Source organism: Sceloporus occidentalis, unplaced genomic scaffold (genome assembly GCF_023333645.1).
Source record: "Sceloporus occidentalis isolate IW3139 unplaced genomic scaffold, rSceOcc1.0.p SCAF_38, whole genome shotgun sequence".
NCBI lineage: Eukaryota > Metazoa > Chordata > Lepidosauria > Squamata > Phrynosomatidae > Sceloporus > Sceloporus occidentalis.
Window position 1 is genome coordinate 9,566,048 of NW_028317018.1, and position 72,089 is coordinate 9,638,136.

A 72,089-nucleotide genomic window follows, 5' to 3' on the forward strand; every position below is an offset into this window, starting at 1 on the left:
GAAGGTCTTCCAGATAATGTGCTACTCACTCTGTATAATGCAAATAGACCTTATACAAAAAAATCCTATAACAGAATCTGGGATATGTTTCGAGCTTCATATCCGGATAAAAAAGTCAATCTTCAGATGATTCTTTGTTTCCTGCAAGCCGGCCTTGAAAAAGGTTTAAAAAGCTTCTACTTTATGTGTTCAGTTTGCTGCAATTAACCATTTTCTGATGGGTAAATTCACAGGTCACCCGGTAATAAAGAAATTTCTCAAAGGTGTGAAGAATACTACACCTGCAGTATCTAGACCCATACCATCATGGGATTTACCTACAGTCCTCAAACATATTTCCCTACCTCCGTTTGAACCAATCAAGGATATTGACATAAAATTCTTATCATGGAAAACAGCCTTTTTGGTCGCCATTGCCTCCACCAGACGGATCAGTGAGATACAATCTCTCTCCTGTAAAGAACCATATCTGAGGGATGTGGGAACCGCTCTATGCTTGAGAACCCTACCTGATTTCATTCCCAAAATAAACATCTTCCATCTCTTCCGTTATCAGATAACTCTGAAGAACCCTCTCCATTGGACGTCAGGAGAGCAGTCTTATGTTATCTAGACAGGTGTCAAGCTTTTAGAAAATCTGAGAATCTCTTCCTTCAATTTGTTGGAAGAAACATGGGTCAAAAGGCCGCAAAAGCGACCATATCCAATTGGATTAAAAATGCTATAATCTTCTCATTTTTACAGGAAGGCATGGATCCTCTGCAGGGTTTGAAAGCACACTCCACGAGAGCTACATCCGCTTCATGGGCCGAAGCATGCCAAGTGCCTTTGCAGGAGATCTGTAGAGCTGCAACATGGAAACCTCCATCTACTTTTGCTAAACACTACCGTTTGGATTTGTCTCAGAGCTCAGCAAAAAAGTGCTCGAAAAGGAAAAATGACCCTCCCTTTAAGTTCTGCTACTTAGATACCATACTGTGCTGCCGTAGGACGACCAGGAACGTACGGAATTTTCCTTGCTTACCTCGGAAATTTCAGTTCCTGTAGTCCGTAGGCAGCACAGAGATCCCACCCAATAAATTTTTCTTTGCTGCATACGAACTCAGTGTATGTCTGTTCTTGGGGCCTTAAATAGGTTGCTCATTAATTATGCTAATTGCACTCTTCTGCCTTGTTCCTGGGAACGGAACATAACCCATACTGTGCTGCTAACGGACTACAGGAACTGAAATTTCCGAGATAAAGGAAAATTTCGTACGTTACTCTGTCTCTCGAGTCAGTTACCAATGTGACTCCTCCCACTCATTGTAACTTTATTAGCAGGCCTGCTCCCAATGACCTCTTCCTCAAAGAAATAAGAACAAACACCAGCAATACATAAAGGTATAAAAAGTACCATCTCAACAGGGAGGTAGGCAATGTGCATATATTTTAAACTAAACAACAAAACATTCCTGACTTGGGCATTGGGGTAGACTATCCTAGCCCCCAGTAACATAGGGATTATTCTGCCCATTCTTCATGTTACTGTACATTATACAGTTTGTGTCCCTGTAACGGATTGGACGTTTCACCACTCTGCCGCTGGAAGTTACCTTGATGTTATTAGAGGCAGCAGAGACCTGGGAACCTCCTGGAACAACTGTACTATGTTCTGGTTGAGAAACAGGGCATGGCCCACTATCTGCCGGTGGAGTATCTGTGCAGTGGTGTTCTCCGCAGTCTAAATCTGGAATAGCTTGGAGATGCCTGCGGTTCCTGCGCATCACAGCACCTGTGTTGGGACGTGGCTCTTGAGAGTGACACACAACAGTAGCAGGGGTCTTCCAGCTTTTCTCCTGGTCTAGCTTCACCCTGACACTCTGGCCAGGGGACAATTCAGACAGAGGGCGTGCTGAATGTCTTCTGTTGTAGAAGAATTGATAAGATGTCTTCATCCTTTCATCTCTCTCCTTCACTGCCCATGGAAGGTCATCACTTGCCGGTATACTGAGATTCCACTGAGGGACAGTGATACGCATGTGGAGGCCCAACATGAGGTGAGCTGGACTTGTACCGGTTGCCTGCAGTGGTGTGGCCCTATAAGCCATGAGGGCTAGGTATGGATCCTGCTGTTTCAGAATATGCTTAGCAGTCTGGACGGCCCTCTCAGCAGCCCCATTGGACTGCGGGTAGTGTGGGCTAGAAGTGGTGTGCCGGAAATCATTTTCCTCACTGAACTATTTGAACTCAGAGGCAAACTGCATGCCATTATCATTCACAAACTCCAGTGGAATGCCCCATCTGGCAAACATGCTTTTGAGATGGGAGATGACACTTTGGCTAGTCATTGCAGTGAGAGGTGCTATTTCTTTTTTTTGTAAATAACGTTTTTTATTCAGATGCAAAGAGTCAGATTCAGTATTTTTCAAAAAGTGAGCAGCAGGAGAGGAAAAACTGACCGAGGTGCGTGCATGTAGCCCGCAATACAATGAAGCCACTCACAGATAAAACATAAAACAGAAAGAAAAACAACGTAAAACTGAAAACAGTCGGGCAAACAGAAAATAAGGAACATATCCATGTGTAGGACACGACAGGCAGGAATGTAAGTCAGGGGACCAGTACCTGGCCCAAATAGAATGCAAACATAGAGGCCCCTATGAGAGGAGAAGGGTCCCTCTTATGTGTGAATCATGAGAGGACTCATCAGGTAGAGAGTCAGTCACTGGCTGAATGTGTGTGCGGTCGGTGAGGCGAGGCATAACGTGAACATCGAGAAGTTAGAGAGCAGGCGTTAGTCTACTCTCATACTGGAGCCAAGGATCCCAGACCTTGTGAAAGCGGAGAGGCGTGTGTGAGGCGGCATTTTTTCCAGCATGCTATGGCGGGGCGAGAGTTGAGAATACTTCCGCTAGTGGTGGCGGAGAGTCAGCTTTCCAGCGCCTCGCAATGCATAGCTTAGTAGCCAGGAATACATGAATGATCAATTTACGTATGGGGCTCGGGGGGAGGGTCTGGAAACATATGCAGGAGCAATTTCAGGTAAGGGATCCAGGTGGAAATTGAGCATAGAACGAATGGTAGAGAATATTTGTCGCCAAAGCGGGGCCAGAAGTGGGCAAGACCACCACATATGGAGCATGGAGCCCTCCTGACCACAGCCTCTCCAACAGAATTTAGGGTAGTGGTTCAAGCAATGGGATACCCCTTTCATCATAGCTTCCGACTCAAACCAGGAATCGGACGGAAAGGTTTGGTTCAGTTCCCTCTCCCAGGCGTGCATGTGGGGCAATTTGCGTACATAAAATTTGGAGACCAACAAAAGATACCAACGGGAGATTGCTCCTTTAATCTCCGGGGCGGAACGAAATAAGGAGAGAATAGGGTGCAATTCGTATGGGGATGGAGCCACGGGGGAGGTAATGGAAGAAAGGGTATGACGTATCTGTAAATATTTGAAGAAATCGTGTTGAGGGATGTTGTGAGTGCGAGTGAGGTAAGTGAAAGGTACCATGATACCATTGTGGAAGAGGTCACCCAGGGTTCGGAAGGTTGGGCGAATCTAACAATCAATATGCAGGTCCGGGATCAACAAATCAAGGATCCCTAAGGGTGTAAAGGGGAAGCATCTGGCTAAAGAGGGGAAACGACGCTTAGCTTGGGACCATACTTTGAGCATATAAGAGGTGGTAGGCGGTAGGGTGGTCAATGGGGGATGAGATGAACTAGCGGACCATAGAAGTTGCGCAACGGAGTGGGGGGAGAGGTGGGCATTTTCATGGGAAACCCAGGCCGGTATGTTAGAGCAGGCATGGAACATAAGGGTTTGAGAGAGAATGCAAGCCTCATGATATGACTTAATATGTGGGACCCCCAATCCCCCACAAAGTCTGGGAGAGAACCTAGTGGAATTGGCAACACGGGATTTACCCTTCTGTTTTGTGAAGTCAATGAAGAAGGACTGTATAGAATGCAGTAAAGAGGGAGGGGGAGGGATAGGGACTGTACGTAGGACATATAGGAGTTTGGGTAGGGCAGTCATTTTCAGTGCATTAATGCGCCCCAGCCAAGACAATTAAAAGCCCTTCCATCGTGAGATGTCCATTTTGACTTGTCGCCACATAGAAATTAAGTTATAAGCATTGAAGGATCGTGTGTGTAGTCAGATGAATACCTAAGTATGTTAAGGAGGATTCCCTCCAATCAAAAGGATAGAGAATAGAGGGAGACCGCGATTGAGAAGTGGCAAAGGGCTTGAGTTTTTGAAATGTTAAGTTTGTGGTATGAAACTGACGCATACTTTTCAAATTGTAGCAGTAAGGCGGGAAGAGATATCAAGGGGGAGGTAATAGACGCTAAGACATCGTCTGCAAAAAGGCCCAGGGTACATGGGGAGTCGGGAGTCATTGGGAAGCCTGAGATGAGAGGGTCCTGTCGAATACGTTCCGCTAGTGGTTCAAGTGCGAGGGCGTATAGGAGAGGGGATAAGAGGCAGCCTTGCCGGGTGCCATTAGAGAGGTGCTATTTCAATGCATCTTGAGTAGTAATCTACCACAATCAGGTATCTCCTACTCCTCATCTCACATAGGTCAGCAGCAATCCTTTGCCAGGGGCCCCCAGGCAGCGGGGATGTTACTAGGGGCTCCTTCCTCTGAGTAGGCCGATTACCACGACAGAAAGCACACCTCAAGATCAGTTCTGCAATATCCACATTAATGCCAGGCCACCAAACTGATAGCGCAGCCCTTTCTCTACACTTTGTAATGCCCTGGTGGCCATGGTGTAGCACCTCCCGCCTTAAGCTTGTTGGGATGACAATCCTATCCTGGAAAAGAATAAGCCCATCCACCTCAGAAAGGTGAGCCCTCTCAGTATAGTACCTGCTTAGGGACACACAGGCGGATCGGCAGCTTGGCCAACCCTCCCGAATAAACCAGATAACATCCTGGAGATCAGCATCCTGCAAAGTTTCTTGTTTGATTTCCTCTAGTCTTGCTTCTGAGACTGGACGTGAGACATAACAGAGTCCACAAACATTTGGACCTCATTGTCGGAGTCAGAGGAGTCAGTCTTCCAAGGGAAGTCTTGACAGAGTGTCAGCTACCACCATCCTCTTCCCAGGAACATGTATGGCTTTGACACTGAACCTCAGAAGGCGCAGTGGCAGCGAAGTGGGGCCTTATCCAGATCAAATGAGTTAATCAGAGGCACCAGGGGCTTATGATCTGTTTCCAGGCTGAAACAATCTAGGCCCACTAGATATCGTTGAAATCGCTCGCAGGCCCACACACCCGCCAGACACTCTTTCTCAATTTGGGCATACCGCTTTTCAGTATCTGTTAGGGTACGTGAACAGAAGGCCACTGGACACAATTCCCCATCATGTTCCTGTAGCAGCGCGGCGCCAAGCCATTCTGATGTTCTAGTGTCCATTCAGGCTCCAGCTGCAACTTCTGCAACACATCAGCATCAGCTATACCAATAACAATTCGGTCACGGATGTGTTCCTCCTTAGCAGGACCAAATTCACAGTACTCTGCCGGTTCATCTAAACTGCGTACAAAGGACTCCACAGACTCTCCTGCTAGCTGACTGCGTTTATAGAAACAGGCCCTTTCATGGATTACATTTCTCAGTGGGACAAAATGGGCACTCAGTTTGTCCATGACAATATCAAAGTTATATTCTTCCCCTTCCTGGAAAATGAATGCATTATATATGGGCTCTACATCCTTCCCCATGGCATACAAGAGTGAGTTAACCTGTACCTCTCCACTCTCCTTATCCAATTTTGAAGCAATGCAAAACCGGGAGATCCTCTGACGCCATGCTGGCCATGCTGCAGGCTGGGAGAAATCAAAGGGTTCAGGAGGCTGAAACTTGGACATGCTGGCAAACTTGCAGACTGTAAATGCAGGGTAAACAGCACTTATGACACCATGTCATGAAATATACACTCCAGGAGATCTTTTAACTGCTTTATTCATGAAACAACACAAAACATAACACACAGGCAGTGTCTGTCATGGCTGCTGTCAGTTACCAATGTGACTCCTCTCCCACTCATTGTAACTTTATTAGCAGGCCTGCTCCCATGACAAAAACTATGTTGCCTTTTTATACATATTGTACCACTGCATTCCAGTCATGCACACATATTTATCTTATTTCCCAAACTAGTGTATAAGTTGACTAAGTGGTTGGAAATAAATAAAACAAAGAAAAAAAAGAAATGATCAAGTCCCGAACTGGAAATCCTGTGAACACGTTATCCATCATCACAACAAAGATAAAACATGTGACTAAGGTAAACAGACTATGATATAAAAAATTAAAAATAGAGAAATAATGATGGCAGGCAAGAACCATTTGGCCAATATATTTTTCCTGATGTAAAGACTTTGTTACGTTGAGTTTACAATAACACTGGAACAATCCGTAACAGAGGTGGCACAGGCAGCATGCTAAAAAGTTATGCTGTACCATATCTGTTCAGTAAATATTATTTATTTAAACTTATTTATTTATGTTAATTTATTTTTCTCAGATCTCTAGTTTTTTTCCAGTTGACATACAGTTTACAAATTTGTTAAATATTCTTGCCAACATTAATTTTTTGGTGTGGTATTTTATGAAATACAAACAGTGTATTACTACAATTAGCTTTTATTTATTTAAGTAGTGACAACAGATTTTGCTGCGCTGTACAATGGATACAACGTCTAGAACGTTGTTTGCCGAGTTTTTTATGGGTTTCTCATGACACAGTACATTATAGTAAGGTTATTTTTTTTTCAGCCTTCCACTTTCTTTGCAGAGCACAGATGTTTGCGCTAGGTTCACATTTCCTTCATTTTTCTTTCCTTCTTTGCTCTTGCTGCCATAATAGTAAAGAATATTTTAGGGGCAAGAGTCCTTAAGTACACAGCCAGTGTGGGTACCACTCCAGCTACCAGGACCTCCTTTTTTCTCTCTCCCACAGCTCTCAGAACAATTTGTGCCACATCTTCAGCTGATCTCCCGTTAGCTGTGTTCTTATCCATAACTAAACAGTGAGATAAAGATGTTTGTACCAGACATGTTGCAATTTCCAAAGTCTTAAGCTGTAACTATGGAAAAAAAATATATTGCGGTAGAGATTCATATTTAACACATTGACATCCCTATCGACATACTAATATGTCCATAAAAAGTGTGTAAAGATAATTTTTAGGGCATATTAGTATGTCAAGGATTTTTGCAGTGGCAGAGAGAGCACAATGTCAGCAGGACCCAGATTTGCTAGTACACCATTACCATTCCAACGTCTGATTACATGACTTCCAGCGGGTGTCAATGCTGACATCTGGAAGAAGCCCATAGTAGTATAGAACCTGGAGGGTCCGTTCTGACCCTGCTGGGATCTCTGGTCATTGGTCAGGAGTGTAGAAGAAATTCTAAATGCAAAAAACAGTTTTTTCTATTTTATATACACTTATGCTTTTATAAGATGGCCATGACAAAAAAAACCAGTTATATCTAATTTGAGTGGATACAGCAAACATGAAAAAGGGGAAATGCAGAATTGCTCCAGACATTAAGGTAGGAAAAAAACCTTGGTCCTGAAGGTTCTAAATATGGATGTTAACATAGAAACATAGAAAGCGACAGCAGATAAGAACCAGTAGGCCCATCCAGTCTGCCCAACCTCTGAGTACTTTCCTTTAGTACTTGCCCTTATCCTATATCTAGCTTGGCCTTGTGCCTATCCCATGCTTGCTTAAATGTCTTTACTGTATTAACATCTACCACCTCTGCTGGGTGACTATTCCATGCGTCCACTACCCTTTCCATAATTCTGATGTTACCATTAAACCTTTGCCCCTCTAGTTTATGGTTGTGTCCTCTTGTTGTAGTAGTATTTCTCCTTTTAAATAAACTATCTTCCTTTACCTTGTTGATTTCCTTTAAGTATTTAAATGTTTCTATCATATCCCCCCTGTCACGTCTTTTTTCCAGGCTATATAGGTTAAGATCCTTTAACCTGTCCTGGTAAGGTTTATCTTGTAATCCATAAACCATTTTAGTAGCCCTTCTCTGCACTTTCTCCAACATTTCTATATCCTTCTGGAGATACGGTCTCCAGTACTGTACACAATACTCCAAGTGAGGTCTCACCAGTGATCTGTACAACGGCATGAGCACTTCCCTCTTTCTATTGCTAATACCTCTTGCTATACAACCAAGCATTCTGCTAGCATTACCTGCCGCTCTACTGCATTGTCTGCCTACCTTTAAATCCTCAGAAATAATTACCCCTAGATCCCTTTCCTCACACGTTGAGGTTAGGACAGTATCAAATATTCTATACTCTGCCCCTGGGTTTTTATGCCCCAGGTGTATTACTTTGCATTTATCTACATTAAATGCCAATTGCCACAGCTCTGACCATTTTTCCAGTTTACCTAGATCATTTGCCATTTGGCTTCTTCCTCCGGGAACATCAACCCTGTTGCAAATTTTTGTGTCGTCAGCAAATAAACATACCTTTCCATCAAGACCATCTGCAATATCACTAATAAAAATATTAGAGAATGGGTCCAAGTACAGATCCCTGAGGTATCCCACTGGTAACAAGACCTTTTTCTGAATATACCCCATTGACTACAACCCTCTGTTGTCTGTCACTCAGCCACTCCTTAATCCGACAAAAAGTCGTAGTAGTAGCAGTTCTATCTATAGAGAAGTATTTACCATATAATATATACTGAGTCTTAAAATTTACTCTTATAGTTTTCTATAGAACTGTTATACAGTATTTTCTCACTCACACTCTATCTCTCTACTGTCCCCACCAACCCCTTCCCTGTCTTCTTTCCCGCAGCTTTGTTTCTTCACTTGCCTCTTATGTTCTTTCGTGATCTTTCTTCGTCCACTGGTATCAGCTTTGTTAACCATGTCTCCCAGAGCTCTTCCTCAAAAGAGCAGAGCCTCCATGCACACCATGTTTGGAAGAAGCGCTGCCCCCTTGGTGCATGCAGCGGCTCCTCCTTTTTTGGGATGCACTCCAAAAGGCCAGAATACTACAGACAGATTCGCTAAGTGAAGCGTTTCGGCACCTCTCTTTCTCCACGAATCCATCTGCAATATTATGGCTTCTCCAAGAGGCCTGGTTAACACAGCTGATACCAGAGATAAGTGTGAGGAAGGAAGAAGACAGAAGAACAAGAGGCAAATAAAGAAGCAGAGTATACGGTCTGCTGAAAAGGTAGGGAGACTTGAAAGAGAGCATGTATCAGGGATATTCTTACGTGCGTCAGGAAAAACAACCGCATTTCTGAGAGACTTGGGACATCTAAGACAGAACAGGAGACGTAAAAACACACCGCTCGCCAGACAATTCATGCTATTTTGAATGTTATTGCTTACTGAAACTGCTTTTAACGTTTACCCACCTCCATATTTGGATCCATCATCAGTGACTGCATTTACAGATAGATTGGTTTGGATGTATCCTGGGTTTATTACTGTAACATGGATATTATTTGCAGCCAATTCTGCTCTCAGACAGTCAAAAAATGCCTGTGTAGCATGTTTAGAGGCTGCATCTGGAAAAAAATGTTTTAGCCATTAAATTTAACACTAACAAATCAATGCGACAGGAAAAAACATGTTTTTTTCATATTGAAATTAACTGGCACTTGAGAATCTCGGGATCCAACATGCATGGGGCAGCAATACTATCTGTAGAGCTAGTTCATTTTACAGGTAAATACAGAAACGTATTTGGACAGACCTGTTAATTTTTGGTGTTTCAATCAGACCCATTAGCCACAAGTGTAAAAAAATCAAGCATCCAGCCATGCAGTCTGCATTTACCAACACTTGTGGAAAAAATGTGTTGCGGAAGACTGCGTCAAGTCACAGAGTGGGTTCACTGAGTGCTGAGGCGTATGGTGTGTAAAAGTCACCAACTCTCTGCTGATTCCATAGCTAAAGAGTTCTTAACTTCCACTGGCATTATCAGCACAAAAATGTGTGGAAGGAGCTTCATTGAATGGATTTCCATGGCCGACTAGCTGCATACAAGCCATCACCAAGTACAATGCCAGGAGTCAGACTGAGTGCTGTAAAGCACGCCGCCACTTGACTCTGGAGCAGTGGAAACGTATTCTGTGGAGTGACAAAATCACATTCCTCTGGCAGCCTGATGGGCGAGTGAGTTTAGAGGATGCCAGGAGAACATTACATGTCTCGCTGGATTATATAAAGTTTGGTGGAGGGTATAATGGTATGGGGCTGTCTCTGAGGGGTTGGGATAGGCCCCTTACTTCCAGTGAAGAGAAATCTTAATGCTTCAGCATACCAAGACATTTTAACCAATGCTATGCTTCCACTCATTGTGGGAACAGTTTGGGGAAGTCACTTTTCTATTCCACCATGACTGTGTCCCAAGTGCACAAATCGAGGTCCATAAAGACATGGTTGGATGAGTTTGGTGTGGAAGCTTTTTTTTTTTTTTTTTTTATTATCCCCATAATAGCTCCAGCACAGACCCCACTATTTCCAGACGATGAAGAGGGGAAGGTATGAATGCCTCCTCTACTTTTTACACTTCAATGACAATACCCAAAGCCTTCCCAAAGACGGCCCCAAACATGACCGGCTTTTTCAAATTCACCCCCTTATTACTCACTTCCAAACCAAATTTGCTGCATTTTATACTCCCCCAGCGAGAAATTTGTATTGATGAGTCCCTAAAGAAATGTAATGGCCGGTTAGGGTTCAAGCAATACATTCCCTCTAAACACTCCCGGTATGGGGTTACATTTTACAAATTGTGTGAAAGGAGCGGTGGCTGTAAAATACAGGGACAGGAAGCATGTGTGCATGTTAAGCACAATTCACAACGATGCCACTGTTCCTGTTGCTGTCTGGGGCAAAGCACAGGTCCATAGAAAGCCGACCTGCATCAAGGTCTACAATAGGCATATGGGGGAGTTGATTAGGCTGATCAACTATTGTAGCCATACCTCGTTACGAGAAAAACAAATACATGGTATAAGAAGGTAGCAATTATTTTAATGCAGAATAAAACTCACAATGCCTTCTTAATGTTTTTTTAAATAAACCCTGCTAAAAAGCCACATTTCTATCTTTTCAACTTAAGTTACTTAGGGAAATCTTGGCTCAAGATGAACAAGGCCCTTCAGTGACTCCAGGGAATACTGCAGTAATTCAGGTAGCACATTTTCTTTTCAAATTCCCTCCAACTTCAAAAATATCTAAAACACAAACAGTGCAGGGTGTGTTCTGCCAAAGGTCAAAGGAAGGACACAATATTTGACTTTCCCGATTGCTCCGGTAAGCCCAGTCTGTCCATTTTCAACTGTTTTAAGGAATATCATACAGTTGCCAGTTACAAGAAATAATTTTATTTTTTCTTTTGTCTATATACACTCTTTTCCCCAAGCATAGTTAGTTAACATGTTGGATAGGTTTTCACTTCTTGGCTAATGTTACAATTTCCTATTAAGGGTCAATTCAGTTACCATGTTCCAGTTTTGGCCTCATAGCTTCCCCAAAACATGCATGTGAAGTCTTGTGGGAATCAGGGGATGTTGGTGAACACATTTTGGTGTTTCTGTCCACTATAGCACATATGCTGTGCAAGAAATTCAATGCAACATTGAAATATATGCGTAAAAAACACAATAAAATAAATTTCCTGTGATCTTTCGCAGACATCAATGAAGAAATTGCTGCCTGAAAAGTGTGAACATTACCCTAGAAAAACACCTTGACTTGCCTACTGTTCAAAATCATATACTTTTATGGGGGTAATTTGAATTGGGGGGTTTCTAAAATGCCCAAAATGGGATATGGGCCCAGCAAACCAATTTCTGAAGATTCCAAGTTTGAAAACTGAAATGCACATATTTTGCCCTCATAGCTTCCTCAAAAAACGCATGAACCATGCATGTGAGGCCTTGTTGGAATAGGGGGATGTTGGTGAACACACAATTTGGTGGTTTTTTTTTCTGCAGTTGCACATATTTTATATAAAATCTAATCTGAAATCTAAAGCAACATATGCAAAAAACTCCCTCAAAATTTGGCAGCAATTGGTGATAAAACCCTGCTTGAATGTATCAAAATGACCCTAGTTGCACACCTTGACTTGACCTACCGTATTTGCTCGATTATAAGACGACCCCCCAAAATCTGAATATTAATTTATGAAAAAAAGCCTGAATATAAGATGACCCTATAGGAAAAAAAACCAGTAAATGTTAATTCATGTAAACTATGTGAACAATTTTTTTTTTTAATAAAAGCTATGATTGAGAAAAATATTTTGTTTTCATTTCCTTTTTTTTTTTTTCTTCAACCTGCCCCAGTTATGCACATCTGCCCCCAGGCTTGCCACTCTGCCCCAGAAATGCCCTATACCCCCTATATGCCACTGTGCCCCATGATATGCCTTTTAACCCTCTATATGCCACTGTGCCCCATGATATGCCTTTTGACCCCTATATGCCACTCTGGCATTTAGGGGGTTAAAAGGCATATTATGGGGCAGAGTGGCATATAGGGAGGAATAAGGCATATCATGAGGCAGAGTGGCGTATAGAGTGTTAAAAGGCATTTCTGGAGGCAGAGTGGCATTAAGGGGGTTAAAAGGCATTTCATAGAGCTCTCTGCCTACAGAAATCCCTCCCTCCTCCAAACTTACCGGTGTTTCCGAGTCCCCGGTGCGTAGTCCGGGCAGCGTGTAGAGCTCTACGCTATTGTTGGGGGGCCATAACACAGGAGGATCCAGGTCCCCTGCAACGCTGCGGGGGATCTGGATCTTAGTCAGACCTATTTGAGGTCTGATTATCCCCTTGATGACAATTGCCGGTCCGGGCACGTCACGGAAATTCAAGTCGATAACCGGCACGTCATTAAACGGGTGCAGAAAGCGATCTATTTTCGCTTTCTGCACCGAAACGGCGTTGCTGTAATGCCTCGACCTCGAGGCATTCAGCAACGCCATTATCGGCACAAAGGGGCCATCTCTGGCCCCTCCTTTGTATGGCGGCGGACACCCGTTTTAAAAGCGTTTAGACTAAACTTAAATGGTGTCGCTGGAATGCCTCGATCAGGAGGCATCCAGTGACACCAAAAACACTTACCTGGGGATGGACTGTGACCGCTCCGGAGAGCGGTCACAGCCGCAGCTGCCGGTGATCTTCGCCATCAGCAAGATGGCGGCGGCCCGGGAAAAAAAAATAATAAAGATGAAAAGGTTCACTAGACGGTCTCCTGACCCTCTAGAGAACTCTGGCTCCACTTGCAGGTTGAATATAGGTACTGCATTCAACCATGCAAGTCAATGGAGCTCAGCTTTCTAATCACAGTGTGATTAGAAAAAATAAAATAAAATTAATAATAATTAGAAAAAAAATTGTAAAAAAACAGTAAAATGTAAAAATAATTTCCCACTGATGTCACTATCAGGGGAACCTTCAAGTTGAAAAAAAATGTTAAAAAAATAAAAGGCAAAAAAAAAAAAATTTATATTTTTGTGAGCAAGTCCTAAAATTAGCATATTAGCTTAAAACAATTCTCGCATGGAAAGAGTTAAAATACTGGCATATTAAATGCCCATGGGGTGTCTACTTTTAAAAATGTAGGATTTGATGGGGTAAATTGAATTGGCCGGGTTCAACAAGGTCCCAATTAACACGGGGGGAAGGATGGCCACACATCTAATTTCCAATTAGAAAAATGCACACGTACCAAATGTGGCCTTTTAGTTCCCCCCAAAAATGACAAACCCATGCATGTGGGGTATCACTGTACTCAGGAGATGTTGCTGAACACATATTGTCGTGTGACAGCGGCATATACCAGGAGCTGTAAATTCATACATAAAGTAGGTGTGTGTGGGAAAAATACACACACAAAAATACTACTGCAAACACATATTGGGGTGTTTTGTGATAGTGACATATACGAGAACTTTTTAATTCATACCTGAAGTAAAATGTGTGTGACAAAACAAATGCAAAAAAATGACTACCACAAAGTTTGACAAAGACTGGTGGTAGATATGGTGCATGGAAAGAGTTAAAATACTAGCATTTGAAATACCCTGGGGTGTCTAGTTTTCAAAAATATATAGCTTTATTGGGCACAATGAAATGGCCCGGCTCAAAGATGTACCAAATAGGGCATGGGCAGTGGATCCCCAAATGCCAAAGTTCAACATTGAAAAATGTGCATGCCCATGCCCCAAATGTGGCCCTTTTGCCCCTAAACAGCCAGGCAAAATCATTCATGTGAGGTATCGCTGTACTCAGGAGATGTTGCTAAACACACATTGGGGTGTTTTATGATAGTGACATATACCAGAACCTGTTTATTCATACCTAAAGTAAAATGTGTGTGAAAAAACAAATGCAAAAAAATTACTACCATAAAGTTTGACAAAGGCTGATGGTAGAATAAGTGCTTGGAAAGGGTTAAAATACCAGCATTTGGAATACCCTGGGCTGTCTAGTTTTCAAAAATATATGATTTGATGGGGTAAATTGCATTGGCCGGCTTCAAAGATACCCGAAATGGTACATGGAGGGAAGAATTACCAGATTTGGAAAAAATGGCTTTGAAATAGCAAAACGCTACCTGTACTTATTGCTCCAGAACGTGCAGAAAAAAGCAAAAAAACATAAAAACATTGGGTATTTCTAAACTCAGGACAAATAGTAGAATCTATTTAGCAGGTTTTTTTATTACCTTTATAGATGAGTAAAAGATTTTTCAACTAAAAGTTTCACCATATTTTATACTTTTTTTTAATAGTATATATTATAGTATATATATATAACAATGTCATCTAAAGAAAGCCCTTCTTGTCCTGAAAAAAACAATATCTAATGTGTGTGGGTTCAGTAAACGGGAAAGAAGAAAATTACAGCTAAACACGAGCAGCGCAGAAATGTTAAAACGGCCATTGTCACGAAGGGTACAAAAAGTAAAATCAGCCTGTCACGAAGGGGTTAAAAGACAACCCTGATTATAAGACGAGGGGTATTTTTCAGAGCATTTGGGGGGGCATTTTTGGGGGGTAATTAGTATCTTTGACCACTATTACAGTTATTAGCCTACCATGCCAAATTTGAAAAAACGTGATGCACGCCTTGCAATATTTGCCCTAAACCGGTCAAAATAGTTGAAAATCCTGACCATAGAGAGTGGTTTCCAAATGAGGACAAGTTAATTAATATATTTAAAATTAGGGCTGCAACTAACGATTATTTTCATAATCGATTAGTTGGCCGATTATTTTTTCGATTAATCGGATAAAAAAAATGAATGTAAATTTTTCATTTATTTAAAATAATGTAATAAACAAATTATATTAAATACAAACAGCATAATAAAAAAATTTTGATAAAATGCATTTCTTGCCTTTATTTCGCAACCAGCCCCCCCCCCAATTTATGCACGTTTGAGCCCAGGCTTGCCACGCTGCCTCCCAGACATGCCACGCTGCCCCCACATATGCCACTCCACGCTGCCCCCCACATATGCCACTCCACTCTGCCTCCCACATATGCCACTCCACGCTGCGTCCCACATATGCCACTCCACGCTGCGTCCCACATATGCCACTCCACTCTGCCTCCCACATATGCCGCTCCACGCTGCCTCCCACATATGCCGCTCCACGCTGCCTCCCACATATGCCGCTCCACGCTGCCTCCCACATATGCCGCTCCACGCTGCCTCCCACATATGCCGCTCCACGCTGCCTCCCACATATGCCGCTCCACGCTGCCTCCCACATATGCCACTCCACGCTGCCTCCCACATATGTCACCCCACTCTACCTCCACATATGCCACTGTGCCTGATACACCTTATACCCCGATACACCACTCCATCCTCCCCAGACATGCCACACTGCCTCCCAGACATGCCACACTGCCCTCCCCACATATGCCACTCCACTCTACCCCCAGATAAGCCACTCCACTCTACCCCCAGATATGCCACTGTGGCCCCAGATCTGCCTTATACACCCTGATACACCACTCTGTCCTCCCCAGACATGCCACACTGCCCTCCCCACATATGCCTTATATACCCTATATGCCTTATACCCCCAGATATGTCACTCCGTCCTCCCCAGATATGCCTTATACCCCCCCAGATATCTCATAGTCCCCTCATAGAGTCACAGACCATACTTTTATAAATAAGTACTGGGTTAATCTTCACTGCCCCCAGGATTTAGATTCCCCTTAGTTTGCCCCCCTATATCTCTAACTGCACCTTAAGTTAACTTTAATAAATCAATAAAATTAACCCTCAGTCCTCATCATTAAATTAACCCTAAACACCCCATTAACCATAACTGCCCCTAAATTAACCCTAAAGACCCCATCAACCACAACATCCCCTAAATTAACCCTAAAGACCCCATGAACCACAACAGCCCCTAAATTAACCCTAAACATACCATTAACCAAAACTGCCTCAAATTAACCCCAAACACCCCATTAACCATAAGTGTCCCTAAATTAACCCTAAACACCCCATTAACCATAACTGCCCCTAAATGAACCCTAAACACCCCATTAACCATAATAGCCCCTAAATTAACCCCCACCTCCCCTAACTTTCAGTAGCCCAAATATTAATTTTATACTTACAGTTAGATGAGTGTCACAGCCATGTGGTTCTGGCCTTCTGGGAGAAGGAAGGGGGCGGGGCCAGTTGTCACAGTGATTACAGGGAGGGGCTGGTAAGTAGGAGCTGCTGCTGTGAGTCACTGAAACGGATTATATAATGAGGGGTATTTTTCAGCTCTGAAAAAACCCTCATTTAATGATCGATAAAAATCGATTCAACTAATCGATAATGAAATTCGTTGGCAACGATTTTCATTATCGATTTTGTCGATTAGTTGTTGCAGCCCTATTTAAAATATTTTTCCCCATTGGTTCAACGTGCTTAAATATGTATACAAAACTGTTAAAAAATGAGTTTTTTCCCCTCACTTTTTCAAGTTATTTCAAACGAAACAATGCACTACCCAGCTTTACTTTCAAATGAAAGTCCAACAATATATGATTTGTGTGGGTACACTAATTGAGAAAAAGGAGGAAATACAGTTGAAGAAAGACATAGCAAACACTCTGGACTTTTAGCGCTAACATGGTAAAAAATAAAAATAAAAGCCCTGGTCCTGAAGTGGTTAAATTCCTTACAATGTAGTTAAATTTTGTTTGGTTTTATTAATGAAACAACAAATAGTTGTAACTGCTCCTTTAAGTCTGCAAAACTGAATGCAGACTCTATGGTTAAAATGGACCCAGGCACCATTTCTGCTTTATTTTTCATACTGTTTTTTACAAATACATTTAAAGTGTTCACAACTTCCTTTATTTTGTTATATGACACTTGACTGCTTTATATACTTACACGCCGATCTGAAAGGAATGCTTATTCTTCCTTGCACGCTGCTGATCACAACAATGTGTCCCCGTCCGTTCTTGGTCATAGATGGTAGAAGAGCTTGAAAGAAAGAAAAAAGAAAAACCTCACTGGTGCACTGGATATCATTGAAAGAGGTTGCATGATTTTATGCACATATGTACAGACATGTGGATGTAGCCAAAGAACATAGGGGTTTATTCACTACGTAACAGGAGTTCAGAAGAACTCCTTACTGCCGCTCCTTTAACCCCTTAATGACAAAGCCCGTACATGTACGGGCTCAAAATGCATTGTTTTCAATGGGTTTAGGGACCGCCCATTGTCCTTAAGGGGTTAATGGGATGCTCACTTACATTAAGAGACTAAAACTCTGAGATATATCTGAAAAATTTATGTGAGGGGTTCTTTCACCAGACTGGACTGTACTGCAATGAAAATCTCATCTCAAAACTAACAAGTGCATTAGTAAGGGCCCTCCCTAGCGATTTCAGAGTTAAAGAATTCTGGGACACTGTAATTGGTGTAGAGAAAGCCATCTAAATAAAAAATTCACTGCGTCCAAGTAGAAATGAAATTTCTTTAATGAAAACAGGGGCTGCAATGTTAGTTACTAATATAGGGGCAGTGTAGTTGTCATAATTGTAAAGTAATACAATGATAGGAACAAACTTAGTTCCCAATGCCAACAAAAAAACACAACATTAGAACCAACAATTATACCAGAAGGTGGTTTGATTTATCTGCGTTCATGTACCTAAACAACTGAATAAAAAATGTCAGTAAATCTTAATGGCATAATTATTCTGTCCCAATTTTAACTTGTTTTATATATCATATTTACTAATATTTAGAAAACAAGTGAAAGTCAAAAACAGATGTCTAAAAAGGTGTTAATGTGCATTTTCAGAGCAAAAAATGCATGCTCCAATTTTGGCCCAGGCATCACTATACTTTGAGAATGTTGAACACAAATTGGTGTTTGAAACACTTTTTAACATTATTTGGAAGAGACTGATATGGAAATTTGTAAAAGTGAGTATATGGAACACCCTGGGTTGTCTACCTCACACAAACATCTGAGATCTGATAGCTATTAAAGTTACGTGCACCTTTTATTATTTTCCTTATAACTTCTAAAATGAGTGCAAATCTTAGGTATGTGAGGTGTATCCAAACTTTGTACAGGTATTTGACTATATATTGGCTTTTTATTTGTCGTTTGCACTAGCCGTTTAAAGCTATAAGACAATGTGTTTTTTTATTGTTTATATTTTCATACTAACTATTGGACTATATTAAAGAATATAGTTTCAAAATAAAAAAAACACTACTTGCACTGAAAAAAACACAATATATAATTTGTGTGTGGACACTAAATAACCAACTATGGTTGAACAATAATGCTGTTGTCCACTAGTGTAAAAAGGACTCTCTCCTTAAGGGGTTAGAAAGGAATTAACACATACAAAAAATACAGAACCCTAAATTCAGATTTTTTTTCTCCCATTAAGAATGTTGCTCACCTTTAGTTAAAGTCACTGGTCCAAAGTAATTGGTGTCCATAATCATTCGGTCAACGCTTACTTTAGTATTCATGATAGTGCCACGGTAACTTATGCCGGCATTGTTAATAAGAATGTCTACTTTTCCCACAAGGCGAAATATTTCCTTTGCAGCACTTGAAACAGCTTCCACATCAGACAGGTCAAATATCAGTTTGTGTGGCTTGTGAGTCTGCTGGACAGATAAATTCAATGCCACAGAGTATACATGTGGAACTATCACACACACAGCCCTACAAACAATTTATGTTTATCAAATAGCCTCCAGGGCTGTTACCACAATGTGAAATACTCCTGCTGAAATACAAAGGGGTTATCATATTTCTACTTCTGAAGCACTATTTCTACTTCTGAAATCCTGAAGGTAATAATAAGGCAATAATATGCAAAGAGTTAGTGACAGCTTGTGTGCAAAACTTGCGTTAGCCATGCTCTTTATGGATTGTGGGGCTCAAGCTCGAGCGCAATCATCCTAAACACCTCCTCTCGTTATGGTAAAATGGGAGAAACACATGGCAATCCTTTTAATATGAGGTTAAGGTGGATGCTCCCATGCTACAGTATACCCAAGAAAAGTTCCTTAATTTTAAAATACCATTAAATAGGATAAATTTGTGTAATGATCAGAATATAGAAAAATGTCAGATTTGCTTTAACATCTTAAACAAACCAATATAGGCACAGAGCGCCAGACTCCATAAACTTTGATTAACTTGCTTGCCCAAGAAGTAGCTCTCCATGATCATAACATTGAATTCCAGTAAAAAGATAAATGATCCTTTTTAGGTACTTTTAGGCCAATTACATTGTATAGATTATGTCATCAACAGACCACAAACTTAGATAATGTTCATGCAAAACAAGCAAGTTTCACTTGGCTGTATATAAAAGTAACATACCTGATTGGATCCTTTTCGAATCCGACTTAACTCCTTCACCAGATCTTCCAATCTTTCTTCATTGCGACCACACAACACTAACCGAGAACCAGCTGCATAGAATACCTTAGCACATTCTAGAAAGGAATGATTGAGATGCATTCCTCACAAATAACTATCTAATTTAATAACGGTACATGGACCTTCCATTACATCAACAGCAGTCAAGATGGTATATGATTAGTACGTGGAGATCTTTAGTTAAGTTTCTTTTTTAATCACACAATTTTGTTTATTGTAATGGAAACTGAAAACACACATTTTGTGTGATATCCTAAAAGGAATGACAAGAAAGAATGGAAACACCCATACATTATAATAGGAAGAAAAAAAATTGAACATTAATAGATTATAAAAAGAAAGGCTTAATATACAGACAAAACCCTAAAATATATTAAAATTTTTTGGCTCAGGCTATGAGTGATAGGGTTTTAGGTATAATGTAGGGAATGAGAAGGGAGGTTGACATAGTGTGAATGCCCACAGATCAAATAACGATATGTAACAGTAAAACTCAATGGCAGTCCAATCCCTGATGGGTAACAGATAAATCTTTGGCACAGGTGGTCCCAAAGTACAATTGCAGATTCACTTAAATAGCCGTGTTCTTCAGAATGACAGTATAATGTAAATGCCTGTTAATAATGATGGGAAGGTAAATTAAGTTGCAGAGAAATCCTTAGATGTATCATATACTGTCTATTTATAATTTCTGTTAGATTTCCCCTATCATATTTATACATCGCTAGAAAACAAGGGGAAAAGAAACAAGTATTTTGTCCTATTTTGGTAATAGTCTGAAGTCCAAAACGGAAGATGGACAAGCTCTTGAAAACTTGATAAAGCCAGACGAAAAAAATCATATTCAACGAAATTTGTGGGTCTTTGTCTTCCTACGGACGAAATTTCTCTAACATTTTCGGTAATCACATTTGTCCTCTGGTTGCCATAGAAGCAAGAAATAAAACACAGACGTTCAATAGGTAATTTGAGATCAATGGATGGAAGAAAGAGGGTAAAAATTAGCTTAGAGTTATAAGGTTAAAATAGTAATGAACTGGTTAAATGATCTTAACCCCTTCAATCCCCTATAGATGTACCGGGACATCTAAAAAACACCTATTAAGAAACAGGAAGTTCTACTTACCGAGAGCTTCTTTTCCCTGTCAATCCCTGGTGACACTAGGATAGACTCATCCTCCGTACCTGATAGGGCAGGACTCAAAAACTTTAAAAGGGCCCTCCCCTCCTACTAACACCAGTGAATACCAAAGACCACACAGGCAAAGCAATCTGATGCAACAAAATTTATTGAAAAGAAGGGAGGGAACAAAAACGTGTCACCAGGGATTGACAGGGAAAAGAAGCTCTCGGTAAGTAGAACTTCCTGTTTCCCTGCCATCCCAGGTGACACTAGGATAGATTTACCAAAGAAGAAGGGAGGGCAAACTAAGGAGACAAAACAGCCTCAAGGACCTTCCGACCGAAAAGAGAGTCCTCCTGAGCCATCTGTTCGAGACGGTAATGCTGCACAAAAGCGTGGAGAGTCCGCCAAGTAGCTGCCTTGCAGATCTGGTCGGGCGAAAGACAACATCTTTCAGCCCAGGAAGTGGAGACTGCCCTAGTAGAGTGGGCACGGATCCCCACAGGAGCAGGTTGGCCGGCTGCAGAATATGCCAAGGTGATGGTTGCAACAATCCACTTAGCGATGGAAGATTTGGAGATACTGATGCCCCTGCTGGGCCCTGAAGAGGCCACGAATAAACGAGAGGACCTACGCAGGGGTAGAGTCCGTTCCAAATAGATGGTGAGGCATCTCTTCAGATCCAGAGTGTGAAGAACTTCTTCTTCATCCGAGCCAGGAGCAGGAAAAAAGGTAGGTAACACGATCTCCTGGTTCTTGTGGAAAGCCGACTGAACCTTGGGTGCGAACTCTGGCGGCAGAGAGAGAACCACTTTATCCGGGAAAAAACGGAGAAACGGTTCCTTCATAGACAAAGCCTGGAGTTCACAAATCCGACGAGCGGAAGTAATCGCTACTAAGAAGGCTGTCTTCAGTGATAATAGATACAGAGAAACCGACTGAAGAGGCTCAAAAGGAGGTAATGTGAGTCTTCGAAGGACGAGATTCAGGTCCCACGGAACCATCCTGGTGACCGAACGAGGACGTATCCTGACGATGGCCTTGGCAAAACGTCTGATCACAGGCAGAGATATAAGCTCGAACCCGAGGAGAGCACTGATGGCAGAAATCTGCACCCGGATAGTAGAAGGCTGAAGTCCACAGTCGAATCCTTCCTGGAGGAAATCCAGAATAGAGGCAGAGGAACAGGAAGTTGGCAAAATCCCCTTGGAACAACACCAACTGTGAAATCTCTGCAGAAGAGTCTCAGCCACATGACAAGAAAAACCTTGAGCTTTCAGCAGTCCGCGCTCAATCTCCAGGCCGTCAGGTGGAACACGGCAGGGTTTGGGTGTAGGAATGGACCCTGATGTAGAAGGTCTTTCCAAGCTGGGAGCTTCAGAGGGGGGGAGAGACCTAGAGCGATCAAGTCGGAATACCAGACCCGCTTCGGCCAGTCTGGTGCTATCAGGATCACGGAGGCGTGGTCCTTCTTGATCTTCTGTAGGACCCTGGAGATTAGGGCAAACGGAGGGAAAACGTATGCGAGACGGAAATTCCATTCTTGTGAGAAGGCATCTATTGCCAAGGGATGATCCTGAGGCCTGAGGGAAAAGAAGACCGGAATCTGAGCATTGTCTCTGGATGCCATCAGGTCGATCTCGGGTAAGCCCCACCGTTGGACGAGTAGATTGAAGGCCATCGGATGCAGAGCCCAGTCGCCGCTTAGCACAGGAGTTCTGCTCAGGAAATCTGCTTGAGAATTCAAAGTTCCTCTGAGGTGAATGGCAGACAGAGTCATGTGATGGGACTCTGCCCAAAAGGAAATCCTGAGCGATATATGAAGAAGCCGAGGACTTCTTGTGCCCCCTTGTCTGTTGATATAGGCTACCACTGCTTGATTGTCGGAACGAAGCAAAATGTCCTTGCCGGCGAGCAGATGCTCCCAGTGATGCAGAGCTTTTTCTACTGCAAGCAACTCCAGACAGTTCGAGGGAAGAAGTTTCGTAGCCGGAGACCAGAGACCCTGCACAAACAGGTCCTGATACGTAGCTCCCCATCCCTTGACGCTGGCGTCGGTGGTGAGAAGTACCTTGGAGACAAGAGACCATCTTCTCCCTGCGGCAAGGACGTTCCGTTGGAGCCACCAGGAGAGGGAAGCTCTGACCTGCGGAGGAAGACAGACACGCCTGTCCAGAGCCAATGGGTTGTCTTCCAGATGGTTGAGGACAAATCCCTGAAGAATTCTCATGTGGGCCAGAGCCCAGGGTACTGCATAAGTTGCGGAGACCATCTTGCCCAGCAGGGACATACATAACCGCAAGGAGCTGCGGTGCGCAGAGCGAATCCTGCGTACTAGGAATCGAATCCCCTCTATTCTGGCAGTCGGAAGGAAAGCTTTCCCGGAGCAGGAATCCAGACGAAGACCCAGGAACACTAGATGTTGAGAGGGAACGGTGCAGGATTTGTCCCAGTTCAGAATCCAGCCGAGATCCTGTAATGTGTTGACCACCGTGGAAAGATGAACCCGAAGAATCTGCGCTGACCGGGCATGGATAAGCCAATCGTCCAGATAAGGAATGACTGAGATTCCCTGGACACGGAGATGGGCCGCCACGACTGCCAGAAGTTTTGTGAAAACTCTTGGTGCCGCCGACAATCCGAATGGAAGGGCTTGAAACTGGAAATGCTGGACAGTTGAACCCCGAGGAATTGCCACTCTCAGGAAACGTTGATGGGACGGATGGATGGGAACATGGAAATATGCATCCTTTAGGTCTAATGAAGCCATGAAGTCGTTGAGGCATAAGGTGTCGAGGGTGGATCTTACGGTTTCCATCCTGAACCTGATGAACTGGAGGTGACTGGAGGTGACAAGTCTATGATTAGGCGAAGACCACCTGGTCTCTTGGGGACCAGAAAAACCGGAGAATAAACCCCTTGGCCCAGTTCTGGCCAAGGGTCTGACAACTGCTGAATGGTGGATAACAGGACTGACCGCCTTGCCTGGTCTGGAGGAAGGTGGGAGATCAAAAAACGGTCTGAAGGTCTGGTCCGGAATTGAAGTTGATATCCGTGCGATACAATGGCTCTCACCCAGGGATCTCGGGTGAGTGAGAACCAATTGTCGGTGAAAAAACGGAGCCTTCCTCCCACCGGAATGGAGGAGGTGTCATGCAGTGTTCTTGGGGTCTTGAAACGCTTTGGTGAAGGCGATCCTGTCAAATCTCCCCCTTCCGCGAGGGAATCTGCCTCGAAAGTTTTGTTCTCTAGACGAGGGGATGAACCTAGAACTATGGCCTCTAGATTGTCCCGGGAAAAAAGGCCGAAAGGACTGGCGTCTTTTTGAAGGAGGCTTTCGTTGAGGCATCCAATGCTTGTCCCCTGTGGTCTTCTCCAAAAGGGACTCCAGCTCTTCCCCAAATAAAGTCTTGCCCTTAAAAGGAATATTAAGAAGCTTGTTCTTAGAGGCATTATCCGCTGCCCAGGCCTTAACCCACAAGGCCCTTCTGGCTGCCACCGAAAGCGCCGAAGCTCTGGCCGTCATCCTGATGTTTTCAATTGAGGCATCACAGAGAAAATCCACGGCCAATCTCACGGCAGCAACATTCTTGAGGATAGTCTCCCTGGAGGTTTTGGCAGCAATATCCTCCTCGATCTGGGAGAGCCAAATCTTGACAGCTCTGGAAACTGAGGCAGAAGCAATTCCAGGTTTAAAGGTGGCAGCTGAAGCCTCGAAAGATTTCTTAACTGCAGCTTCGGCTTTCCTTTCCATATGGTCAGAAAAAAACCTTCATAACAGCAGTATCCACCAGCGGGGTAGCACAAAAATCAGCAAAGTTCTCATCAAAGGGAAACATGCGTTTAACCCGTCTGGACAGGTTAACCCTCCTTTCCGGGTGGTTCCATTCCTGCTTGATAATGTCAGAAAGTGCAGGATGAACAGGAAACGAGGCAGACTGTTTGGAGAAGCTGGCACCAAAGAAAGTCATTTTTCTGGGTGGAGGCCTCCTCCAAATGCATAGCTGATCTCACAGCAGAAATTAAAGTCTCAATTTCCTCCACCGGGAATAAAAAAGAACTTTCCTCCCGGATCTCTCCTTCCTCCGAGGAACCTTCCTCTACCTCAGGATAATCAAACTCAGAGTCTGAGAACAAGGGCTGACGCCCCAGAAGAGCAGGGTCTTGTACCGCGGGAAGGTGATGATAGGCAGGAACAGGAACAGGAACCGACTGACGGAAGGCAGAGAAGGTAGACTGCATCTCCTCTTTAAGCCAGACCAAAAATTCCCTACCCCCAGAGGGTTCAGAATCCGCTACAGACCTCAGGCAAGCGGAGCAGAGTTTCTTCCTTGAATCCTGCAAAGCCTTGTGACACCCAGAGCATTGGGCATGTTTAGACTTCATAACAGCTTTCTTAGGCTTGTCCTCAACAGAGGGCGGCTCAGAATTATCAGGGGCCGACATGATGAAAGATGCAACAGCACCTGAGCAAAAGAAAACAGCAGGAACAGACACAACATCCAAATCACTTACTTTCTAATATATATATACAGTGAAGGGAGCTGAAATTAGGCTGGAATCTGCAACAGCAGAGAGTTTGGCGCCAAAATTTTAAATTACAACCAAAACGAGGCTTGGAACGCAAAACCGGAAGTGCAGAAGCCCAAAACCGGAAGACATCAGACGCCATATTGGCCGAAGTCAGTAAGCCGCAACAGCGGCATCTGTAGGCCGAACAGCCAGACCGGCAGGCGTCCCCGGCTATAGGAGGTGCCGGCAACCCGCCGGATCACCGTAAACACGGCCGGAGGGGTTGCCGCGCTAACCGCCAGGACGGCGGCCACGATCACCGCCGGTGCAGCCGAACACCGCCGGGACGCCGCCGGGACGCCGGAGCCGAGATCACCGCCAGGACGACGGTGCTGCCGCGATCACCGCAGGGACGACGGTGCTGCCGCGATCACCGCAGGGACGACGGTGCTGCCGAAGCCGCGAACACCGCCGCGACCGGGACAAGCGTGGGCGACGCAGCACCAGCCATCAGGCTGACGTGCAAGGTATCCCCCAGGAATGGGGGCTTAGCCCGGGGAAACGGCTCAACCTAGAGCCTAGAAAATAATAAAAGGAAGACGAGTCCCCTACCTGGTAGGGCAGGAAAAAACACTGGTGTTAGTAGGAGGGGAGGGCCCTTTTAAAGTTTTTGAGTCCTGCCCTATCAGGTACGGAGGAGGAGTCTATCCTAGTGTCACCTGGGATGGCAGGGAAAACCCTATGGACGTCCCGGTCCTGGGAGATCAGGCTGTGTATAGAGGGAGGCAGAGTGGTGTATGGGGGGTATATTGAATTTCAGAGTGGCATGTCTGGGGAGGCAGAGTGGTGAATCAGGGAGTATAATGAATTTCAGGGTGGTGTAGGGAATTTATTGGGTGCGGAGTGGCATATCAGGGCGCACAGTGTCATATAGGGCGGTATAAGGTATAAATGGGGGGTAAGTGGCATATTGTTATAAGGCATATCAGGGGGCTCAGTTGCATATCACTGGGGGCAGTGGCAAGCTGGGGGTCAGATGTGCATAACTGGGGGGCAGTTTGGCAAATAAAAGAAAATATAAACAAGAGGCTTTTTTCTCATAGTTTTTATTAAATATGAAAAAATAGTTAACATATGAATTAATATTTACTAATAACTAAGTATTAAAACCTAGTTGGAGAAACACTGTGTTTGGGTTCTTGTAGCTTTTATTATGTCAGTAAAATAAGAAGGTGAATAGAGAAATGCCATTATGATAGAGATGAAAGTAAAATTTACAAGTTTTTTATTCTGCTGGGTTTTTTTTGTCTTTTTAACACCCAGTTTGTTCATTACATTATTTAAAATAAAATAAAAATTAGGATTTTTTTTATCCGATTAATCGAAAAAATAAATCAGCTAATCAATTATTAAAATAATCGTTAGTTGCAGCCCTACTTTCGTCCAATGTTGCATTTGTGGATGCGTTATTAGGATGAATCGCAGAAACTGTAAAATTCAGCACGAAAAAGCATTAGTACAAAATGAATGCGCAAGTCTAGTTGTAATGAACTTCCATGCTGGACTGGAAAAAAGAAGATTTTTTTTTCCCCAAACAGGAGGCCTGGCATCAGGACTTGGAGGGGGCTGGTTGATCCCTTCTTGCTTTATTTCTAAGGAAGCGGCATAAGGCTAGTCCCTGTAGTATCTGACACATTCCTTGGTCTTTGAAAAGGACAAAGGAGGTAGACTTGAATTTGGGGGGGGGGGATTCTTACACTAAGGTGCCCAGTATTCATTTCCCAAAACCCGTTCCAGTAGGTCTTCGCTGAAAAGGCATACTGCATAGCTTATTCTTGGAAGCGCCGTCAGCCACCCAAGACTTCATGAAGAGGGTCCTGGCTGTCATACAAATAGACTTAATAGCGGAGTCACACAATATGAGTTTGCGCGACAGCCGACATGTCAACCAGTGACGGACCAATATCCTCATTGCCCAGTCTTAGGGCATGATCCTTATCAGACTGTTGCAGCCATAGTTTTACCGAACAGGCTACTGCTGCCACAATACTAGGGCAGAACCCAGCCTCAGCTAACTCTAAAGCCTTCTTGACAGCCCCCTCTGCCTTCCTAAGCACAGGATCCTGGAAATGAGCCGTATCTTCCAGAGGAATAGTAGATTTGTTTTGTGGTCATCGCTGCAGCGCGTTTCTACATGTAAAAAAAAAAAAAAAAAAACATTTCTGAATTTCCCTTCTTCCTCAGAAGAGAATGATTCAAGAGACAGACTGTTATTTCCCGCCTAGAAATTAAAGAAGCACAGCACCACTGGAATAGACTGAAGAGTCTGGGTCCCAAAAAGCTCAATGGGGCTCACACCATTTCAGGGAATTCACTGAATCTGGAACAGGAGGCAAAGACATAATCATTCAGGGGCTTCTTGCATTAAGAGCATGCTAGTAGGTAGGAGCAAGTTTTTATCAGTTTCCTGTCCTATCTGAAGAAGGGGCTACACCTCTTAAGTGCTGCAGGGGATCATTTTACCTCAAGGTCTTCTAAAACATGTATCATAAATTAAAGCATTGCAATTTTTACTTAAGACTTCTATCACAGGTTAAGTGTGATTATAGCAAAAAAAAAATAAATAATATACATATACACATATATATGAACCCAGAGTGTCTCGATGATATTAAGGTCAGGAGACTGCGATGGCCACTTCAGAACTGTCACTTCACAGGAGCGTCAACTTGGCCTTATGCTTAGGGTCATCTTGGCGCTGGAAAATCTAAGAGAATCTCATGCACAGCTTTCGTGCGGAAGAAAGCAAATTGTCTGTTAGTATTTTCTGATAACATGCTGCATTAAGCTTGCCATCAATTTTCACAAGATTCCCTGTCCCTTTAGAGCCCCCCCCCCCCAAACATCAGTGAACTCCCACCATGCTACACAGTGGGGATGGTATTTTTTTTTTGCTATAGGCCTGGCTGACCCTTCTCCAAACGCAAGCACTTATGGTTGTGACCATAAAGCTCTATTTTGGTCTCGTTAATCCAAATTACAGTGTTCCAGAAGCTGTGAGGGGTGTCAAGGTGCTGTCTGCCTTTTGTAACAGGTTTTTTTTGTGGCATTGGCGCAGTAAAGGCTTCTTTCTGGCTCGACCAAGAGATCCTCAAATTTTCCACTTCTGTGATTGAACAGTACTGACTGGCATTTTCAAGGTTTTGTATATGTTTTTATATCCTTTTCCATCTTTATGCAGTTCCATTACCTTGTACGCATGTCCTTTGACAGGTCTTTCCTGCTTCCTATAGCTCGGTATCTAACCTGTTCAGTGCATCGATATGAGAGCTAACAAACTCATTGACTATTTATACACAGACACTAATTGAAATTGAAAAAGCCACAGATGTGAAAATTAACCTTTACTTGCCATTTTAACTTGTGTTATGGCTGATCGGTGTGAGATTTAGACAAATCCCTAAGACGTTTCTTCATCGTTTATGGACGATTTCTTCTTTTCATTCCTTAGTATGTTCCCATCTTATTACTGAGTAAATGCTCATAAAAGTAAGAAACGGTGTAAAACATTATTGTTCCATGAAACCTACCTTTGCCGAGGCCAGATGTGGCCCCAGTAATCACCACAACCGCATCCTGAATGTAAGCATTACTGCGCAGCCTCTGTAGCACTCTATACAGACCATAGACTCCAGCACTGCCCAGAAGAAGGGGAATGATGACCCATGATGTCAAATCCATTTGCTTCCACTGGAATAAACGTCTACAAAAAATAACAGTATAACAGAGTGTCTGGTCCAAAGGTAAAATAAATATAACATACTTATGAAAATAAATATATACTGTTTATGCAATAAAGGCCATTACTGCTACCACTTGTGGAACGCTATTTTTATTGGTAAAAATTGTTATAAAAATAACTTTCAAAAATCTTTAGTTCAAGACCTTATTACAATACAAGGGATATAGGCGTCTTTACCAGTTTACCAGTCCCCGGTAGCAGAATATCTTACTGCTTGAGTCACTTTCCAAAGTGCAGAATTGTTTTATTTACATCCCCTGCCTTAAAACAATACTTAAATTAGCAGGTTAGGTTTAACCTAACCAAACCGATGCCGAGGCATTCAGCAACACTGAGATGGGCATCAGGGGGCAAGGGCTTGCCCCTCCCTGGGGCATCAATGTTCGCCTTACACTGTAGGGAGGCAGATGCCCGTTTTAAAACGTGTCGCTGAAATGCCTCGATAGCGAGGCATTCAGAGACTCCGAATATACACACACACTGAGACACACTGTGATCGCTCCTTTCAAAATCACCACTGCGAGAGATTTTGCCACTCACAAGATAGCGTCCAAACAAAAAAAACAAAATGCAATTAGAAAATTAAAAAATGGCAAAAATAGCTTAAAAAAATATATATATATTCAAAAAGATGTGGTAACATGTAAAAAATAATTATACAGTGATGTCACCATAAGGTTTAACATCCAGCTCCAACAACATGTAAAAAAAACAAAGTAAGAAAAAAAACCGAATGGTTTGATGGGGTAAATTGGAGTGGCCGGGTACAAAGATGTCCCAAATAGGGCATAGGCACAGACTGACCAAAATGAAAAAAATTAGGCCTTTTAGCACGGGTGGTATCGCTGTACTAAAGAGATGTTGCAGAACACATATTGGGGTGTTTGAGAGTGACATATACCAGGAGTAGTAAAATTCAGACAAGAAGTATAATGTATGTGGGGAAAACACAAAAATACCATCACAAATTTTGGCTGGTGGTAAAATACCACCATCTGAAATACCCTGGTGTCTAGTTTTCAAAAATATATGGTATGATGGGGGCGGGGGTAAATAGCATTGGCCAGCTTTAAAGCTGTCCCAAATAGCACATGAGGCAGAATGACCAGATTTAAAATAGAAAAACTTCTAAACTCAGGACAAATACTAGAATCTATTTAGTGGGTATTTTCATTCGTTTTTGTAGAGGAGTAAAAGATTTTTCAAATAAAAGTGAAAAAAAACCAGATGATATAATCAAATGGTATCTGAAGAAAGCCCTTCTTGGCCTGACCCCCCCCCCCCCCAATATAACTTGTGTGGGTACACTAAAGAGGAGAGGAGAAAATTACAGCTAAACAAGAGCGCCACAAAATTGTTAAAACAGCCTTTGTCATGAAAGGTACAAAAATAAAAACTCTGGTCCGTAAGGGGTTAATATATTTGTGGCAATTACAGGGCAAATATTAGAAATCATACATTACTGTTTCAAATCAATGCTGTTGCATTATTTGGGACTGTATATGGGATTGTATTAGTACTCACGAACAAATAAATAACCGAAGGTACATATTTTTGAAAAGTAGAAAGTAGGCTCTTGTCATACAGCCATTTGGCCTACAATCTTAGCAAAAGTTATGTATTATTTTTAGTATTTATTATTATTAATTTATTAACAATAACAGTTATCCCTTCGAATTACAGAAACACCCTATATGTAAATGTTATTTTTAAAAAATCTGTACACTACACGACGCTAGGGTGACCACATGTCCCAGAATCAGGGGCTTTAAGCGCGGTCTTTATTTTTTTTTTTTTTGACGCAGAGGAGAGGGGCGCCGAGCATTTACTCATGAAGTTTTCAGCAACCACTCGGCGCTACTCAGTCTCTTCCGCAAGGCCTCTAGCTCGGTGGCGGTGCCGGCAATTCATGCTGAGCGCAGTGAAGCAGCATGCACCACGGCAGAGCAGGGAGACAGAGGCCTCGCGCTCCCACCGCAGGACTCCAGGAAGGTAAGTGAACTTTAAAAGGGGGGGAGAGGGTAGATAGTGAGAAGGGGTAGTAAGAATATTGAAATAAAGAGTGAGAATGAGTGAGAATGAATGAACGTGTGAATGAATCAACGTGTGGATGAATTGTGTGAATGAAAGTGTGAATTAGTGAGTGACTGTAAAAGTGTTTGTGTGTATCATAGATTTATAATTGATTTGTAGGAAGACAAAGATGGCACGAGCAGGGTGTTTGTGGGTTAAAGATGGCACAGGCCAGACTGCTTGGGGACAAAGTTGACTCATGCTGGGCTGTTTGGGGACAAAGATGACAAGTCCTGTGCGTGTAATTTGGATGTTGGTCAAGTTCTATGTGGGTAATGTGGACGCCAGGGCTGGCTTTGGGTTGTGCAACCTGTAATCTATGCCTGTAATTTAGGGGGTTTTATCTATACCTTTAATGCCGAGTTTTTATGTGATTTCCAATTGATCTATACCTGCAAAGCTGGGTTTGTGTGTTATTCTAGTTCACAAGAGGGTCAGTGACAGCGCTCTCACGGATGTGAATATATGAAAGAAAGAGAAACACAATAGTGCAATATGTCTCTTAAAGCTTATTTTTTTATAAAATGAAGGTCGCAAGGGGCTACTCACATTTGGTGGGGGCTTCTTCAGTTAGCCTCAAAGTATGCGCTTGGGCGATATAATCCTCGCCTTAAAGATTTCTTTGGCCGCACTATGTAATATGGGTTTCTTCAGTTAGCCCCAGAATGTGCATTTAGGTGGTATAATCCTTGCCTTGGAATTTCTTTAGCAGCAGCCTTTTGGAGCAGTCTGGAGTGTCCTCAATTCCTTTTTGGTGAGCAGTGATAGAATTGCTCACTCCTTAGCGCATAGGTGGTAAAATCCTCACCAAGGATATAGTGGTGGCTGACAAGGTATTCTGTTTTGTAAATTGAAAAAGGTCCAGGGGCAAGATAAATACTTTTTAAAAAAAAACTATTTTAAACTTTTGGGAATAAAAACCAACAAAAGGTTAATATAAAATAACACACAAACGCGTTTCGCCTAGCACAGGCTTCCTCAGAGTGTATATTGTGTGTTATTCTGTTGATCTATATCGCTATGCTATGTTTCCATACAATATTTATGTATACCTGGAAATAGTGTTTGTATGGCTTATTCATTGATCAATACCTGCAATGCTGTTTCCTTGTGTTGTTTATTTGATCTACACCTTCAGTACTGAGTTTACATTTATGCTTCCATACATTATGTATACCTGCAAATATAAGGTTTGTATGTCTTATTCAGTTGATCTATACATAAGAGGTATGGCTTAGTGAATGAGAGACAGACGGACTCTGGTGAAATATTGTTTTTAGTGTGGGAGCAGAGGAAGGGATTGCATGCTAGGGAGTGTGGCCCAAGGAAACGCTTCCCTGGGGTCCAATGTTCTCAATATAAAATATATTTGCAACAGGGTCTAATATTAATATATATTGGCAGCGGGGCCAATATTAAAGAATGAAAACTGCCAGTTCAGCCATTACGATTTTAAATCATATTTCAATCACAGTCTTTACTTCAAAGAGATAAGTACAAATTATGTAGTTAAACATGCATGTCTAACACATATATACATATATTATATATACCTGTGTGTAATCTCATGCGCTTCATAGTGTGTCCCTGAATGGCAGAAATAAAATGCGGTCACCCTACATGACGCGTGTCACTGAAGCCTACATGCCATGGGCTCCGGGAGGGGCCTGAGTGCCAGCCTCCTTCCTACAGACTATGGGCCCTGGCCTTCAAAGGTGCTCTGTACAGGCAGGTCCACTAGGCCTACTTCCCTCTGCTACAGAGTGTCACATTTCCCCAAAGTGCAAGAGACTCTAAAGACTGCAGAGCTCGGAAACAGATTTGGGGCACTTGCATTTTGGGAGGAGGTATATGTGTGGTTTTACTCTCCATCGGGTCAGGACACGGGAGAGCTCCATGGCCAGTATTTGGATGTGGATCTGATATCCAGCAGGTTTCAGCTAGAAGTCAGGGAACCGCCCGTGTTTACCATCCTCCCCACGGACTACAATAGCGCCCACCTACTGTGCTTAGTGCAAATACTGAGCCGCGTGCAAAGGAGAACCTGATGGGAAACTGTGTGGGGCTTGCTGTGTCTATTGCATGTGCATTAACCCCTTGTACTCTTTAAATACTGGTGTGTTTCCAAATGAACCGAGTCCTGTTTTCACCTTAACATGAGCACTTGCTGATGCTTGGGGTGGGCTGCTATGATACTTTGTTGTCATTTTTAGGACAATAGTCACACTGTGTTGCTAAGCTTCGGCTACCCATGGTGCCAACGCAGCTCCAGCGCAAGCGGCATTCCCCTTCTCTCTACAACGTTGGTTCTGTCTGGTGCTAAAGGGGTTAATAGCTGGCTTCCTGGCAGGAGGAAGCAACGTTTGGCGGGAGTACCCAGTCGGGTACAGGGCGTCCCGTCACAACATGTGGGCAACAGCACAGAGCATAGGGGAAGGTAGGCACACAGAAAATAAAGAAATGCCAAAAAAATATGTAGGGTATATATAGTTTACATTTTGGATTGATTTATGCATGGGGGGGGGGGGCTGGCTGTAGCACAATGTCTGATCCCTTGCATGACAGCAGAGATCACTTTTTCAAGTGTGCCAGCTGGCAACCTGTTAGCACACTTTTTAAAACTTTTGATAGCATGGTAGCATGCAGCCATCATAGTCTGCCTGTTCCATGCATTGATCATTGCCATAAGGCAGCAATCTTTTTTTAGTCTTTTTCTTAGTACTTTTCTGAGGCTGCTGATCGATTAGCAGTACGCACTCCCTGTAAACGGAGCCTTGGTTTTAGTGTTAGCGTGAAGTATCCATGCACGTTGATCGGGCATGACATTGGGAGGTTAAATGATGGTTCTTGAACACCGGGAACTGGCCGGTACTTTGATTAAAACTAACTATCATGACGGCACACAATGTCATGATTAGTCAAATAGAGGATCTCCATTCCAAAAAATAAAATAGTTACAGGTATTAGACTGTGTTGTAGTTTCAAAGTGCACCTGTCACTGAAAAACAACAACAAGGTGTCCCTTTGTAGGGGGTACTTTGGACCTATACGGTGTGCTAACCATTCGGTTACAAAGTGTATGGGTGAAAAATTATGTAGTCTTACCCCCCATATTAAAACATTAAGTCAGCAACGAGCAAAAAGCTATAAACATAGCTACTAGTTTCAACAGAAGGCATTCTGGAGTGAGTGGCACACAGTCCATTAACGTATCCAGGTCTAGGGTGGCAGGTCTGGGGGGTCATATAGCTGCACGAGGCCCGCTGCACAATGGGCTGGTTACAAGGGAGATCTTTCTAATCCACCTAATTATGCTACTGCAATAGAAGTGCTGGGTGCCTTTAACTACCTCCACAGGCAGAGAATTCCACATCCTTATTGTCCTTACTGAAAAGAAAAAAAATCCTTTCCTTTGCCTTAGACTAAATCTCCTTTCTTCCAGTCTAAACGCGTGACCACGCGTCCTATGCATAGTCCGGTTTATGAACAGATTTCCACACAATGGTTTGTATTGGCCCCGAATATATGTATATAATGCTATCATATCGCCTCTGAGGCGCCATTTTTCTAAACTAAACAGATTTAAAATCATAACTAAAGTGTTCCATTTCTTTTAATTTTGTAGCCTGCCTCTGCACCCTTTCTAGTGCTATGATATCCTTCTTTAGAATAGGTGCCCAAAATTGCACAGCATATTCAAGGTGCGGTCTTACCATTGCTTATAGAGGCAAAATTTTATTTTTATCCCTTGAATTGATGCCCCTTTTTATACACAATACCTTACTGACCTTAGCAACTGCTGACTGACATTGCACATTGCTTCCTAGTTTGTTGTCAATTCCCAAATCCTTCTCATTTGTTGTTATCCCTAATTCACTACCATTTAGGGTGTAAGTTGCTTGTGCATTCCTTACCCCAGTGCATAACTTTGCATTTATCTACATTAAACTTCATGTGCCACTTGTGTGCCCAGTCCATCTAAATCCCTCTGCAGCAAATATCCTGCTCACATTGTATTACTTTACAGAGCTTACCATTACATAAGTTATGGTGAGTAAAGGTGATTGAAAACCCTTCCACTAAAATGTAGGGGTATGTAGAAGCACTCATCTACAGACACCAGACAAGCCAGAAGGCTTGTTGTTCCCTCAGAAATCTCATGGTGCTGCCACAACCACAAGAGATTCTGGGTAGACACATGCAAATAGTTAATTATTACCTTTTGCCTTTATATCCACTTTACACATGGATCCCTTGAAAGTAATTGCCCGCTGTACAGGACAGCCTTTAGACAAAACTAATTGGACTCATCAGCACGAGATTGTGATACTGGCTTTACAGAGTTTAGTGTCATCTGCAAACACGGAAACATGACTTTCAACACCTATTGCAAGGTCATTTATAAATATGTTGAACAAAATTGGTCCCAGAACAGAACCCTGAAGGACACTACTTACCACTTTTGTCCAGCTTGAAAATGTACCATTTCTAACAACTCTCTCTGCACTCTATCTCTAAACCAATGTTCAACCAAAGAACAAAAATTCATCTAGACCAATTTCCTTCAGTTTGAATACTAACCTATCATGTGGAACCGTGTCAAATGCCTTGGCAAAATCCAAATAGATTGCGTCCACTGCAACAGGCTGATCTACACTTCTACTTACTTAATCGTAGAAAATTAAATTAGTTTGACATGACCTATGTCTCCCCTTCAACATTTGGGGTCAAGACCGAGCTCCAATAGATCACTTGTATAAGACAGTTGGGAGGTATGACATCATGGGACGTTGCCATTTCACAAGTAGTAAAAATCTGCACAGGTTTCCACTGATTTGTTTTCCACCTCCCTGGGGCAGTCAGTTGAGATCAGAAAATCAGCACTGTCCTGCAAAAACTAGGGTATGGTATGATAGTGTTCTTCTGTAAAAACATGAAGAGCAGTCTCATTTTGGGCTGACATGAGGTTTGCAAAAAAATATACATATATATATTACATTATATATCAACAGTATCAGTTTGAGGCCCTACTCAAACGACCTTATTTAGCCCTGTTCATTATAGGAAAATAAAAATTGCCTATTTTTTTTGTATTTCAAGTTACTTTGCACATGTGCGAAAATAAAAGTAAGCTATATGATGTATATTAGGGACTGCGTGTCAGATAACATGGCTTAACAGACACCTTATGGTAATTTACTTGTAAGATTATCCTGTATCTAAAAACATTTTATTGAACATATATTACACTGCCGCTTTGTGTAATATTAATTACATTTAAACTGAAGGAATTTAAGTTTATTTAAAAAAAATAAAAATAAACCTTTTGTAAAATTGTAGGAAATGCTAATATAGTACAGAAGTTCAAAATGCTTTGGTGCGAATTAAAGCTATTATGACAAATACAATGCGTTAACAAAAACCGTCAGACTAGCAAATGGTCATTTTTATTATGACATATATATGTTAGCTCGGCAACATGCAATTAACTCAAGCCTTTTGTCATGATTTTATACATACCCAGACCTGACAAATGGATGCAAGATAACGGAGGGAATAGGATACAAAACGTAGAGGAGACTCCCAATTAAATTGAGCAGAACTAGTCCATAAGATAATGCATTTCTCTCCACAGCTTCGAAAGATCTATGCTCTTCTAACAAGACCAGACAAATTTAAACTAAAAATGGCTTTGTGCCAGACAGAAGCTTGACGTCCCACACCTGCCTTCAACGGCATGACGCGGGGAGATTCCAGTGCGTAATCCGTCTGACCTATACACAAGAGTAGCGGGGCGGAATAAGGGAATAGTCTAACGTCCAAAACATAAATGCATATTAAAGTACTGATTCCGTACTTCGATATGCATTTAACATTTTTCCAAACGATAAACACGCACACGTTACCTTCCGAACTGCCCCATAAGCCTCAACCAACTTTTTGTCCCCTCCCCCTATCCAATCGCCGTCGCAAAATCCGCTTCAAAGGGAATGGCGCATGCGTTCCAATGCTATTGCAAGTATTCGAATGACCCCTCAAATCTCGTCACTAGCGTGAGGTCAAACGCATACATTTATAGGCGGGGACAATTTTTAAAGGTAAATTAGATATTTTTTTTTTGTTAGTGCTTTGAACTTAACCCTTTCAGGACCGGAGCTTTTTTACCATGTTTGCACTAAATGACCAGAGCAGTTTTTGTGCTTTTGCTATGACTGTATTCAGCTCTGATTGCACACTAACACATTTAGTGCACCCCCACACGTTACATTTTTTTTTTCCAGCAAAAGTACAGTTTTCTTTTGAGATAATTATATATGTAAACCATCATTTGGTATGAAAAATATCTAAACATTAGGGGGGGAAAAGGAATTTTTTCAGTTTCAGCTATAACAACTATATATATAACCAGTGCAAATGGGAAGAAAAAAACCCTCCAAAATTGTATTTAGGTATTTGTCCTGTTTAGGGAAACACCCATAACCTGGGAATTTATGGGCTCCGGCTACCGGGGCCTTCCCTTGCGGGACGCGGGCAGGACTGCACACTGACGTCAGCGGGGGTGGTCCCGCTGACAATTGTGGGCGGTCCCGCTGACATCGGTGGGCAGTCCAGCTGACGTTAATGGGAGTTAACGCTGACGTCAGGGGGCGTTTCCGCTGATGGCAGTGGGAAACACTAAAAGGGCGCAGAGCGGGGTGCGTCATGCGTCATGTTCCCGCTCCCGCAACCCGGAGGAGCGGCTCTTACCCGGTAATCTCCAGGTCAAACCCGGAGAGTTCACAGGTATGGAAACACCTCACATGCCTGGTATTTTCATTTAACCCATTCAATCCCCTATGGACGTACCGGGACGTCCAAAAAACGCCTCTTAAGCAATGTTCCCTCAAATTTTTCTTGGGTGATGTGCGCAGAAAATTTCAATTGTGCAAAATTTTTCCTAGAGCCAAAATTTTGTGCGCACAATATGCTTCTACAGTCCATAAAAAGTTGGTGGAGCTGAAAAAAAAAATCACATTGCAAGGGGGTGGAGCTATATATTTCCAACCCTTTTGACTCCATGGTTTTTTTAATGGGAAAAACTGCATACCATTGACAGGGGTACAGCATAACACCTATCACTATATACTGAGGCAGACATTGACAGTGGTACAGCATAACACCTATCACTATATACTGAGGCACACATTTACTGGGGTACAACATAACACCTATCACTATATACTGAGGCAGACATTGACGGTGGCACAGCATAACACCTATCACTATATACTGAGGCACACATTGACTGGGGTACAGCATAACACCTATCACTATATACTGAGGCAGACATTGACAGTGGTACAGCATAACACCTATCACTATATACTGAGGCACACATTGACAGTGGTACAGCATAACACCTATCACTATATACTGAGGCACACATTTACTGGGGTACAGCATAACACCTATCACTATATACTGAGGCAGACATTGACGGTGGTACAGCATAACACCTATCACTATATACCGAGGCACAGCACAACACCTATCACTATACATTGAGCCAGACATTGTCAATAATGTAGCATAACCCCTATCACTATATACTAAGCCAAACATTGATGTGTTGTAGGCCTACTGCTTCAGTGTCTGGCTTAGTATATAGGGATGCACCGAAATGAAAATTCTGGACCGAAAATTCAGCAATCACTTTATTAAAAATAACACACCAAAATTGGACAAAAACCCCCAACAACAATATTATATATATATATATATATATATATATATATACACACACATATATATATATATATATATATATATATACACACACATATATATATTGTGGTAAAGTGTATGGGAGAGTGGTTGATGAGATATATATCTCACCTGGTTTCCTCAGCCAGGCACGGTAGCAAACCCAGGAGCCCTCAGGTGAGGCTTCCTAAGCTCATTACTGGGGAGGAAGCCTTAAAAGAGAGGGCTGTTAGGTTTGAAGGGGAGAGGAGAAACTGAGTGAAGGAGCAGCTACAGCCAGCGCTGCAGCCCACAAGGTATGAAGCTTTACCTATGGAAAACCTGTTACTTTGCTTTGTGCCAGACCTTAGGCTTGTAGAGAGGTGTCATAGGTATCCGGATGTTTAGTTAGAGCCGGACAGGCTTAGAGTTTGTTTTGTTTACAAGGTGCTCTGTGCCTACAGCATCCAAATAAACACGCTTTACGTTTGAAACCGGTGTGAATACTGTCATTGCTGCCCCACGCGTGAGCTGTTCCCTACTATATATATATATATATATATATATATATATATATATACACTAGGGCTGCAACTAACGATTATTTTAATAATCGATTAGTTGGCCGATTATTTTTTCGATTAATCGGATAAAAAAATTGAATTTTTTTTCAATTTAAAATAATGTTATAAAAAACATACAATTTACACTTTCATCTCTTTATCACAATGGCCTCTCTCTATTCACCTTCTTATTTTACTGACATAATAATAAAAGCTACAAGAACCCAAACACAGTGTTTCTCAAACTAGGTTTTAATACAAAGTTATTAGTAAATATTAATTCATATGTTAACTATTTTTCATATTTAATAAAAACTATGAGAAAAAAGCCTTGTTTAAATTTTTTTTATTTACCAAACTGCCCCCGGTTATGCACATCTGACCCCCAGCTTGCCACTCTGCCCCCATATATGCTTTATACCTCTTATATGCCAGTGATATGCAACTGAGCCCCCTGATATACCTTTTACCCCCAGATGTTTTATGCCCCCCTGATATGCCTTATACCCCCTATATGCCACTGAGCCCCCTGATATACCTTTTACCCCCAGATATGTTTTCTGCCTAATATCGATATGCCTTATACCCCCTATATGCCCTGAAATTCATAATACCCCCCATACACCACTATAACTCTCCCATACACCACTCTGGCTCCTGCCCCTCCCATACACCACTCTGGTTCCTCCCATACACCACTCTGCCTCCTCCCCCTCCCATACTCCACTCTGCCTCCTCCCCCCTCCCATACTCCACTCTGCCTCCTCCCCCCTCCCATACACCACTCTGCCTCCTCCCCCCTCCCATACACCACTCTGCCTCCTCCCCTCCCATACATCACTTTGCCTCCTCCCCCTCCCATATACCACTTTGCCCCCTCCCATACTCCACTCTGGCTCCTCCCCCTCCCATACACCACTCTGCCTCCTCCCCCTCCCATACATCACTTTGCCTCCTCCCCCCTCCCATACTCCACTCTGCCTCCTGTCAGCCACGGAGGTTCACAAGACACCAGAGAGCCGGGTAGAGAGGCTGAGTGCCGTATGGGAGGGGGAGGAGCCAAAGTGGTGTATGAGAGGGTGGCTCCCATACACCCCTCTGACTCCTCCCCCCTCCCATACACTGCTCTGCCTCTCTACCCGGCTCCGTTACTGACAGGAACTTTCACTGCAGCTTCATAGAAGCCTCAGCGTAAGTGAAGGGCAGTAACGGAGGCTGTCTGTGCGATGCAGACCCCCACCGGCTGACAGAGAGGATGATCCTCTGTCAGCCAGTGGTGGTCTAAACGATGCGCACAGACAGCCTCCGTTACTGCCCTTCACTTACGCTGAGGCTTCTATGAAGTCAGTAACGGAGCTGGGTAGAGAGGCAGAGTGATGTATGGGAGGGGGGAGGAGTCAGAGGGGTGTATGGGAGGGTGAGAGAGACGGAAGTGAGGGGAATCCAGGTCCCCTGCAGCGTTGCGGGGGATCTGGATTCTAGTGTTATAATCCGATCTCTGTTGGAGGTCGGATTATAATTTTTATAATCGATAAAAATCGATTCGATTAATCGATAATGAAAATCGTTGACTATTTTCATTAGCAATTATTCTCGATTAGTTGTTTCAGCCCTAATATACACATATTATATATATATATATATATACACACACATATATATATCCTGTAGAACTTAATAACAATACGGTAACGTGTTATCCTCTCTTAGGGTTTGTGGATAGCGATACTAGAGCCCAAAGACAGACTTGGATTTTGAATATTTTAATAACAAAAAGACAAAGATTACACAGTGCCAGAATTACAAAAAACAAGACATACAAAATAAAAATAAAACGGCAAACAGTTCTTAAAAACAATGGGACTTAAACACAGGACCCTCACTCACGAGTTTCTCCAATAAGTAGGCCTGTGGGAACTCCTTAAGTCCAGATGGATTCTTACGATGTTGTTCCGATCAGAGTATAGCATGGAGTTCTGCTTTGAGGTCGCTGCGTTGTCCCTAAATCAGACTTCTGCAAGCAAACGCCCCTCTGACCACATGACTGATTATATGACACCATCCCCAAGAATCGGGTCCCATCTTTAATGTGCCAATAAGTTATGGTGGGGTAAAGGTGATGGAAACCCCTCCACTTAACATAGGAATGGAATTCCTATAACTCAGGGTCCTTATCTGTTAGGCCATGAATCACCACAGGGGTCCTTTGGGAAGATGACACCTCTAGCCAGAACAGATACAGAGGGCATGCACAAAGAAACACATTTAAATCAACCTCAGATTAACTCATTGAATGCTTAAACAAAGAAACTAACCACCTCTGCTGGGTTACCCTTCCATGCATCCACTACGTTATATGAGTTAATTATGACAGATGTCCCAAAGTATTTTACTAGGGGCATTTTAACACTTTTTATTTAACCATTTAAGTGCCAGTCTGTCCTAAACATGGCAGTAATTTTTTTGTCATTTTTAAACCCATTCTATCCAAATTTGTTTTCCCTGGGTACATGAAATTACTAAAACAACTTGTGATTTGTATTTAACAGCCCGCCATTTGAGACACAATAGAGGTCCCATATTTCCAGTGATTGCCGGGAGGAGCCTCTTTGATCACCCCTGTAAGGTTTGCATGACGTACCAGGTATGGCACAGAACCGTCACCAGACGCAAAGGGGTTAAACATTTATTTCTGGTGTCTATTTTTATGGCAAGGAACCAATAATATATACGACTTATATATGATTTGATTTCAATGCAAATTTTGCATGTGCATTTAAGTCGCTATAACTCAGAGACCGCTGCACCAAGATGATGGCACTTTGTGGCACTATTTTGGGTTATATAAACGCTTTTTTAAAACCTTCAAAAATCCTTTTCTCTAAAACCACTTTTGCCAACAACTTGAAACCTGGTCAGTCACATTGCCTCATTAGGCAAAATAAAGTTTGTTCAATATAACTCAATTGGATGTTTCATAAAGTGTGTGGGTTCACAAAATGAGAAAGATTACCGCTAAACAGCAACACTGAAAATCTTTAAAAGAGCCTGTGTCCCAAAATGTACTACGAGAAAGAAAGTCTTGTCATTAAGTGGTTAAGGTTTGAGCTAAAAAAAAACCCATAAAAAAAAAAAATGTGTTTAAGTTTTCTCAGTTTATATATTTTGTTTCAGGTATGACAAAGTAAACAGTATCTCACAAACGTGAGTACACCACTCACATTTTTGTAAATATTTTATTATATCTTTTCATATGACACTGAAGAAATCACACTCTTCAATGCAACGTAGTGAGTGTACAGCCTGTATAACAGTGTAAATATGCTGTCCCCTCAAAATAACTCAACACACAGCTATTAATGTCTAAACCTTGGCAACAAAAGTGAGTCCTAAATGGATATGTCCAAAGTGGGCCCAATTAGTCATTTTCCCTCCCCGGTGTCATGTGACTAGTTAGTGTTACAAGGTCTCAGGTGTGAATGGGATGCAGGTGTGTAAAATTTGGTGTTATCGCTCTCATACTCTCTCATACTGGTCACTGGAAGTTCAACATGGCACCTCATGGCAAAGAACTCTCTGAGTATCTGAAAAAAAGAATTGTTGCTCTACATAAAAATGGTCTAGGCCAGGGGTGTCCAAGTTTTTTCTGCAGTGGGCCACTTCATCAGAATTGTATACGTGCGAGGGCCGCACTCATTTTTCACTGCGTGAAAATATGGCCTTTAATAAAATATGCAGATTAAAATAAAGTAAATGACACAAAACCTTTACTTTTCCTCTCACTGATTTCTGGGCCTAGAAAGTTTTGTGACTATAAATTCAGGATTCTGGATAAGTTAAAATGAAATAGTTCTATTTATTTTAGGGATACACCGAAATGAAAATTTTGGACCAAAACCGAAAATTCAGGGTTCACTTAGCCAAAACTGAAAATGACCCCTCCCCCACATACTTTTAATAAAAGTTGCACACCAAAATTGTACAAAAAAAATTATATATTATGATTGTTAACAGCAATCTCTGGCATACCCAGATTCCAGCATGTACTGGTTGGCTGGGCATTGTACCAGTAATTTTTGTCCAATTTTAGTGTGTAACACACTTTTATTAAAAGTAACACACCACAATTGGACAAAAAAAACCTCAACAATATGACTTGGCATGATAGGAGTGTGATTGCTAACAGCAAACACACTCTTTTCATACCCAGGCAACCAGTAAATGCTGGAACCTAGGCATGATGGGAGTGTGATTGCTGTTAGCAGATTGCTGTTAGCAATCACACTCCTATCATGCCAAGTCAGCCAGTACATGCTGGTACAGAGTGGCTGTAAGTGCAGACCCCATACTGCTGGCAGCATCAATACACAAGGGGGGCAGCTAGCCAGGTTTCAGCATGTACTGGCTGACTTGGCATGATAGGAGTGTGGCTGCTAACAGCAAACACACTCTTTTTATACCCAGGCAACCAGTAAATGCTGGAACCTGATGATGGGACTGTGATTGCTGTTAGTAGATTGCTGTTAGCAATCACACTCCTATCATGCCAAGTCAGCGAGTACATGCTGGTACAGGGTGGCTGTAAGTGCAGACCCCATACTACTGGCAGCATCAATACACAAGGGGGGCAGCTAGCCAGGTTTCAGCTTGTACTGTCTGACTTAGCATGCTAGGAGTGTGATTGCTAACAGCAATCACAGTCCCATCATGCCTAGGTTCCAGCACTTACACACTCATTCATTCATATACTCATTCATTCATTCATTCACACATTCATTCCCTCACAGGCATACTCATTCAAACAACCTCCCCCACCCCCTTACCTACTACAGCTCTCGATGCCGCTCACAGACTTCAGCAGGGGGTGTGGCCTCCCTCGTTCTCCCCACAGAGGAGGCAGGACTGGAGCAGAGAAAAGACCCTCCCACAAGTAAGCGGCAGGGCTTGTGATCCTGGCTGCCGATCTCACGCGGGCCGCATGTTGGACGCCCCTGGTCTAGGCTATAAGAAGATTGCCAAGACCCTGAAACTGAGCTGCAGCGGTGGGCAAGGCCATACAGCGGTTTCACAGGACAGGTTCCACTCAGAACAGGCCTCGCCATTGTCGACCAAAGAAGTTGAGTTCACATGCTCAGCGTCATATCCAGAGGTTGTCTTTGGGAAATAGACATATGAGTGGTGCCAGCATTGCTGCAGAGGTTGAAGGGGTGGGGGGTCAGCCTGTCAGTGCTCAGATCATACACCGCACACTGCATCAAATTGGTCTGCATGGCTGTCGTCCCAGAAGGAAGCCTCTTCTAAAGATGATGCACAAGAAAGCCCGCAAACAGTTTGCTGAAGACAAGCAGACTAAGGACATGGATTACTGGAACCATGTCCTGTGGTCGGATGAGAACAAGATAAACTTATTTGGTTCAGATGGTGTCAAGTGTGTGTGGCGGCAACCAGGTGAGGAGTACAAAGACAAGTGTCTTGGGCCTGCTAGAGTGCTGCCGGCACTGGGGAGCTACAGTTCATTGAGGGAACCATGAATGCCAACATACTGAAGCAGAGCATGATCCCCTCACTTCGGAGACTGTGCCGCAGGGCAGTATTCCAACATAACGACCCCAAACACACCTCCAAGACGACCACTGCCTTGCTAAAGAAGCTGAGGGTAAAGGTGATGGACTGGCCAAGCATGTCTCCAGACCTAAACCGTATTGAGCATCTGTGGGGCATCCTCAAACGGAAGGTGGGGGAGTGCAAGGTCTCTAACATCCACCAGCTCCGTTATGTCGTCATGGAGGAGTGGAAGAAGACTTCAGTGGCAACCTCAAAAGCTGTGGTGAACTCCATGCCCAAGACGGTTAAGGCAGTGCCAGAAAAATAACGGTGGCCACACAAAACATTGATACTTTGGGCCCAATTTGGACATTTCCACTTATGGTACTTACTTTTGTTGCCAAGGTTTAAACATTAATGGCTGTGTGTTGAGGGGACAGCACATTTACACTGTTATACAGGCTGTACACTCACTACTTTACATTATTGCAGAGTGTTATTTCTTCAGTGTTGTCACATGAAAAGATATAATAAAATAATTACAAAAATGTGAGGGGTGTACTCACTTTTGTGAGATACTGTAAGGCTAGGTTTCCACTTGGGTTTTTGTCCTGCGTTTTTTTTCTTGATGAAAACTGCCACTGCATTTTTCTGCGTTTTGGCGTTTTTTTCTGTTGTTTTTTCTGGCGTTTTAGCCTTTCTGTGGAAATTGCTTTTTTTGACCTTAGGCAGTTTTTCCAGCCTTTACAAGTTAGAAGTTTCAACCAGCTAAAAGGGATTAGGATAAATGGCAAGTATCTGCCCCCTGATGTCATTTACTTGCTAGAGTTCTACTTAAACGCCCCGGCGGACCCTTTTGTCACTTTTCTGTGGTTTGTAAGGCATGCTTTATTCCGAATGTCTGCTCCTCTAGGAAGATTGGCCCCAAATGATGGTGCAAATTGTTTGCTGTTGCTTTTGGCACGCAGGATCCAGTTGATGTGTCGCGTATGTTTGTTTGTAATGGCATGTTTGTTCCAAATGGTGTAGAATTCAATATGAACTTTGTTTTGTGTGAAACTGTTTGTTTCCAGCCTATTTCTCGTAGGACACACAGATACTGGGTCCATCCTCTGCATTGTAACTGTGGAAAAAACGCCATAAAAAACGCCAAGGCAATAAACCCACATGGCTTTTTCATGGCGTTTTTTCTCTCCCATAGACTTCTATTGGAGAAAAACGCCAAGATTTCCTTGCAAAAAACGCCAGAGTGTCAACATGCTGCGATTTTTAAAAACTGCCACAGAGCCCAAAAAAGCAGAAAAAACGCCAAGTGGATATGGCATTCTGCGATTTCCTATTGAAGAACAGCTAACATCTGGCTGCTGCGTTTTTTCACTAAAAAAACGCCAGGTGGCGTTTTTATGGGCGTTTTTAGCTAAAAAAAACCAAGTGGAAACCTAGCCTAAATGTGATCTCTGTTTGTCTCCTTTAAAGAGAGTTTTACCGGGGAGTTTGTGGTGACTTTGCATAGTGGATTGTTGTATAGGTGTTGCATATGTTACCCATTCAAGGTCTGCACATCTTATATACTGATGTACTTATCTGGGCATTAAATTAGCCCAACTTCACCTTGTAAGTATGATTTCATAAATGAACGATCAATCAATATTTGTTAACATTATTAAGAGAACGATCAAAATAATGTGGAGCCGTAGAGAAGTCATGGTGCTTTTGCATGACTGGTTTTATTATTTATTTTAATCCTTCAGGGTCTGTACATCTTATGTGGTGTTATGTGAGGAACCAATTAACCCAATTTTATATTAACCCCTTAACGTCCAATGACGGGCCAGGCACGTCAGACAAAAACGGTCATTAACCCCTTAATGACAAGACTGTTTCTTACTCGTAGTACATTTTGGGAAAATGGCTTTTTTAACCTTTTTCAGTGTTGCTCTTTAGCTGTAATTTTCTTCTCATTTGTGCACCCACACATTATATAATGATTTTGTTCAGGACAAAAAGGGCTTTCTTTAGATACCATTATTTTTATCATATCATCTAATTTACTATAAAAAAAAGATAAAATATGGTGATTGTTTTGTTAAAAAATGACTTTCTTACTTTTTAAAAAAAAAATCTTTTACTCATCTGCAAAAACTAATGAAAAAACATGCTAAACAGATTCTGCTTTTTGTCCTGAGTTTAGAAATACTCAGTGTTTTTATGTTTTTTTGCTTTTTTCTGCACATTATGGGGCAATAAGTACCAGTATTGTTTTAGTCGGGCGCCGCGATCTTTGATCCGTGTGGCAGCGGCCGTTTTTCTTGTTAAACAAGCTTAGAAAGTGGTCTGCAATCACTTTCTTTGCTTAAACGGTGTTGCTGTAATGCCTCGATGTCAAGGCATTCAGCAACAATGAGATCGGCATCAGGAGCCATCTCCGGCCCCTCCCCAGGGCGCCTGTTGTGACGGGACGCCCTGTACCCCGACTGGGTACACCCGTCAGTTCTTTGTTGCTTCATCCCGGGAACTGCAAGGCTTAACCACTTCCAGCGCCAGACGATACTGCGAGGAAGTGATCAGGAACCGTCTCTGTATCCCCGATGTAGTAGCACTGTAGCCCCCGAGACGTAGCAAAATATGATGCTGTAATTGTCCTGAAAAGGACAATGAGTGATATTGCGAGCCCCTGAAGCATTAGACAAGACTAATGTCCAGGGGAATAACAACACTTTATTGGGAAACACACAGCCTTACATACACCACTCTAACAATGAAAGAGACAAAATCACATTAACATATCAATGCCCTGCCCAGACAGTATGGCGCCAAGCTCGGCAATAACCGTATACCCCCAAACCGTTGTTTTCTGGGCAATCCCGAGGGAGCAGCGGCAATACCAGGGTACCGATGGATAGCTCGGGGTCCCTAAAATATTCTGTCCAAAAAGTGACACAATCTGCTGTGAGGATACTAAGCGGTAGCAGTTTAAATTTTTCCCGGGACAGACGATATAGCCGGGCGTGTGTTCCACAACCGTGCTGGCTGACCCCCTCTCTCCTAGAAGTCACAGAGACTGGGGATCCATCGGGGGCTCCCTCTCCAAACCACACCTGGTTTGTAGCCCACCACCTGTGGGTTAACTCCACAAAAGAGAGCTCTGGTGGGGTCAATGGTGTCCGGGTTATGAGGGGTTAAAGTCCGCGGGAAATTGCTTGGGTCTTAGCCGAGAAACAGTTCCAGAGGATTATGGGCAGGACCCGGTCAGGAAAAAGGGCATGTGATACACTGGGGATACAAAAAGGAAAACAGGAACCACATAACTATAATGAAAACAAACAGATCTTGGCAACTCAGGGTTGTGACATCCGCCTTACAGTGTATGGTGCCAAACGCCCGTTTGATCAACGATAGCCTCCTAAATTTAAATGGTGTCGCTGAAATGTCTTGATAGCTCCCATCCCAGGAAGTGCCGTTAATGCTCCGGAGAGCAGTCACAACTGCCACTGCGAAAGACTTTGCCACTTCCTGCGCGTCCTTTAAAAAAATAAAGAAGTTCTGGAAGTTCGCCAATGGGTCTCTCCAGACTGTCTGGAGAACGCTGCCTCCCCTTGGAGTTTGAATACAGGTACCAGAGCCCAGCTTTCTATTCACAATGTGATTAGTAAAATATTTAAAAAATAATAAAAAAAAAAAAAAAAAAAATGGAATAAAAATTAGCTTAAAAAAATTTGGTAACATTTAAAAATGATTTTGCAGTGATGTCACCATCAGAGGAAGCATCCAGTTCCAGCAAAATGTAAAAAATAAAATTAAGTTTATTATCATGAGCAAGTGCTAAAATTAGCACTGTATCTTCCCAAAAATATTGACATGGAAAGAGTTAAAATGAAAGCATTTTAAATAACCAAGGGGTGTCTAAATTTAAAAAAAAATGAATGGTTTGATGGGGTTAATTGGAGTAGCTGGGTTCAAAGATAGGACATAGGCACAGACTGACCAAACAGGGGAAAAAAATAACAATTCCCAAATGTGGCCTTTTAGCCCCCAAATACCATGCATGGGTGGTATCACTGTAATCAAAAAATTATTATTATTGCTGAACACATATTGGGGTGATGTTTTACAGTGGCATATACTAGGAGCTGTAAATTTACACCTTAAGGACAATTTGTGTGATAAATATATATAAAAAAATCACTACCACAAATTGACAAACGCTGGTGGTAAAATTAGTGCATGGAAAGGGTTAAAATACCACTATTTGAAATAGCTTGTGGTGTCTTGTTTTCAAAAATATATGGTTTGATTGGGTAAATTGCATTGGTCGGTTTTAAAGATACCCAAAATAGAACATGGGGCAGAACGACCAGATTTGGAAAACAAATTGGTTTTGAAATAACAAAAACGCTACTTGTACTTATTTCCCAATAACTTGCAGAAAACAGCAAATAGTAGAATCTAGTTAGCAGGTTTTTTCATTAGCTTTTAAATACTGTATTTGCTTGATTATCAGACAATCGGGGTCGTCTTATAATCAGACCTCAAAAAGGTCTGACTATGAGACTAAGATTCAGATCCCCCGCAGCGCTGCAGGGGACCTGGATCCTCCTGTGTTATGCCCCCCATTTAGCACCCCCCCAAACTTACAGGTGCTTCTGACTCCCCGGTCATGTAGCTGGGGCAGCGTGTAGACGTCTACGTAATTCGCGGTGCAGGAATCCTCTCTGACAGTCGGGGAAGGTCTGCGCGAATCGCATAGACGTCTACACGCTGACCGGACAACACACCGGGGAGTCAGAAGCACCGGTAAGTTTGGGGGGGGGCGGGGGAGTGTTAAATAGGGGGCATAAGGCATTTCTGTAGGCAGAGTGCTCTATGAAATGCCCTTTAACCCCCTTAACGCCACTCTGCCTCCTGAAATGCCTTATACCTCCCTATATGCCACTCTGCCCCATAATATGCCTTTTAACCCCCTAAATGCTAGAGTGGCATATAGAGGTATAAGGCATTTCTGGAGGCAGAATGGCACATAGGGGGTCAAAAGGCATATCATGGGGCAAAGTGGCATATAGAGGGCTAAAAGGCATATCATGGGGCACAGTGGCATATAGAGGGTATAAGGTATTTCTGGGGCAACGTGGGGGCATTTTTTTGAGATGATGTACCTGGTATGTCCCGGTCTGATGGTGACATGTGACCAGGAAGTACCAGGTACATCCCAGTCTCGAAGGGGTTAAAGATCAGGCTGTTTTTAATTTTTTGTACCCTTTGGGGCCAATTCTTTTGAAACTCTCATGGAGCGAACAGGCAGCTTCAGGCAAGTGTGGGGACCTGCCACAACATTCCCCTGCTGCCTGATTGCTCCATGAGAGCGTCAGTGCAGTGTTAACCCCTTCAATGCCGTGATTGCGGCATTTTAGGGGTTAATACCCGTTTTCCCTTACATGTACGTGCTGCCGTTAAATAGCTGCATCGCTGCGATCGGCGGCTTTACAGCATCCACGGAAAGCCCTCCCTGGAAGAAAAATGGCCGCCGCCGCACCGATCATCAAAGATCGCAGCAGTGGGCTAAAACAGCTTAGGAGGCGATCGGAATCGCTTCCTAAGCATAAACTGTGTTGCTGACATGCCTCGATATCTACTACTCCCCTACCCCCGATAGCCTTGTGATTGCTCCGAAGTGCCATCCTGTAAATGACGTTGCTGTCATTCACAGGATGGCATCAACAATAGAAAACTGAATGAGTTCACAGAGTGTCTATCCAGACCCTCTTGAGAACTCTCGAGCTCCTCCTGCAGGTACTGCATCCAACCATGCAAGGTCAATGGAGCCCAGCTCACTTATTAGTGATGGGTAAAAAAAAATAAAAAATGTATGATATATGCACGAGTTCGAGCCAACACGTCTACTCTGTTATTATATATATATATATATATATGTATGTGTGTGTGTGTCCAAAGGGTCAAGTATAGACCATTCTTAATTATGCAGCTTAGAAGGTGTAACCTGCTTGAAAAGCTTGAAAATGATGCATGCTATTAGAAGTAGATAAGATGTTATATAAACCATGTAATCCAAACGTGTAATTAGAAAACGCTTCGATATATGTGTGTTGTGTGCCTTGTCTCGATTATGCGCATGATCTAAATAAATTAAAACTCTTTCTGAGGAGAATTCGACCATTAATTCAAACAGCAGTAAATTGAATTGGCCCGGGTTCAAAGATGTCCCAAATATGGGACATGGGGGCAGTAGGATCAATACACACCTCACAAAGGTGGCCTTTTACCTCCCAAATAACCCAACAAACCCATGCATGGGGGGTATCACTGCGCTCAGGAGATGTTAGTGAACACATATTGGGGTGTTGTTCGACACGGACATATACCAGGATCGATAAATTTATACCTGAGGTACAACGTGTGTGAAAAAAATACAAAAAATTTTACTACCATAAAGTTTCACAAATGCTGGTGGTAAAATCAGTGCATGGAAAGGGTTAAAATACCAGCATTTCAAATACCTTGGGGTGTCTAGTTTAAAAAAAAATAAAATGATTTGATGGGGTAAATGGCATTGGCCGCCTTCAAAGATACTCGAAATGGCACATGGGGGGAAAAATGACCAGATTTGGAAAAATGGTTTTGAAATAGCAAAACACTTCCTGTACTTATTGCCCCATAACGTGCAGAAAAAAGCAAACAAATATAAAAACATTTGGTATTTCTAAACTCAGGACAAATAGTAGAATCTATTTAGCAGGTTTTTTCATTAGTTTTTGCAGATGAGTAAAAGTTTTTTGTTTAAAAAGTGAGAAAAAATAATTTTTTTACAAAAAATACCCATATTTTATCATTTGTTTTATAGTAAATTAGATGATATGATAAAAATAATGGTATCTAAAGAAAGCCCTGTTTGTCCTGAATATATAATATGTGCGGGAGCACGAAATGAGAAAGAAGAAAATAACAGCTAAACAGCAACACTGAAAAATGTTAAAAGAGCCATTGTCCCACAATATACTACGAGTAAGAACCCCTATTGTCCTTAAGGGGTTACATTTTGAACAGTTTTGTAAATCACAACAGGGGACAATGTAACAGGATAGGAGGAACCCCATCAGTAGGCAGTCTCAAATGCAGATGAATAATGAACGTGGACAGTATACAGTGCGGCACAGTAGGTACGGAATGGATAAAGGCTCATGATATGAGGCGTGAGACATCGTCTGTCCACGATAGTGAGTCAGCACAGAGTGGGTTTCAAGGAGTGTGGAGTAATGGGGTAGGGAAAAAGAAAAAATAAAGGGGGGAGGAGGGGAGGGAGGGGAGAGAAAAGAGGGGGCGTGGGATACGAAACAGGGGACCACGGCAGAGGTAACACCCGGGAGAGAACCCCACAAAACTCATACTTAGGAGGGGACGTCAGCAAGCATGGGGCGGATTTGGGGACTAGATAGAAGTTGCATCCAATAAAACCAAATGCGATGATGTTTTTCGGATCTGTTTGTGGTGGAGTAGATCAAGTCCTCAAGAACTCATTTCCACTCCACCCTCTGGATCCACTCCCGAATTGTAGGGGGGGCAGAATCACCCCAATGCAATGGGATCAGGGCCTTCGCAGCAGCCAGTAAGTGGCGAATCACAGAGGATTTATACCAGGAAATCGAGCAGGACATATGAAGAAGAAGGAGGAATTCAGGAGAGAAGGGTATTACCTTTTCGGTGAGGGTCAGAATGTAGGAGTGGATGGTTTTCCAGAAGGGAACCACAAGCGGGCAGGACCACCAGAGATGGAGCAGAGAGCATGGGGACTCTCCACACCTCCAGCACTCCAGTTGTATCGGGCCATCATTGTTGGGGGCCTATACCACGGGGCCAGTAGTTTATACAACAGCTCTTGATCGCTGTTGCTGAGAGAGCAGCAGTGAGTGAGAGCGCAAATCTTCCCCCATTGCTCGTCAGTGAGGGTGACTTGTAGAGACGATTCCCACTTACCCATATAGGGCGGGGGAGAAGGGTAGAGGTCCGAGAGAAGCAGGCCGTAGAGGAGAGAAATGACGTGGGCCGGGGGCGCGGCGGATGCGCACAGGGTTTCGAATTTAGTGAGATCCCTGAGTACTTGGTGTTTGCGCACCAGCGATCGGAAAAAGTTACTCAGTTGGGCATAGCGGAACCGCTCAAGAGTCGTAGGTGGGTCCGCGCCCACTAGGGCACCGAGTGCCAGACGTTGAGCGTTGCGCGAATGAAGGGGTGCGTCGAAGCCATACGACGGGCACAATCAACTTCTAACCACGGCAGGGAGCTGATCGATATGCCCAGGAGAGCACCCTCCAAGGTGCCCCACTGCTTCCCCCGACAACCAGTCGTCCACTCCAGTACACGCAGAAGGTGGCAGGCTCTGTAGTATGTGCGGGGGCAGGGTAGGGCCAGGCCCCCCCTTATTTTATGGAGAATCAGAACGCCGCATTTGATGCGCGGGGAGCGACGGCCCCAAATGAACCGAAGGAAAGGGAAGGAAAAAAAGGAAGGGGGGAATGCGTATGGGAAGGGTCTGAAAGAGATAGAGGAGTCGGGGCATGATGTTCATTTTGATAGAATTGATTCTACCCAACCAAGAAACCGACAGGCGGGACCATCTGCTAAGATCAGTAGAGTGGACAGCAGGGGGAGAAAGTTATGGGCGTACAACAGACAACCACACACCCAAGTACTTCAGCTTAACATCACACTGGGTGAAAGGGAAGGCAGCCCTAAGAGAGGCACCAATCTAAAGTGAGAGAGGGCACTGTACTCGTCAGTTTCTTTCATTACAGAGGGCAGGGAGGTAAGTGGTTGAGCTGTCGCGAAGAGGTCGTCGGCATACCCCAGGATCTTGTGGTGAGTATGTCCCACCTGTAACCTCTTGATGTCCGGATTCAAACATACAGCCTGCAGAAGAGGTTCTAGGGTCAGGACGAATAGTAAGGGGGATAACGGGCAACCCTGTCGGGTCCCGTTACGGATAGGAAAAGAATCAGATAGGAGGCCATTGATGCGGATTCTCGCTGAAGGGGTCGTGTACAATGACTGTATCCAAGCTAAAAAGCCGCCACCAATGCCCATGTGACTGAGGGTGGCCAGCATAAAAGACCAGTCCACCCTGTCAAAGGCTTTTTCAGCGTCAGTGGAGAGGAAGACCGAAGGAGTGGAGGTGGACCTGGCATAGTGGAGCAAATTAAGAGCGTGGATGGTCCCATCACGAGCCTCACGCCCCGGGACAAACCCGACTGTTCAGGATGTACCAGGGAGGGCAGGAGAGGTTTCAGATGGTTTGCCAAAATCTTGGCGAAGAGCTTAAGGTCGGTATTCAATAGCGATATGGGACAGTAACTACCGCATTATTCGGGTCTTTACCGTCTATCAGGGTATCAGGGATACTGGACAGCAGCGACAACAGTGGAGCGGAGACCAGTATGCAGGAGAAACAGGCACGGTATTAGATATTCAGTCCCAAAAATGAAGTCAAGGAGAAGCCAAAAATCGGTACACAGGTGTAGCAGCCGTTTAGTCACCAAGGCCAAGGAGGAACCACAAGGATAAATGTAGGCAAGCCGGGTCTGGTACACGAAGGGTCAATAAATAGAGGAGTCAAGGCAAGCCGGGTCTGGTACACAAAAAATAATCAGCAAGGGAGAGCACTCAGAAGGTACGTATGGGAAGCACAATAACGGTTTTAAACTTAAAGTTAAGCTAGAGGGCGCGCGCGCCCCTAGCAACACACGCTGGAGGAAGAACAGAAGATGGATGCCGCGGCAATGGAACCCGTACCCGCGGGTAGCGGGTATGCAGCGCTGGACCCCACGGGTAGCAGGTATTCCGGTGAGTCGCTGCGGCGAATCCTTACTGCTGGACCCTGACAGATCCCCCCCCCAACGAGAGGCCTCCGGCCTCTAGCAGAACCGGGGCATCCAGGATGGAGGTTATGAAAGGAAGAGACCAGGTCAGGTGCATGAACTGTGGCGGCCGGTTCCCAAGAATCCTCATCTGGGTTATAGCCCTTCCAGCGTATCAGATACTGCAATTGGCTGCGGTGGTAACGGGAATCCAGAATTTCTTCTATTTCATATTCAGGAGTGTCATCGATCAAAACAGGAGGGGGAGGAGTAGGATGCCGGCCAGGGAATGGATTGTCGTGCCAAGGTTTAAGTAGTGATACATGAAACACCGGGTGTACAGACATGGAGCTTGGTAATTGTAGTTCTACAGCCGAGGGCGAGATCAGACGTGAGATGGAGAAAGGCCAGATACATCTAGGGCCTAGTTTAGTTGTGGGGCATGTTAATTTAAGGTGTTTGGTTGAGAGCCAGACCTTTTCTCCAAGCCGATAGGTAGGAGCCTCTCTTCTATGACAATCTGCAAATGCTTTATAGTAACGTTGGGCATTGAGTAACTTGGAACGGAGTAACAGGAAGTTTTTGGACAGATGAGTGACGTGGTCAGTAACAGAAGGAACAGTACTGTGAATGGGTGCACCGGGTAACATAGTCGGATGGTATCCATAGTTAGCAAAAAACGGTGACATCTTGATGGAGCGGTGTAAGTGATTATTATAAGCGAACTCTGCAAGGGGTAAGTAGGAACTCCAGTCATCCTGTAAGTATGTAGTATAACATCTGAGGTATTGTTCCAGTGTTTGGTTCGTGCGTTCCGTTTGGCCGTTGAAGTTGTTAACAAAACGCCCTCCAGAATCGCAAAGTGAACTGAGACCCCCTGTCGGACACCACTGTTTCAGGTAAACCGTGTAAGCGAAAAATATTCCGGATAAATAGAGTGGCAGTCTCTGTGGCAGATGGGAGATGATTATGCGGAATAAAGTGAGCCATCTTGGTAAATCTGTCCACAATCACCAATAAAGTAGTAAAACGATCAGAGGTTGGTAGATCCGTAACGAAATCCAGAGAAATCTCTGTCCATGGTCTAGCCGGGACTGGAAGGGGTTGAAGAAGACCTGGACGTTGAGGCACCCCCTTAGAACGGGCACAAGTGTCGCATGAAAAAACGTACTTGGTCACACCGTCTTTCAGAGTGGGCCACCAGAAGGAACGTTTTATTAAGTCCAAAGTCTGATGAAGACCCCCGTGGCCTGCAACAGGTGAGTCATGGTGTGCTCGTAGAATTTGGAGCCGGGCTGCAGGAGGTACGTAGACCCGGTCTTGGTGGTAATAAAACCCCTGTCATCTCTGTAATCCTGGGATTTTGGAGGAGTCAGCATGAGTGGAGTATCTCCGAACTGACTCCCAAATAGAGTGGGTCAAAGCAAGGAAGTGTGAGGGAGCCAAAACGGTATCTTGATCAGGAGGGGAAACGGGTGCTCCATCAAACATACGTGACAGGGAATCAGCTTTAGTGTTGCGGGAACCTGGGCGATACGTGATGTGTAGCTGAAATCGGGTAAAAAACAGTGCCCACCTAGCCAGGCGAGGTTGCAGGCGTTTAGCCGAGCGTAGGTATTCTAAGTTCTTATGGTCGGTATAGACCGTAACAGGATGTAATGCCCCCTCCAGATGGTACCTCCATTCTTCTAAGGCCAGCTTAATAGCCAGCAACTCTCTCTCTCTCCTGCACAATAATTCCTTTCTGCAGGAGAAAGGGTCCGAGAGAAATAAGCCACGGGGTGCAGTTGACCATCAGTCTCCTGCCTCTGTGATAGTACTGCACCTACCGCGGTATCCGACGTGTCAACCTCGAGGGTAAATGGGTTGTGGGGATTAGGTAACTGGAGGATAGGAGCAGAAACAAATTTGTCCTTTAGAAATTGAAAAGTCTGTTGAGCACCCTCTGTCCAGACAAACTTGTTGCTTGTAGATGTGAGAGCTGAGAGAGGCTGTATGTGCTTCTGATAAATTTACTATAATAATTAGCGAAGCCAATGAATCGTTGCACCCCCTTCCGGTCAATGGGTGGCGGCCAATTAAGAATCGCCTCCACCTTTTTGGAATCCATCTGATGTTAGTGGGAGACAAAATATACCCTAAAAGCTCGATGCTTTGGACCTCGAACATACACTTTTCAAGTTTCGCATACAGCCAAGATACACTATAACAAAGTGATCCAAGATGTCGCGGAAGATGTCGTTAATAAAATGTTGGAATGTGGCGTAGTGACATCGGAACGTTGTCTTCCATTCATCTCCTTTGCGGATCCTCACTAGGTTATAAGCTCCTCGTAAATCGATCTTGGTGAAGTAATTCGCAGAACGAGCATGCTCGAGTAGTTCAGGGATCAACGGAAGGGGATATCTATTTTTTACAGTAATGTTGTTAAGTTCTCTATAGTCAATGCAGGGTCGTAAGCCTCCGTCTTTTTTGTGTACGAAGAAGATGCCTGCACCGGCTGGAGATGTGGAATGACGAATGAAGCCTCTAGCGAGATTGTCGTCAACGTATTCCTTTAAGGTAGTCAATTCAGGTTCAGACAATGGGTAGAGTCTGCCGAACCGAATGGGTGCCCCAGGATAAAGTTCAATAGGACAATCGTATGGCCTAGAAGGAGGAAGTTCCTCAGCGGCCTTCTTTTCAAAGACGTCCGCGTACTGTCTGTATTAGTCGGGTAAACCGGTAGTGGACTGGGTGAGACAGACCGTAGTACGCTGTAAACAGTTCTGGTTACAATGATTTGAGGTCAATCGAAAAACCCCCGTCTCCCAGTTAATGGAGGGATTGTGTAGGCGCAGCCATGGGAGACCGAGAATGAGGGGAGAAATGGGAGATGGAACAACGTCAAAGCGGAGAGTCTCCACATGCTTGTCGCCAATCTTAAGGTGCAGGTCTCTTGGATGATAGGCCCAGTCTTCAGAGGACTACCGTCCACGAGCAGGATGGAAATAGGGTGTCTCTTGCGATGTGTAGGAATAGAGAGGGACTGAACATATTTTTGATCAATGAAGTTGCCACTTGCTCAATCATTGCAGAGAGGTTAGCGAAGCCCTTCCTCCACTGTAAAGACACGGAGAGGGATAGGTGAGACGGGGTACTTGTAACAGGATCAGAGCGAATGTGCAGGTGTGCTAAAGATCGCTTACCCTTGTTGGAGCGGGGTCGAGCTCTACAGTCCTGGAAAGCGTGGCCAGCTTTGTCGCAATAGAGACAAAGTCCTAGGGAGCTACGACGCTCTTTCTCTGCCGCAGTTAAGGGCCCTCAAACAATCCCAATCTGCATTGGTTCTTCCTGAGGTAGAGACGGCAGGGAAGTTGACGAGGATCTGGCCGGACTCCAGGAGGGAGAGGTGAACAACCGTTCTTTACGTCTCTCACGAAGTCGGCGATCAATGTGAGTGGCCAAGGTGATAAGATCTTCCAAGCCAGCAGGAGAGGTGGTGCGAGCCAGTTCATCCTTCACAGCCTCCGAAAGTCCCCAACGGAACTGATCATGAAGGGCTGCCTCATTCCAGGAAGAGTCAAGAGCCAAACGCCTGAAATCTGTGATGTATTCTTCAACTTGCCGTTTCCCTTGTTTAAGTGTTCTCAAGGAGGTAGTAGCAGAGGAAGTACGAAAAGGATCATCATAGAGAGCATCAAAGGCTTGACGAAATGATGGCCATGAATCCAGGAGAGGACTGCCGGAGTGGATGAGATTGTGGGCCCATGCTTGTGGTTCATCTGACAGGAGAGCAATAACGGTGTGGACCCGGATGTAATCAGTAGGAAAAGTTCTGGGTTTCAGTGTAAACAGAATCTGGCAGGAGGTGATAAAAGCACGATATTTAGTGCGGTCACCTGTGAAGCGTTCAGGGAGTAGAATTGGGGGTTCAGGAGCGGAGGCCAGAACAGAATTTTGTTGAAGTTGCAGCTGAATTTGGTGAATCTGCTGTCTCACATGGTTCTGGTTGGTCTGAAGTTCCTGAAGGGTTTGGTGAATCGCTGCTACCTGTTGAGTCAGTGCAGCGATAGCATCTGATACTCCTGCGGACTCCATCAGGCTCAGTTATTATATCAGGGTATCGGGGATACTGGACAGCAGCGACAGCAGTGGAGCGGAGACCAGTATGCAGGAGAAACAGGCACGGTATTAGATATTCAGTCCCAAAAACGAAGTCAAGGAGAAGCCAAAAATCGGTACACAGGTGTAGCAGCCGTTTAGTCGCCAAGGAGGAACCACAAGGATAAACGTAGGCAAGCCGGGTCTGGTACACGAAGGGTAGGTAAGTAGAGGAGTCAAGGCAAGCTGGGTCTGGTACACAAAAAATAATCAGCAAGAGAGAGCACTCAGAAGGTACGTATGGGAAACACAATAACTGAGCACTGAGCTCAGTGCTCGGTTTTAAACTTGACGCTCGGCTACGCCCCGCCCCTAGGGGCGGGACAGTCTCCGAGCGTGCACACAGTGTTCCCAGAATGGGAACAATAAAGTTAAGCTAGAGGGCGCGCGCCCCTAGCAACACACGCTGGAGGAAGAACAGAAGATGGATGCCGCGGCGATGGAACCCGTACCCGCGGGTAGCGGGTACGCAGCGCTGGACCCGCTACTCGCGGGTAGCGGGTATTCCGGTGAGTCGCTGCGGCGAATCCTTACTGCTGGACCCTGACACCGTCTTTAGGGATGAGGGAGATAGTGGCCAACATTGTGGTCGTGAATCCGGCCCCACTCCAAGATGGAGTTAAAGGCCGCAACAAATTGGGGACCCAGCATTTTCCTAAAACTGGAGTAATAGGCTAGTGGGAACCCATCAGGGCCCAGGACAACGTCCAGACTTGGTAATACCAGTTTTCTATGGGGCTCTGCTGCTGCCACGGTGCATGCTGCTTTACTGCTGAGCGCCGGAAATGGCATCATATTCCGGCGCTCAGCATTACAAGCCTGCACTGAGACCGAGCTAGAGGACTCGCAGAGAAGAGGGCCGCTGAGCGGGTACTGACAACTTTGTAAGCGAATACCACTCAGCACCCCTCTCTCTCCTCTGCTTTAAAAAAAAAAAAAAAAGGCGCTTGTGGCGGCGAAGTGCCGCCTCTTCAAAAGTGCCGCCTGGGGCAATAGCCCACTCTGCTCCATGGTAGGACCGGCCCTGTTCACACTCTAGATCTGAAGAGATTCATCTTGATCTATATGGAGAGATCTCAACCATTTCGAAGGGGTTAACACTGCACTGACGCTCTCATGGAGCGATCAGGCAGCAAGGGAATGTTGTGGCAGGTCCCCACACTTGCCTGAAGCTGCCAGTTCGCTCCATGAGAGTTACAACAGAATTGGCCCCAAAGGGTACAAAAAGCAGCAGACCCCCATAGAAAGGGGACCAGCAACAGCAAAAACGAGCCCCCACAAGCCCTTTGATCACTCCTGTAGGAGTCCGCCCTGCAATCTCTGGTCTACAGGATATTGTGTCCATGCTGCCAGAGGCAGCTTCAGGGACAGGGAGACAGGGTTCTTCGGTCTCCACATGAGTATGGAGACCAGCCCCCACTCCCTCTCTTGCTCAATTAACCCCTTCAATGCCACGATTGTGTATGACCCCATCGCAAGCTTGCGGGGACTAAATATCAGTCAATGCTGTGCTTCAATAGAGCACCAGCATTGAAAGAGTTAAAAAAAATGTAATTAAATTAAAAAAAATTTAAAAAAATAACACGACTCCAGGGTGCTTCCAGGTCAAATGCTGGGCTATGCTGATGAGGATCAGATCACTCCTGGCCAACAGTATGGCAGCCCCAACAAATTATGAAAAAACACAAATTATTAATAAAAAAATACATAATTATTACCTGATCACTTGTCGGTGACATTTTAAGTCGCTGATTATTGATTGGTCTCCCTGATCAATGTCAGCAGCCTAAACTTGTCCCTTCCAAGCAATCTGAGAAAAAAATATTTTAAAAAGTTTCAAAATTGAAATGCGCATGTTCCAGTTTTGACTCGACAATGTCTGAGAAACATGACTTATCTATGCATGTGCGGTATCGCTGAACACAAATGAAGACCTATTTTGTTTTTCCACACATCTTCATGTGAATAATCATGGTGAAACCGCAAAGTGGATGTGAAATTTTTTTTCTTTTTTTTCTAAATTTGGAAGGCGCTGGTGTGGAATCAGCTGCATGGGACAGGCCAATACTCCCCTATCTAGATTCCCTGAGCTGGTTAGTTTAAGAAAATATATAGTTTTAGGGGGTTAAAATGAAATATGGGATGTCTACCGTGTCCCAGATGAGACCTGGACCCAACAAACTGATCTGTCAAAATTCCATGTTTGAAAACTGAAATGAGCATGTTCCAATTTTGAACCCGCAGTGCCAAAGAGACATGCCCTACCCATGTATATGGGGTATTCATGTACTCTGGGGGTGTTTCTAAATACAAATCACAAGTTGTTTCAGTCATTTTATGTACCCAGGAAAAAAAAATACTGAAATACTATGTTCGGATTAAATGGGTTTGCTAAAAATGAAAAAAATGAAATTTTACTAATGTTTAGGACAGACTGGCACTAAAATGGTTAAATAAAAAGTGTTAAAATGCCCCAAGTAAAAAAATATATACTTTTGTTGAGCAGTTTTTCTTTTTCTGGCTGCTATTGGGGCACAACTCCCAGGATACCACATTTAAAAAAAATCTTGTTTAGAAACAGCGATGCGCGTCATACATATTTAACCCTGTAAGGGCCAAAATAAATGAAAATACCAGGCATATGAGATGTTTCCAAAAACAGGACAAATACACTTTTGGAGTTTTTTTCCATTTGCACTGGTTATATTAAATTTTATAGGTGAAACTATGAAAATATTTCCTTTTTTATATATTTTTCATACTTCATGATGGTTTATATATATATATATATATATATATAATTGTTATTTCAAAAGAAAGCCCTACTTGAGCTGAAAAAAACAATATATGATTTGTGTGGGTGCACTAATAGAGAATTTACAGTTGAAGAAAGACATAGCAAAAACACAAAAACGGCTCAGGTCTTCTAGCGAAACTTTAGTAACAAAAACCCGTTCCTTAAGGGGTAAAATAAATGTTTGCTATCTTCAACACAACCTAGTGACTTTACAAGATTAATTGTTGTATAGGCAGCGCATACTGTATTTTAACATTCAAGGTCTGTAAATCATTCATACTCCTATACTTATTGGGCATCCAATTAACCCAATTTCATCTTATAAGTATGACTTCATAAAAGTACATACATCTATTTATTTACTTTATTAGCCCCTTTGTGACAATGGCTGTTTTAACATTTCTGCTGGGCTCATGTTTAGCTGTAATTTTCTTCTCACTCAATTACTAAACCTACGAAAGTTTTATATTATTTTTTTGAGGGCAAGAAGAGCTTTCTTTACATTTCATTGTTTTGATTATATCATAATTAACTATTGAAAAAAGTATAAAATATGGTGAAAAAATGAGAAAAAAAATGACTTTTACTTGAATTGATAAGTTCTACTTACCGAGAGCTGCTTTTCCCTGCTGATCCCCGGTGACATACTACAGATAGACTCCTCCTCTGTACAAATTCTAAAAGCTCTCCCCATACAAAAAAAGGGGAAGGAATGAACGTGTCATCAGGGATCAGCAGGAAAAAGCAGCCCTCGGTAAGTAGAACATACTGTTTCCCTTCAATCCCTGGTGACACACTACAGATAGAAGTAACAAAGAAGCAACAAAATAAAAAGCAATCAAAGCACAGACTCCAAAATATTTCACCCAAAGGCAGGATCCTCTCTGGCCTGGTAGTCGAGTCTATAATGTTAAGTACGGAGGCTACTCCACATTTTTACAGATTTGGTCAGGAGGAATCAAAAACCTTTCCGCGCAGGAGGTTGAGAAGGCTCAAGTAGAGTGGGCACAGATACTGTATGGTGGAGTCTTGCCTGCCGATGAAAAGACCAGTCTGATAGCCCATATGATCCAAGCAAGTATGGTGCGTTTGGAAACATGTAAACCTTTAAGAGGTCCCGTGGAAGCAGAGAACAGAAGAGGAGTTTTACGAAATGGTTGAGACCTCCCCATATAGATCAAGATGAATCTCTTCAGATCTAGAGTGTGAACAGGGCCGGTCCTACTATGGAGCAGAGTGGGGCAATTGCCCCAGGCGGCACTTTGCCGCCCCAAGCGCCTTCTTGTTTTTTTAAAGCGGAGGAGAGAGAGGGCCGTGAGTGGTTTTCGCTTACCAAGTTGTCAGTACCCGCTCGGCGCCCCTCTCCTCTGCTTGTCCTCTAGCTCAGTCTCGGTGCCTGCTTGTAATGCTGAGAGCCGGAATTTGACGTCATTTCCGGCGATCAGCAGTAAAGCAGCGCGCACCATGGCAGAGGGCTTCCAAGCTGTGCACCCTGCCAGAGGGCTTCCAAGCCCTGCTCCTGCCGTGTGTCCTGCCAGAGGGCCTCCCAGCCGTGCTCCTGCCAGAGGGCCTCCCAGCCGTGCTCCTGCCAGAGGGCCTCCCAGCCGTGCGCCCTGCCACAGGGCCTCCCAGCCGTGCGCCCTGCCACAGGGCCTCCCAGCCGTGCGCCCTGCCACAGGGCCTCCCAGCCGTGCGCCCTGCCACAGGGCCTCCCAGCTGTGCCCCCTGCCACAGGGCTTCCAGCTGTGCTCCAACCCCTAGCCTTGCCAGTGCGCTTCCAGTTTCCTGCCTGTACTGAGCTTGTCACCCCAGGTTTATATCCTGCTTGTGCTGAGAACAACTATAGATGGCGCCCAAGAAAAAGACTAAGGCTAAAGTGGAGTGCAGCCCTGAACTGGATACATCAGCCTGCCTACAGCCATGCTCTGATCATCGGACTTGCCTGTGCATCGAGACTCTTACCTGATCTGGCACCCAGTGTCCTTACAGACAGGAGGTGGAGAGAAACAGATTGAAGAGGCTCAAACAGAGGGAGAGAAAGTTGTTCTAGAACAAGATTCAGGTCCCAGAGGACCATCTTTACTATAGGACGAGGCCTGATTGGGACGCTTTAGAGAAACGTCTGAAGGGTAGAAGAGCTACTAATTCAAGACCTGATCTAGCGCTGATGGCCGATATCTGGACTTTAATAGATGGTTGTAGAGGTATAGCAAAACCTTCCTGGAGAAAGTAGAGATTCTGGAGAGGTGAACTAGAGTTGCCTCTCATGAATAAACCCCAGCAAAGATCAAAATTACTCTTCCTCCTCCACTCATACAAAACCCAAATAGCCTTCCTCCAGGAAACCCACTTCGTGGCTGCGAAGGAATTCAAGCTAACAAACAGATACTTCCACTCGGGATACTTTTCCAGCTCCACTACTACCAAGACCAAGGGCGTTGCCATTTTATTACACAAAAGCCTTCCCTTTCAACTCCTTGATGTCTGGAGGGACACGGAGGGCAAGAGTCTGATTGTAAAGGGATATCTGGGTACACATAAGATTACACTTGCCACTGTCTATGCCCCCAATAAGGACCAAATACCTTTTTTGGTACGCTTCCTTTCCAAATTAGCAGATTATCAGCAGGGAGTGACGGTTTTCGGGGGAGACCTTAATATGGTCATGGACCCTAGACTAGACTGCTCGACAGGTACGTCCCATCTCCCTAACGTGAAAATTAAGAAGGTGAAACGGATGCTCCTCCTTAACCAATTAGTAGATGTGTGGAGGGCCAGTCACCCTACTGACCTAGACTACACCTTTTTCTCCCCTCCGCACAATCGCTACACGCGCATTGACGCCTTATTCTTGTCCCACCACCATCTTTCCTACCTCCACTCCGCCTCCATCAGGACACAGGCACTCAGCGACCATGTCCCTGTCCATATGACTCTCCGGCTCCCCTCCCATCCTCCCAAAGTATGGTGCTGGCGCCTCAATGCCAACCTGATAAATGACCCCACATTCCTCCCGGAGCTTGAGGAACACCTCAAACACTACTTTGATGATAATTCTGCCCGTGGCACCCCGGTCCCGATGGTCTGGGAGGCCCACAAGGCGGTAATGAGAGGCCATCTTATTCAGCTTGGTGCCAAACTGAAACGTTTAGATCACCTGTCCCTTATCTCCCTCACATGCCAAATAGCGGATCTGGAACTCAGACATAAGCTTACTCTATCTCACGAAATCCATGAATAGCTTCAGACCCTACGGACCAATTTATCCTCCCTCCTAGACTCCAGGGTAAAGCGGAATTTCCTCCTTACCAGGAAACACTTTTATGAACTGGGGGACAAGCCTGGGAAATTACTCGCCAGGGCCCTTAGGGCCAAGAGATCAGCTACATACATCCCCAAGATTAGAGACTCGTTCGGTACACTACACCACCACACGAGAGACATCGCCCGCTGCTTTTCTACCTACTATACAACAAACGCTATAACTTAAATGAGGGGAGGGACCCCAATGAATCGGCGCTCACTCGTATGGCAGAGTATTTAGATAAACACCTCAAGCTTAGAATCTCCGTAGAGGACAGGGCTGGCCTCAACTCACCCATTAGTTTGGAGGAAGTAGAGCGGGCAAACAAATCCCTGCCAAAGGGCAAATGTCCTGGCCCGGATGGCTTCACTCCGCTATATTATAGCAAACTTCTACGAATACTAGGTCCCCATATGGTGACCTTTTTTAACGCCCTAGCCGATGGGACTCCCCTTGATCCCCAAACAAACACTGCCCACATCACAGTCATCCCAAAGCCAGACAAAGACCCTGAAATTTGCAGTAATTATCGCCCGATCTCGCTCATCAACGCCGATCTTCTCCCCAGATGCATTCACGGTGACCAGGCGGGTTTCGTACCCGGACGTGAGGCCAGGGACAATACCCTCAAGGTCATAGACCTTATGGCGTTGGCTCACTCTCGCAAAAACCCCTTCCTCCTAGTATCCATGGACGCCGAGAAGGCCTTCAACAGGGTCTCGTGGGCCTTCCTCTTCCGAGTCCTAGACAAACTGGCCGTGAGTCCTAGATTCCTCCAACATATACGATCTCTATACTCCTCACTCTCTCCGACAAGATCACCCTGGCCAACGGCACTAGACAGGGTTGCCCCCTTTCCCCCCTACTATTCCTCCTGGCGTTAGAACCCCTGGCCAACGCCATCCGGGCCAACCCCCACATCTCGGGCATCTCCGCGGCGGGTCAGGAATATAAATTATCTATATACGCCGACGACATGCTGTGCTTCCACGGCCTGTCCCAATACAAGATCAATCTGCAAAAATCAGAAATCCTGGGCACACATATTCCCCCTACAGTCATCAGTCTCAGCGGACCTCAGGAAATTGTCCTTCAGTCACATATCCTGGTTCGGGAGGGTGAGCTTACTTAAAATGAATATCCTCCCACGCATTCTATATCTCCTGCAAACCCTCCCAGTCTACCTGACCCAATCCTTCCTTAAACGGTGGACCAGGACCTTTACAAGGTACGTCTGGCTCTCTCTTACCTGATCGGCACCAAGGATCAAGCCGGGCCGGGCCTCCCGGGTATTGAGGGATACTGGGTCGCCTCCCACCTCCGGAGGGTAGTGGAATGGTCGTCTCACTCCCATAAGTACTGGGTTCAAATTGAAAACTCCCTCTTCCCTCATGACATCGTCGCAGTACCGTGGCTTTCACGGACACATTGCCTCCCCGACATACCTCGACACCAGACCATCACTCCGACACTACGTGTCTTTCATAAGACCGTCGCCAAATACCCCATGACGACCTGCCGGGGCCCCTTGACTCCCGTCTCTTCCAACCCCGACTTCCCACCGGGTCTGAACCAAGCTGACGTACAGTTTCTTCTGCCAGCGAGGGAGAAGGTGCTTCGTGTTACGCACCTCTACACTGGGGACTCTATTCTCCCCATATCTGACTTTGTGCCTACTACGCCCACGCCCTTTAGGGTCACTTTCCTATATCATCAGATTAAGCACTTCCTGTCCTCCCTGTCCCCTGCCCCCGACTTGACCAGACCATTGACGCTGCTCGAATTACTTTACATGGACTCCTCCAGACATTCCCACCTGCTTTCCACATTATATAAGCTTCTCTTGACATATCATACCCCTAGAAAACCGTACTTCCTCAGCTTATGGGAAAGGGACTTGAACCACACATGAGTCGGAAGAGTGGGACAAAATGATATCGCTTACCCTTAGGGGGGTCACATCCAGTAAGTTACAGGAATCAGCTTACAAGCTCCTTACTAGGTGGTATAGGGTGCCCGCTGACCTGCATCGCTTCCTCCCACAGGTTTTCCCATCCTGCTGGAGATGTGAGGCCAACATGGGTACCTACATGCATTTATGGTGGCACTGTCCACTAGTGCAGCCTCTGTGGGTGGCTGTGGCCGCGGTAATACGGGCAGTAGACGACCCCGACTTCCAGGCCACCCCCGAGACAATGCTATTACATCACACTCCCTCTAGCATGGGCTCTTACAAGAGGTTACTTGCCATCCATTTTATTACCGCAGCCAAAGCTACCATCCCTTGCTTTTGGAGACAGGCTAAGCCTCCCCCTGTCTCTGTGTGGCTTAAGAAAGTTAGCTTTATATGTCAGATGGAGGACTTGGCCATGACTTCCAGGGGCCTGGGCTACAAAAATTGGCTAAAATGGCGGCCACGGAGGGAGTTTCTGGCTTCTCCATCATTTCGAACCGTCCTTGGCGGCTATGTCGATGCCCCCCCCGACCCCGATGCAGACTGAGCAGGTCATTCGCCTCCACACTTCGAATCAGCTCGAATGCACATATTTTGTCGCCAATCCCACCTGCCTCGTAGTCCGCTGTCTCACTCTGTGGAATTTACTAGATGGTGCTCCATCCATACATCCACTCATACATACATCCATACATTCACATTTACGTGCTTTGTTTTGTTTTCTTTAATCATTTTGTTTATACATTTGGTTCTTTTATTAATCTCGGCAATTCTCCAGGAGAGTATTATTTGCTGACAGACTCTGTAACATTGCATCCGCGACACTGATCGTATTGTAACTTTATTCTGCCTGATGCCCGATTACGCGCGTACAGCACACTCTGATGTCTGAAGTTTGCGCTTGTACTGTCTTCTTCCTGATTGTACTTCGCCTGATGTATTGTAACGTTTCACCCTTCACTGGCTGGACTTGTTTAAACGTTGTTGCTCATTTCCGTTTCCAACCACTAGTGGCCACCCTTGTCACTCTGAACCACTCAGACTGATTATCAGGTCCAGCTCCACCTTATTACCTGATTTAGCCAACCTTTATAAACCTGCCCAGACCTTCAGTCTGGGCCTTGACATTGATGTTTTAAGACTGCCTGTTTGGTTCCTGATCTGCTCCTGTTTGGTTCCTGATCTGCTCCTGAGTTACGGCCAGCGACCCACAGGTGGGATATCTGCCGTGTGCCCTGCAAGTGGGCTTTACCTGTCATGTGTGTGCCCCATCCAGAGGGCTTCCTGCCATGTGTGCCCCATCCAGAGGGCTTCCTGCCGTGTGTGCCCCATCCAGAGGGCTTCCTGCCGTGTGTGCCCCATCCAGAGGGCTTCCTGCCGTGTGTGCCCCATCTAGAGGGCTTCCAGCCAAGAGACTTTCCTTGTTTATATGTTTTACTATCATCTGCAATACAACTATTATCAGCATCTTCTGTCTGTGATTTATTTCCTGCACCTGTCTGTAACAACCCCAAGCCATCATGCATCGTGGGGTAGAGACAGAGCCCCTCGTATCCCCTGCACCTGGGCTCCTATCAGACCTGATCACCCGGTCCGTGACATGTATACTGCTATGTTATGATGCCTGATGTATCCTGTCCTCGGATATATGCAATATTGTCTTCTTTTCAATAAAACAGAGATTTGAAAAAAAAATCAGAATTTCTTCAAAATTTTTAAGTAGCGAAATTATGTAACTTTTTTATGGCTGAGGAATAGAGTCTCCGTGACTGATGGGAAGAATCCTTTGGCTCTGAGGACTGACATTCTGCTCAGGAAGTCTGCCTGAGTGTTCAAAGATCCCTTTGCATGATCTTAGGTTAGAGAAAAAGAATGAGGCTGTGCCCAGTCTAATTCGGAGTGCTAGTCAAAGTAGAACAGGGCTCCTGGTGACACCTTGTGAGGTGTTTAAACCAAATATAAAATTATAACACAAAGGTTCGTCTACATTTAACAGATATTTAATAAGAGACAAAAACACAGTAACATACAATAAATGAGTGACAGCCCAACATACAATGCAACACTTTCCAAGACTAACCTGCAACCTAAAGGTCCAACATAACCCAGCACACCACCGATTACCCCATCCATGCAGGATGGTGGGCAGAGAGAGACTGAACTAAGATTTTTCATTCCACAGGCATATTGAATCACTGTAGGTGTGCCCTCGTTAACATATCAAAAGACATGTAATACAGGATGAGTTCAACTGGCTAAAACATTGACAACGATACTTATGTCACCACATTCCCCCACTTTATTTTCTTCTGTGTTGCACATTTTCTAAGTATCCCCCCTCTAATGCAGAAAGCCTTTGGGTAAAAATTCAGCCCACCGTCCCTCCGGAATAAATTCCCTCAGCGACGTAAGTTTTTCTGCAATTGACCTAGGACTGTCACTTTACATTAAAACATGCATATATCAACATATTTACATTACAATCTTAAATACTTCCCCCTACCCAAATGCAAGAAAACCCAGTGGGAGCAAAAAAAACCTTATAGGTAAAAATTCAGCCCACCGTCCCTTCGGAATAAATTCCCTCAGCGACATGAGTTTTCCTGCAATGTATTTTACAATACCCGTGACCCACAAATTACAGTACATTTACTATACAAAGCATAGGCATAAATTAAATGAAGTGATGGTAATGAAGTGGTGGTCCAGGATTATAGCTGTAAGCGCTTTCATGGTTCTATGGATTTAAAAGAATAAAAGAAATATTAAAATCAAAAAGTTATATTGTCTTTTTGGCAATCCCTCTTTTGGCCATCGAAATAAACTATTGCCAGAACACATTCTCCTCAATTTTGACAGTTGCTAATTACTTTTATGTTGGGATGCACATATATTTCAGCATCCCACTCGCCCCCTTTAAAAAAAACTTTTAACATTTAACCTAAACCATGATTTTCTTCTCTTTACAATAATACAATTTGATACAGTGTATATTTATCCACTGGCCCATCACCACTGTCTCTTAAGCTCTGAGATGTCCTGTAAGATCAAAAAATAATTGTTGTGGGGTAGGGTGGGGTTGATGGCAGGGTTAGTATCTAGGTTGAGACCCAAAGAGAAGTTGATCTGCTGGGTTTGTTCTGTCTTGTAGAGATTGTTCTTCAGAATATTCTTCACAACCAGGCAATACTTCACTCATATAACTTTGTGACCCTGAGCTGGAGGAACAATCAGATAATCCATCATCTAAGTCAGATGCAGGAACTGCCAAAAATTCTGACTTCTTATGCTCTTCTTCCTGTTTCTTGATCCCCCTTCTTAACTCCCTAGCCTGTTCTCCCAATGTTTCTACACCACCCCTCATTCTCTCAGTTTGTTGTCTTGGTTCCCTATAGTTACTCACCCCTTCTTTCCCCCTCCAATTATCATTTTGCCTACTGCTGTTTCCCCGAGGATCCCCCATCTCTGATTTCTCCAGTTACCCCCTCTCTCTCTTTTAGTGTCCCAGTTATTATCTTGCCAGTAGTAGTTGTACCTTTGTGGCTCATCCCATCTCTGTTTCCCCAAATTATTACCTATCCTTCTTTTGGTATTCCAATTATAACTTCCCAGTATATATTGTCTTTCTCTGGCTCCTCCCATCTCAGATTTTTAAACTTCTCTTCTTTTTCATTTCTCATCCAATTACCACTCTCCCTGTTTCTTCCATTATTACTACAGTCTCCAATTCTCTGGTTTCTCCAATTATTTCCTTCTTTCCTCCTCCAATTCTGACTAAATCTATGTCTGTTTCCCTGAAGCTCCTCCCATTGCCGATTTCTCCAATTATTCTCCTTGCATGTTATATCTCCAGTTTCTCCTTGAAACTTTCTCACTGCTGAGACAACAAAAGCATGTTCAGTGTGAAGATGATCAATCCACCACTTGTCTGCTCTAGTTAGCAGCAGTTCTAGGTCTGTGGGCCTTTGGTCAAACAGCCTCACAAACTCCTGATATCCATGGGGTAGAGCATCCAACACTCTGGATATATGTGCTGGTGAACCCAACACCATTGGTTGCTGTGGCTGGCGTAGTGTAGACCAGAATAATATTCGCTGAGCTACCTCTCTAGGACCATCTGTTTGTTTCATTGTAATATTAGCCAATTCTTTTTCTACACTGAGTAAATAGAATTGTTTTGCTGCAATTCTTCCTGCCTGTTTAGACACACTGTCATTAAATCCCAGTAAAAGACTAGCTATGGGGCCCATAGCATACTCTAACAGCTCCGTCCATTCCTCTAATTTAAGGCCTCCTTTACTAGCTCTTTCTGCTCCCCTCTGAAACCAATGTGTAAAATTGTTAAAACCATTGGTTGGCATGTTTCCCCACCATTTTTGGAAACTATCCTTCTCAGCCATAGACAAAGGACGTGTCTGAGTAGAAAAACCTATTGGCATTTGTTGCACATTAAAATTTTCTGAGACAATTATTGGGGCTTGTGGAAGATTAAGTTTTGGGCTATTATGTAAATCTTCCCTTGGGTTTTCAGGTTTTATTTTATTTTTATACTCCATTACCATGTTCTGGAGTTCAGTGATTTTAACCAAATATGTATCCCTCTGTTCCTCTATGTCTTTTAATTCCTTTTGTAAGTTATCCACGATAGTGGTGGTCTTTAAGGCAGCTAGCATAATACAGTCCTTTTTATTTTGTGCTTCCTCCATTTTGCCTG

The 72,089-nt window shown here is 43.9% G+C and overlaps 1 protein-coding gene across 1 annotated transcript; it reads right to left on the reverse strand.

Annotated features, from left to right (window-relative positions):
- Positions 1 to 6,821: 6,821 nt before the first annotated feature.
- On the reverse strand, positions 6,822 to 29,351 carry LOC149297652 (peroxisomal reductase activating PPAR-gamma-like). The gene is made up of 6 exons (XM_089488540.1): positions 29,201 to 29,351; positions 19,916 to 20,031; positions 18,978 to 19,191; positions 17,440 to 17,532; positions 9,417 to 9,569; positions 6,822 to 7,027 (listed from the first exon to the last, which is right to left on the reverse strand). Exons 1-6 carry the CDS (start codon positions 29,349 to 29,351, stop codon positions 6,822 to 6,824), a joined length of 933 nt encoding a protein of 310 aa, XP_089344666.1.
- Positions 29,352 to 72,089: the final 42,738 nt, after the last annotated feature.

What these genes read in the sequence shown, in the direction of transcription:
- LOC149297652 (XM_089488540.1), bottom strand. Translation starts at nt 29,351, where the DNA reads ATGGATTTGACATCATGGGTCATCATTCCCCTTCTTCTGGGCAGTGCT. An exon ending in TTCGAAAAGGATCCAATCAG is followed by an intron (nt 19,192 to 19,915) that starts GTATGTTACTTT and finishes TTATCTGTCCAG; the next exon opens with CAGACTCACAAGCCACACAA. An exon ending in CATTCCTTTCAGATCGGCGT is followed by an intron (nt 9,570 to 17,439) that starts GTAAGTATATAA and finishes ATTTTTTTCCAG; the next exon opens with ATGCAGCCTCTAAACATGCT.